Genomic DNA, 72,089 nt, shown 5'->3' on the forward strand with positions numbered 1-72,089 from the left:
TCAGAGAAGGGACAACCGAGGAGACCTGTGGAACGTAGGAGGCTTCCCAAGAGAGGCAGTGCAAGAGTTGATTTCCAAGCAACAGCACAAAGTTCAAGGGCCCTCTCATAGCACTTCTTAAATAACACTCTGCCTCCTCAACCACAGGTTTAGCTTTTAGTGGGGAAAGTCTATGTCTTACCCAGTCTTGCATCACCTACTTAGTCTCTGGAGCCTGGCAAAAATTACTTGCTGAATCAAAGACAAAAAAAAAAAAAAAGAAAAAGAAAGAAATCTTAGCCTTATGAAAGAATGTACATATGTGCCTATATAAGAAACTTCCAACACAGTAAAAAACAACAACAACAACAAATCTCAATATCCTAATTCTACAAAGGACACAGAGCATGGAGTGTCTTCAGAAGACAGTCTATAATGCCTTAGGTTGTTCTGAGATAGACATACCAGGCCTGATCCACATCTCCTATCATTTGGATAATTGCCTCTATTGATGTGCGTTCGGGGTTGGAAAACCTTCTGGAAGGGAGAAAAGGTCTTCTACCACAAACCTCACAGATGTTCAGACAAACAGGCCAATCTAATGGACCAGAAGGATTCAACTTAAGCCAGACTGTAGACAAGAACTGTGTGAGCTTTGAAAGAGAACTTGTTCTCAGGAAAAAAGAAATCAGCACCCAGCCAAGGCAAGCATGTCCAAGGGAAGCCGTGGTTTCTGGCCATGAAAATCTGTCCTCTGCCAACAGCTCTGGAGACGCATGAGGGAAAGGTTTGTACATCTGAGCTGAAAGTACCCTTTCACTGAATTCTACATTTTGTGACCCAATATCCAGTCATGGCAAACACTAACTGCTAGCACAGAGGGATGAAGCTTTTTCTACGGTTATGAAAGCTGGCTGAGCTGTAAGATTAAGAACAGCATCGGGCCACAAGGGCGTGCAGTAAAACCAGTTCACTTACAGGAAAGTGAGTTCCAGGCCAGACACAGTGGCCACTCTGCCGTCGGGACATGGGCTGTGGGGATCCAGCTTGCTGGCTGCCACCATAAGCAGTAGGATCATTGATGTTGCTAAAACATGCCTGGAGCTCCTAAAGAATCCCAAAAGTTCTGGGAGGAAAGCAACTGCAAAGTACAGATGGTCCCAAAAAGCGACGGGTCTGATCATGACTTTCCAAATGCACAATGACGTGAGAGTGACATGCACCCAATACAAACGGTACTTCAAATTTTCAGCTTTCGTCTTCTCCCCGGCTAATGACTCGTGATCTTATACTCTCTTGCTGAGTTGGACAGCAGCCGTGAGCCACACACCACTCCTGCTCAGTCACGTGATCTGGAGGATAAAGCATCATCTCCAGTGTGCTGTGCTGCTCATCTACGATGTTCCTTAGGTGGGGTGCCTTAAGCTTTTCAACTTAAGATGGCTTATTGGGAAGTAGCCCCACTTCAAGTAGAGAAGTATCTGGATATTTTTATATCCAAGTGAGTGAAGATTTGGATATATAAATCATAATAGTAAAATATGACTCTGGAAAGGAAATGGATGGAAAAAGGGTCAGTTTACCACAGTCTAGGTATTTCTAGACTATAACATAACCAAGGTATTTCTTGTGGCCCAACTAGACAAACTCATAGTTGAAATGATTAGTGTAATACTTCTCAATAGATGTTGAGTGTATGGAGATCATTTCTTTTTTTAATATTTTTGTAGTTGTCAATGGACCTTTAATTATTTATTTATATGCAGTGGTGAGAATCGAACCCAGTGCCTCACACATGCTAGGCAAGCACTCTACCACTGAGTCATATCCCCAGTCCAAGTCTATGAAGATAATTTCTAAATCACCTAAAAGGGAACTTTTCAAAATAAACTTCCCCAGTTCTTCCTCTCTTGATAATTCCCATGCCTGTTATTCTAATATGGTCCCCATTCCAAAGAACAGAGATGGCACATGGATCTGTTCTGTGAAATCTCCGTGGATGATTCTAATTACCCATGTCCCCATCGATGTCCATTTCCTGAACTGAGAACTGCCCTAATTGCTTTATTAATTGCTTCAGTCTAGACTCTGACTAAGTCCATATGGCAGATCAGAATTGATATTCTATTAGTAAGTACCTAAAGGACAAGGAACTTGAACACAAAGTTTTCAGATGCAAGTAACAGAAAATCAAATCGGAAATCTGTTGAAATGAAAGGATAGGAACTATTTCCTACAGAAATTAATCTGAAGATAGGGTGACTCTAGGCCACCGTGGTCAAGAATGCAGACTGTTCTCTTCATCTGTGCCATCCATGCCACACCAACTCATGACTTCAAGGTACCACACACAAATGTATCTTCAGCCAGGGGAAGAAAAACATTTCTTCTTGTGAACTTCTTTTCAAAGAAAAAAAAAAAAAAAAAACTATTGTCAGTGAGGAAAATCTTTCCACAAATCTTCTGCCAAGTCTGTCATTGTTGGTACTAAAACACAAAGGGGAGGGGTGACCCCCATTTGTAGTAAAGGTTTTATCAATGACTTATTTGGCCACTGGGGCTTGTAATGCCTCAAACAACTGACCACACAGAGGAAGCAATTCAGTAAAAGTAGGGTTATGTTTAAAAAGTGGAAGAGGAAAACGGATATTCAGAGGACCACAAAAGGTACCACAGGTTATTCTGAATTGTTCTTTGAAAGACATCCATCAGAGATGAGCCATCGATATTTTTTTAATTCTAGAGAATTAAAATTGTGTCTTCCATTTGAATTCTAGATTTTTAGATTCCTCAGAGTTGAAAGACCATATATCTTAAAATAACTATGAGAACTTTTTCCAAATAAAAGTTTCCCCTCCCCAAACTAAAAAGAGACTTTGAAGGATGTAGTGGTATGTTTGATACCTGCTGTTAGCCGCCCTACGGGGCCTAGGGCCACCACTCTTTCAGTCTCTAGGGGGCGCTCTCGGTCCCTTGTCACTCGCTTGTCCTGTCCAGGGAAAGAGGATGCTGAAAAAGATGTCAACTGAAAGAAGTGAAGGGTTTTGAACTTGGGATAAGAAAGGTCTGAGGTCCAGGCTTCTGTGGAGTCGCTAATTTTCTAAGCTTTAGCGTCCTCGGCTGTAAAATCGGGAGAGGATATAATGAGGATTAATTTAGATCCGTGGTTTTCAAACTCTGCCCACTGGAAGAATGGCCAGCAGTGGGTGCCGTCCATTTACAGAGCTTCTGATGGAGAGACCTCTGCATGGATCTGGGGATGGGCATCTCTAACCTGCGGCCAGGCCATGCCGACCCTGCTGGTCTAGAAACCAGACTTTGAGAACCAACGACTAAGCTAATGCAAGACGCTAGTCCAACTCTGGCAAATAGGAACCAAGAAGTAAGCACAGCTTCGCTGTTCCTTTTAAGCTGCGCTTTTTCTTTCTTTTTTGGGTCAATCCCCCTACCCCCTTTCCCCCATCACACCCCCTCCACGCTCTGCTGAGGCCTAGTGCTCCAACTGACCTACTTATTTTTAGTGCAAAAAATTAATTATGTTTTAGAATTTTCAAAACGAAACATCTGTTATATCATCTCTCATTCTGGCAGAGAGTTTGTCGGAACATCATCCAGTTATCTTCCTAATGTAATTACAGTTCGTGTCAAGGCATGTAAGAGGTTCGATGATCTGAGTGTTCTCCCACAGCCTGTTCACTCACTATATTAGTGAGTGGCTAAATTTATACCTAGAAAAATCCCTAACCTTTCTTTTTCATTGACTACTTTTTGTATGAGGAAATCTAAACTTTCAGTAAACTGCTAGTCAGTGCTGACAGTATGTTAAACAACCGGACTCTTTAGTACCTACTTCATGTTACAAGCAGGTATTGTCCAAAGAATCCTGGGGAGCAATACTTTTGCACAAGGTGAACTGCAAAAGAATGATAGTCTCCTGCTTGTTCAATAACTATGTATCCTCTTCTTCATCACGGGTAAGTAATTTTTTCTTCTAGATTTCTAGATTAATAAATTCCAAGCCACACTGGTACCATCTTCTACTCCCGCTCACATTCACTATTTTGTGTGATCCCTACAGCTCCACAGAAGCAGCTTCATTGTTTCTCAGATGAGAAAATGCAAAACTGAACTTCTTCTATTTGTGTGATAAAGTCTTCTTCAGCAGTTAGCTGCAGAACTATGAATGGCAATTAAACCTTGGACCGTCCAAATCTATGTACCATGTGTGCTCAGAGAAAATGTTTTCAGAACTTTAAAAAAATCAAACATCAGATTTGGGCTCTTTGAACATTTAGTCTGAAAGTTCAGGTAAAACTGAAAAGCAATACCTACCTAATAATGGAAATCTGAATATACAGGAAAAAAAAAAAAAGAAAGATTAAAACCACACTCCAACTAACCAGTTCACAGAGGACCACCTGAATATGTTGGGATGTTATCAACCTCCCAGGGTTTCCTCCCACCCCACTATGTGCAAACCAAACCCTGTGCTTTTGAAGCTGTTGATTTCATTTACCATAATATTATGATTCCCTTTCCATGCTGATAACTACACCTTTTTTCCCAGCATAGTGGTCCACTGTTTGAAAACACTATGAATTGTTTAATTAACAGAGTGTTAGGTAATTTCCAACTTTTTCTTTCTCAAAAGGCACTGTAATGAATATACTTGGAGCACAATCTTTCCTATATCCTTGGTCGTATCCCTGGGGAAATTTTTCTAATGTAGGATAACTATGTCAGAAAGCATGCACATTTTAAGTGTTTTGACATATTTCCAAATTGACCTTGAGAAAAGTTATGGCAAATTATCTGTAAGTTTTCAACTCATGGGCACACAACTTTCCCTTTTATTACTGCTGCACCTTATTATTTTGGGGCTACTAGTAAATTTCATCCAAAGCATCTTTCATTCGGTACTTCTAGCAAAGAAGCCTTAAATAGCTCTGTAAGAGCACCTTAAAATCTCATCTCATTAACAAGATTTGAAGATCGTGCAAATAAAATTGGTAGAGCTTTTCTGTTAAACACCATTATTTCAAAACTCCAATACCTTCCACCTCCTCATTCCCATCAGGAACAGCCAACCGTCACAATGGGTCACACATTATTCTGAGTACTTCATCATGTGTGTCAAATCATTTGACTCTGTAATACCCCTTTAAGAAGAGAGAAATGCTCCTACCATTCTCTTTGTATGGATGAGGAAATGAAACACATGTGTATTAGTCAGCTTTTTGTTGCTGTGACCAAAATAACCGACACAAACAACTTAAAAGAGGAAAGGTTTATGTTGGCTCATGATTTCAGAGTTTTCAGTCCATGGTCCCAACTCCATTGTTCTGGGGCTGAGGGGAGACAGAACATCAAGGCAGAAGGGCATGGCAGAGCAAAACTGCTCGGCTCATGGCAGCCAGACAGCAGAGCGAGAGAGTTAGGAAGGGGCCAGGGACATAATATAGTCCCCAAGGGCATGGTCCCAAAGACCCATTTCCTTCAACTTTGCCCCTCCTACCCATAGTTTCCACCTCTCCCCCACCCCAGGAGTCCATTTAAATTATTAATCCATCACATGTCTGAATCCACTGATGGGGTTAGAGTCCTCATGACTCAATCACTTCCCCAAAGCCCCACAGCAATGCTGCACTGGAGACCAAGTCTTCAACACATGAGCTTTTGGGGGACATTTCCATCCAAAACACAACCACATCTTTACCAAAGTTCACATGGGGACTTACAGAATTGGGACTGGAACTCAGATAGTTGGTTTTCAAAGTAGGAAAACAATGAAGGAAAATTGAGAAGACAAAGAGGAAGAAGGCAGAACATGGTATACTTGAAACAGAGGTGCTGTTTCAGAATGCTGAATGACAATCCTGAGAGTGTCAAACAGGATCTTTAAAAATAAAGTATTCTTTGTAATTATTATTTCTACTAAGATATAAAGGAAATTAAATTAATCCAAAGTGGATAGAAGTGCCACTCTGTCATTCTCTGAAGTGCCATTCATGGGCCTCATACGGAAGAAAACCAGGCCTGCTGGAACTCAGGTCCTGGCGTGAGGATGAATCATGTCAGCAGGCTGGCCTGTAAACAGGGCTGTTCTCTCTCTCTGCCGTCACCCATTATGGACAAACTAAATCATTTAAAGCTCTGATGGGCAAAACCTATTTTCTTGACCAATCATATGTTTTCTAGGTCAGGAAATAGAACAAAAAGCGCATGCTAATTTAAAAATAAAAATAAAAATAAAAATGAACACCAGGGCTATTGTGTCTACGTCCAAATTCCTGCAGGAGTTGCACCAGAGTGCTCATTAATTCTGGTGCAGAAAGGATGGAGAGAGCGTGCTAAGCCAAATGCTACTGACCTTTGGGGATTTGAGAGCATTTCTGAATGGAAGCACGTCCAGAAAGAAAATAAATAAATAGGTGTCCCCGGGTTATTATTTCATCCAGTTGTATGCTGCTGAAGAGTTGGGATAAACTTACAGTATGATTCATTAAAGCAATTTAGAGCATTATCAGTCCTTTGCAAAAAGCAACTTTGATCCAGAAGTAGCAGATGTTGTGTTTCTTCTTCTTCTTGTCACGCTTTTGTCGCTGCCCGCGGCAACAATTGCACAGGTATTTATTGGAGGGGCCTGGAAATAAACTATTTTTCCTATATTCACTAATGTATAGAGGAAGAGAGACTTTGAGAGAAAGATAGACTTTGCTTAGAGGAAGAGAAACTTTACTTATAAGGAAGAGAGACTTTGCTTAGAGGAAGAGAAACTTTGCTTATCAGGAAGAGAAACTTTGCTTAGAGAGAAAGTTTTAGAGAAAGAGAGGCTTCTACACTTATCAGAGATCTAGTTATTCTTAGTTCTGCTGCTTCTTCTTAAAGGTGCGTCCTGTATCCTGTGAACTAAGGGTGCGTCTATCTGAGGTGCTTCTTAGTGATGCGTCCCGCATACTGCGATCTACCTAGCTGTGATCTAGAGGTGTGTTCTCAATTCTCCGCTCTGTGATCTGCCTTCCCCCCCTGCCTGCTGCTTCTCTCTGTGAGCTGCTTCTTTTCTTCTTGCCGCTTTTCTCTGCCTGCTGCTGCTCCTTACTGTAGCGCCCCAGCCCACCACCCACTTATATTCCCTCCAGGAGGCGAAGGGCGGGGCCACACCAGTTGTGATCAGGGGAGGAGCCAGCTGCCCCATCACGGCAAGGGTTAAAACGAGCAGGCCCAAGCAGGCGCACTGGGGAACACCTGTGCACGTGTTGTGCACGTGGATTTAACTGAATACGGCCAGTGATAAATCACCTGAGTGTGTTTATGTCAATTAACCTCCTCACTGCCGATGTGAGCAAGGCACAGACCCCAACAACGCTTTGATCCTTCCATCCCTCCACACATCTCCACGCACTTTTATTTCCTAAAGTACTATTTCCCACTGACTTTTTTTTCTCAGAGTTAGGTTTTCTAAATTGGAAATTTTGTTCTTTTACTTTCTACCATGACAGCATCACATTAACTTGATCTGGGGAAGTTTAGAAAGTTAGGTGAAGAGGAAGACAGGAGTGCAGTTGTTCTGTTTTAGTCTTTACCCAAATTGAACATGCCTTGGATTTCACCAGATCCTCAGCGAGAAGATGAACTTGAGGAGGAGTGGTTTGACAGGGCAAGGGTGCTGGTCTTGGTGGCTTCCCTCTGACTCAAGGGAGGCCAACAACATAGACCTCTACCCCCGGGGAACATGTGGCTTGTGGACCATGTTTCCTTGGGGAAGGGAGAGTTAGGTTTTCTTATCTCTTTTCAAGGAGGTTGGTCAGCCTAATATTTGTTCTTGATGTAGCTTCACTCTTCTTTCCTAATCTAATTCTGAAAGTCTTCTTTTCTTTACATTCATAGTTTAATTTTTCTATCATGTTTTCAAGAACCAGTAAAATTCTGAAGCACACAGAAAATGTAAAACAGATGTCTGTGAAAGACCACAGGCAAAAGCATACAATAGATTCCATTTTCTGCTGTGATTACTTTTTTATCTTTTCTTTCTTTCTTTCTCCCTTTCTTGGTAGCCATAGACAACCAACTGATGCAGCAACAGTGAAGATAATGAAGCAGTACATTCTCAGGCAACTGACTTCACTATCCTTTCAGACTGAAGAATTATTCCAGCTGGTTTTACCATGAGACTTTGTCCTAAAAGAGAAAATCAGTAAAAATTAAATTTCATATAAGCCTTTCTACAATAATTGGTTTAAATGGTTTAAAATTTTAAAAAAACCAAACATTGGAAACATACTAAGGTATTGTGGTAAAGGATTGTGTGTCCATTGTAAGGTTTCCAAAGTACATATAAGCCCATCATTACTTCTATTCCAAAGTACAATATAAACCCAGCATCAGATTACTACTTTGTTGTTCTTACCAAAGCTCCTAAATAATAATGAACTGTACTAACACTTATTCATGAAGATGTTTTCTTGCAATAATAATTCTTCAAAGATACCTATACAATAGACGTTCCAAGTTCCACTAACGTTTGTTTTGACCCACCTCCTATTGGCTTCTTGAGTTTCTTTGAAATGTCCAAGACCTTAGTTATGAAATGCAGTAAGACTTCACTAATCCAAATTACTTTTTGGAAGAGCTAACCTATTTAAATTATAAGATTTTCATTGCAATTTAATTTTGTTATCATGAGAATGTGTGCATGAAAAGCAATTTCCATGTCTAAGTACTACAAGTCTTTACGAGGTCTGTCTTTAGTTATGTCCTTATTTATTGGTTCAGTTTGTGTTCTTCCTGTTTTAGGTATTATTTTCATTTAATGAATAAAAACTGAATTTTATCCTAAGATAACATAGAAACTCATCAGTAAATAGCTAAAAAGTTTAAAAATAAAATTCCTATACCATATGGCCTCTGACCAAAATGTCAATTTGTTCCTACACCCTGATGGTCAGATCTGGTATATTTCCATGTCATATTCTTTTCCATGCTTGTCACCTAGAGAACATAATTTGGAAACAAATGTTTATAGAATAAAATGATTACCCACCTCTTCATGAAATGACTTTGAGAAAAGGTAAGCAACAACCTCACATTGCCAATTTTTATTATTCTTCTAGTAGATTGGGAAGAAAGATAAAACCTGGAGGATTTTAGAATTCCAAAACATTATAATAGTTTCAAGAAATGATCAAAAGCTAGAAGTGAATTTTCCTAAGTAGAATTCATGTATATCAAGCTTAAGCACAAACCAAGTTTGAGTCAGAAATATCACTTCTTTCTGAAGCATGTTTAAGTAAACAATATTGTTTTGCACATTAAGCACAGGCAAAGGTAGAGATGCAATTTTCTCACCTATTTTTTAAGCTAAAGAGGATACTTGAAACTAAAACTCTTTCAGAATGAATAAAAACAAGCCTAATGAGGTTCTTCAAATCAATTTGCACAGCATGCGACTTCTATGGAAATGCGTACTATTGCTTATAGTGAAATATATGTGATTACTTACAACCCAGAAGAGATGTCATCCTGGCTCAGGTTTCCGTTGACTTTCGGGAGTTATCATCATGATGTCGTTTGATAACTGCATCTCATTATTCAGTTGACAGACTTTCAAGCTCCCCAACTGAATCCAAGCTTCTCTGGTTCGTGAATGGTTCACCAGTGCTTCCCATGAAGCGTCTTTCAGTTTAATAAGAGGAGGCCGACATAAGATCCCAGGAAATCGTGGGAACTGGTGTCATAGGGTGGGTAATATGTGCTCCTCCTTGACTATACAAGCAATTTCTATTTATTGCGGACAAAAAAATTTATATTAAAATATTAAAAATACTTATATTAAAATATTAAAAATGCCTATTCTTTTTAAGAAAAGAGCAACTCTAAAACTGTGTTCTGGAACTAAAACATGGAAAACAAAGAGCAATACCAATGAGTGGCCTCCTGGAAGGAATAAAGGGAATCATTCCAAAGTCATAAGAGAAATCTTGCCCTTCCAAAGACAACCAGCTAGGTACAGAAGAAGCAGGCTCAACTGGCAAGAAGGGCATTTATTTTCTGGGATAGCCAAAAAGTTATTATATTCTGAAGCAATTTTATAACTAAATAAAACTTTTTCAACCCTGATTCCCATTATCTTTCTGCCATTACTTTAATTTCATTTTTTCCTTGTCACTGGCCAAAATTCAACCATTTATTGCATTGAGGTGAATTTGGAACATGGAACTGAGTTCCATATTTGGAAAAGAAATTGCTTGGTAAGGGAGTCAGGAAAAAAGTAATAGAGCTTGGCTTCAACCTCCTGGAACCTCGTGGTCTGTGACTTAGAAACCACAAACCTACACACAAAGGTATAGTTGGCTCTGCTCTAAAGCATAGCCTACCTTACCAAGCACATGGCCCCAAAAGACTATTTCCAAAATTCTTAGCTCCAGAAAGTAGAAAAATTGTCATAAAGGGAACTAATTTAATATGAAATATATGAAGTTTCTCCTCCCAATTTTTTTAAGAAAGAGAAAGCAGTACTTACATGTAGCAAATTCTTATTTGCTCAGCATTAACAGGTAATCTGTTGTGTTTCACATGACAGAATCCGACTCAGTAAGTGCCAAGCTTTTTAGTCATGCATGTAAAAACATGATAAAGTTTCTTACCTTCTGACACATAGATTTTGTTTTATTTTTTTCAAAGTCTTGGGTATCAGTTGTTCTACGATGATATTCTTCGAGGCTGTTGAAGACTGTAGTCACATGCCTGACACACTGTGTCTCCAGATTGCAAAGTCACCGGCAGCAGGACTTACAGCTCTTTCTAATTTTTTTTTCTCACCCTAAGTGAGAAAGGTGTAATACCTCCCTTGCTGGGTGATCCCCTTCTTCTACCCTGTTAGCTCCTCACAGAACTGTTTTCTTTCCAAATGCTTACTTCTGACCTGCTGAAGTCTCAGAAACAAGATTTAAAACAACTTGTTGAAAATCAACTGAAACTGAAAATAAAAAGATGCTAGGTGAGGAGTTTTCTGTCGGCAGAGATCACACCATTTAGTCTGCTCAGAAGCCTCTGAAAGCCTGAACTTCGGCTTCTCGACTGTTCCAGAGCAGCGGGACCTGCCACCTAAACAACTTTCAGGAAAGTGAGGCCCCACGGACTCCTCCGTGGGCCTCCTTGTGGGCCGTGTTGTTACTCAAGACAAATTCCATCAGGCTAAGAATTTTTTGTGGTAGATAAATTCAGCATCAGACCTTTCCAGTCATGTTGCCCGTGCATTTCTGACTTCAGTGAACTTCTATCACCAAACTAAATGAACTTGAAACAGGGAGGGATGCAGGAGGGACGAAGGGATGACCTCACACATTCAGCGTAAGCCAAGGTCAATGTCTGGCTTCGGGTCATTTTCAGAATGGATGAGGGTGATCCTGTGCAGGTTGAGGGCCATGTGCACAGGCTTGCACTGACTCTCGGAGGCTCTGTGGCTTGTTCTTCAAGTAACTAAACCCAGGCTTCTTTCCTAACCGGAGTTCACCACAGACTGATCTCTTCACTTCCCACAATCTGTGCAAGGAAAGCAAAAGATTTCCCGGGGCTCACAGTTAGGCATGCTGTCAAAGCAATTTGGCAAAATGGAGACAGCAAAACACAGCAGTGTTTTAGCCACAACAAACATCTATGGTTCTCTTGAAGAAAGCTGAAAACTTCATTCTTACCATTTTTTTATTAATGTCACGCCTATAAATGGCTCTTTTTCACATTTCCTCTCCCTTTCATCTCTCTCTCTTTTCTAACTTTTATTTTTTAACCATTAGAACATCCTGCCTGCTCCCCTCTAGCCAATACTGAAAGTAATTTCAGGCAATGGGATGATTAGAGGCTGCCTCATTACTCTGGGGAAAAGTGGAAACCTTCTTCGTGTCAGCCATTATCATCATGCCAAAAAGGGAGAAAACACACTTAAATAACTGCTGAGTTAAGCTGGAATCTTCACTTGCTGTCCAAGCAGAGATTCTCTCATCTACTTATCTTCAAATATATATTAAGAGCTTAGTTGCATTTTCATTTCTGGAGATTATATCTAATCATTAGCCATCTTGGAGCAAAGAGGGAAGGCGGAATGCTCTCTGTCCTTATCACTGGGCTGGGATACGTCTCTATCTGCTTCAAACCAGGGTTAAGTACCTCCAAGACGAGGAGGCGACCTTATCTCCACAGGTGGGAGGGCACCCCGATTTCAAAGCTCTGAGATACTTGGGAGCATTTAGAGCTAACTCTGGGTTCCTCGCAGCTACTTTGAAGTCATTGTGGATTTCAGCTGGTGGTGTGTCCCAAGAGATTTCACACCTGTGTAGGGACACTGACATGTTCTGAGTGCTTCTTACTTCTCCCTCCCCTCCCCATTTTTCTGATGTTCTTGTCAGGACATCGTAGTTAGATAGAGAAGTGGGATTTATTCCGACATGATACATGCATGGAATATAACTTGTTCCAGTTCATTCTCTGCCCTCTCCCTCCTCCCGGCCCCCTTCCTCCACTGGTCCTTCTTCTGCTTATTTATTATTTTTTTAATTGGTCCTTTATAGTTACAAGAAGGTTATTTCCATCCCTGCACATAGCATGATTCAATCAACTTCATTCGGCACTTCCTCCCTTTCCCGTCCCCTCCCTCCCCTCAGTCCCCTTAGTTCCCTTCCTTACTCCACTGACCTCTATTTTCATGGGCTCCCCCCTTTCTATTCTTTAGTTTGCTCTGGCTTCCACATGTGTTCTCTCCCCATTTCTATTTCTTTATTCATCTGTTGATTTGATTGAGATTTAGACACTGAAGACAATTTGAAGGCTAAAATTTTAAACCCAAATATTAAGAATATGCATCTTCCCTAATGTTCCATTGCTCATTGTTGTGGTCTGGATGTGAGGGGTCCCCCAAAAGCTCACATGGGAGACAATGCAGGAAGGGTCAGAGGAGAAATGATTGGTTGTGAGAGTCTTAACCCAATCAGTGAATTAATCCCTGGTGGGATTAATTGAAGTGGTTGGGTGTGGCTGGAGGAGGTGGGAACCGGGGTGTGGCTTTGGGGTATATATTTTGTCTCTGGAGAGTGGAGACTCTCTCTCCCTTCCTGATGATGTGAGTTGCTTCACTCTGCCACTCTCTCCCGCCATGATGTCCTGCCTCACCTGGAGCCCTGAGGAATGGAGCCGGCCTTCTATGGACTAAGACCTCTGAAACCGTGAGCCCTCATGTAAACTTTTCTCCTCTGCAATTGTGCTGGTCAGATCCTTTTAGTCACAGCAGCAAAATAGTTGAGTGAAACACTCATCCAACATTTATGAAGTGCAGGGCACAGAGACTCAAGGAAACTGTTGGGACACTGTACATTCTGCGGTGGAATGCAGAACTAGTCCACAAACAGGGACCTCATTTTCTTGTTATATTTTTATATTTCTATATATTTACCCACTCTTTCTTCACCAAATACTCTTAGGGGAAACCTTTGTTTTGTCTAATATTTCATCTCTTTAGACTCAAGGATCATGTTCATTGCCAATGAAGCTGGTCCCCTACCCCCACATTATTCTTTCTTCTCTTTCTGTTTCTTTTTCCTTTCTTTTCCCTCCCTCTCGTTGTTTATTTCCTTGGTATCTCTGCCTCCTTTCCTTTGTCTAATCCTGTTATTCCTTTTACATCTTTGGGAGCAAGACAGGAGATTAGCACATAGTGGGAAACTAGTAAGTTTTTGGTAAGAAGGACGGAGGGTGGAGAGAGCCGAAGCAGGGAGCATCAGCTCCGAGGGGACCCAGCCTCCCCAGCCCAGATGCCTGAGCTCCCGCCCCCCGGCTTCCAGTCCAGCTGCAGGGCGTTACAGTATGCACAGAACACTGTAGCCAGATACTGAAAGTGTAAGAACACAGCTTTCCAAATATTGTTTTTTCTATTCTTTTTGGTTCCAAGAAAACAGAAATCATGGTCTATGACTAGTTTATTTTGTACAAATAGAATTTTTTTTTTTCTGGTACTGGGGATTAACCCAGGGGCGCTTAATCACTGAACCAATCTCTAGCCCTTCTTTTTTTATTTAATATTTTATTTTTTAAATATTTTTAATATATTTTATATTTTTATTTAATTTTTTCAATATTTTGATTTTTTAAAATAGTTTTTAGTATTTAATGTTTTTTAATATATATATATATATTTTTAGAGATAGGATCTGGCTGAGTTGCTTAGTGTCTCACTAAGTTGCTGAGACTGGCTTGGAATTTGCAATCCTCCTGCCTCAGTCTCCCAAACCACCAGGATTACAGGCATGTGCCACCACAAATAGAAATTTAGAGTGGAAAAAGACAAGTCCCCATCACCTAGGGACTAATGAGCTTTTTGGTTTCCATTTATGTGGGATCATCATTCACCCTATTGTTCAATTCCGTGAGTTCAGATTCCTTCATAGTCCATTTTTCTGTTACACAAAGAGCCACCTTGCACCCTGAGAGCCACACTTAGTTTGGGCTCCTTCATCTGGATTCTGCTGTCTATGCAGAGATACCGCCCCTGCCCAAGATCCCCCACTAAGGGTCCTACCTGTGTTTCCTTGGCCTGACAATTACTCTGGTCCCTTCAACATCCAAGTCCTATGAATATTTTTCCCATCATTCACCTCCCCTTTCTTGAAAGTTGCCAGTTGTTTTGAGTCAAGACTAATTGTCTTAAGGTACCTCATAGATAAGGAATCTCACAGCAGGCTCCAACACCCCTGAAATAAACCTCATCATTTAAATAAATCATGTTTGGCGATTAACTAAAATAGCTAATAACAGACCCAGCTTCAGTTACACACATGCACCAATAGAGGCACTACCTTCTGCCTTTTTCTTTGAACTAGTGATTTATCTCTGGCAGGGAACCCAAGGATTGTTAAGTTGCTGTTATTTCCCTACTTCCTGATTCTGAATATTTTTACTTAGGCTGGATTTGGGGTGATTCATACCAAAAAAAGTAAAAAATATCTGTCTCTCAACAAAATATTTAGGCCCTGAGGAAGAACTGAATCTCTGAACACACTAATAAAGAAACTGAAGGATCAGCAGCATGTTCCTTTTAATCTCCTATAAGTGTAGTTCCCAGAAACATCTTGAAAGCCAGCCCACCAATCCTCCCCAGGACAGTGAGTACAACTTGGAACTGGTTGTACTGAATCACATGTCACTCTATTTTATCAAGATAAGACAAAAAAACAAAACTGTCTCCTTGCTCAACTTCAAAGGGGAAAATCATTTATCAAAGAAATGGTCTTGACTTATGTAAGAACCTCCTGCAGTCTGTCATGATTTTCTCTCCCATAGCTAGAACTTCTAGGGATACATTAATGATAATATCTCCACTGATTGCTAATGAAGAGGAGATTTGGTTTCTTAAATCTGCTTCTTGTGCTGCATCATAAAATATTGCTTGAGGGCTTGAAGTGTTTCTCAAATTCTGAAATAGAAACCACTCTGCATTGAATGGAGAACAGCTCTGTTTAGTTCAATAGTAATTCCTTATACTGAAACTTATTTCCATTAGTGTCATCATAGAAACTTAATAGGAAGATTAGTCAAAATAGATCCTAGTCCTTAAAATAGGAAGCATTTGCAGAAGAGGATGCTATTTATACCCACAATCTTCTATATCTCTGAACAGTACTGAAATATTACAAGGAAAGGGAACTGGCTTGTTCAGGCTGCCTGCACCCATTTGGGCTTCTCCGAAGACATAGCTAGTTAGATATTTAAGCACATGCCTATTTAAAAATTTCATAACAGCATGGAAAAACAAGAAGTATTGTCAATAGTTAATCAGAAATTTGGATGAGTTGGTGAAAAATATAAAACGAAAATAAGGAGGAAAATACAGCTTGCACACTTGCAGGCAGGATCTGCTGCAGAGATGAAGACAGCTCAGAATCTGAGGTAGTATTCTCAGAGAGCCATGAAATGGTCCCACGGTCATTACTAGAAACAAGAAATTGTGTTGGAATCACCTGTCGTGTGTGGTGTCTCCCTCGTCCACATTCGTGTTGAGCTTTGCTGGCAACACTTGTCCAGTAAGGAAAGCAGGGAGGGCGTGTAGCGTCCTGCCTAGCTTTCAAGTTCCAGAAGATAAGCTACGGGAAAAACCCACACGCTGAAGCTGTGGACCCACCACCGCCAAACTCATCGAGGATGAGAGCAGCTGGCAGCGGGGAGAGATTCTCAGATAGAAACACATAGGACGCAACATCCCTAGAAATAAGAGAAATGCAAATCAAAGCACCCTAAGATGCCACCTCACCCCAACTAGAATGGTGATTATCAAGAATACAAGCAACAACAGGTGTTGGTGAGGATGTGGGGAGAAAGGTACACTCATACATTGCTGGTGGGGCTGCAAATTAGTGCAGTCACTCTGGAAAGCAGTGTGGAGATTCCTTAGAAAACTTGGAATGGAACCACCATTTGACCCAGCTATCCCACTCCTTGGCCTATACCCAAAGGACTTAAAATCAGCATATTACAGAGATACAGCCACATCAATGTTCATAGCTGCTCAGTTCACAATAGCCAGATTGTGGAACCAACCTAGATGCCCTTCAGTTGATGAATGGATAAAGAAACTGTGGTATATATATACAATGGAATATTACTCAGCCATAAAAAATGATAAAATTATGGCATTTGCAGGCAAATGGATGAAATTGGAGAATATCATGCTAAGTGAAATAAGCCAATCTCAAAAAACCAAAGGAAGAATGATCTCGCTGATAAGTGGATGATGACACATAATGGGGCGTGGGAGGGGTTAGTTTTAGGGTTAGAGTTAGGGTTAGGGAGGGGTGCAAGAATGGGGGAAGGAAGGACTGTATAGAGGGAAAAGAGGGGTGGGAGGGGTGGGGGGAAGGGAAAAAATAACAGAATGAATCAACCAACATTACCCTATGTAAATTTGTGATTACACAAGTGGTTTGCCTTTACTCCACATACAAACAGAGAAACAACATGTATCCCATTTGTTTACAATAAAAAAAAAGAAACACATAGGACTGAAGGTCAGCCACACACACACACACACACACACACACACACACACACACTGAACCCCTCTTGCCAAAAATAAATAGAAAGAGAAATCATAATAAACAGAAGAAACTTCCTACAAAGAACAATTGAGACAATTGACAGATCAGAGAAAGTTAAGAAGATAACACACTCAAGAAAAGAAAGCAACCAGTGGTCGTCATTTTTAACATACGATTATCAAAAGTGAAATCAATGTAAAAATGTGCCTGTTTCCCCACATCCACGCCAACATCTTTTATTGTTTGTGTTCTTGATAGTAGCCATTCTAATTGGAGTAAGATGAAATCTTAGAGTTGTCTTAATTTGCATTTCTCTAATTAATAGAGATGTTGAACACTTTTTCATATATTTATTAATCGCCTATGTGTCTTCTTCTATGAAGTGTCTGTCCAGTTCCTTGGCCCATTTATTGACTGGGTTCTTTGTATTTTTGATGTAAAGTTTTGTAAGTTCTTTATAAATTTTGGAGATAAGTGCTCTATCTGAAGTGTGTGTGGAAAAGATTTTCCCCCACTCTGGAGGCTCTCACATTATTGATTGTACCCTTTGCTGAGAAAAAGCTTTTTAGTCTGAGTCCATCCCATTTATTGATTCTTGATTTGATTTCCTGTGCTTTGGGAGTCTTGTTGAGGAAGTCTGATCCTAAGCCAAAATGATGAAGATTTGGGGCTACTTTTTTTCTATTAGGTGCAGAGTCTCTGGTCTAATTCCTATGTCTTTGATCCATTTTGAGATGAGTTTTGTGCAGGGTGAGAGATAGGGGTTTAATTTCATTTCACTGCATATGGATTTCCAGTTTTGCCAGAAAAACAGGCTATCTTTTCTCCATTGTATGTTTTTGGCTCCTTTGTCTAGTATGAGGTGACTACACTTTTACATTGCTGGTGGAGTTGCAAATTGGTGCAGCCACTCTGGAAAGCAGTGTGGAGAATCCTCAGAAAACTTGGAATGGACCCTCCTTTTGACCCAGTTATCCCACTCCTTAGTTTATACCCAAAGGACCTAAAATCAGCAAACTACAGTAACACAGCCACATCAATGTTTATAGCAGCTCAGTTCACAATAGCTAGATTGTGGAACCAATCTAGATGCCCTTCAACAGATGAATGGATAAAGAAACTGTGGTATATATACACAATGAAATACTATTCAGCCATAAAGAAGAATAACATTACGGCATTTGCAAATAAATGGATGGAATTGGAGAATATCATGCTAAGTGAAATAAGCCAAACCCAAAAAACCAAAGTGGAATGTTTTCCCTGATAAGTGGATGATGATATATAATGGGGGGAGGGGGAATGAGAGAATAATGGGGGAACTTTAGAATATGTAGAGGAAAATGAGAGGGAGGGGGTATGAAAAATGGTGGAATGGGACAGATATCATGACCCTATGTACATGTATGATTACACAAATGGTATGAATCTGCATTGTGTACAACCAAAGAAACGAAATGAATCAAAATGCAGTTTGTAAAAAGTTAAAAGCTAAATAAAAAATAATAAAAAAAATTTTTTTAAAGTGAAAAAAAAAGTGAAACAGCAAATGGACTGAACAGAATGGAATAAAATCATGGACTGGAAGATAAAGAAGGTATGAAAAGTATAAAAGTTACTTGACATGAAGGGTGAAATAAGAACTCAGAGAGGCTAGATACAAGAAATTATAAAGGAATTTTTTAAATGCCCTAAAGCTGTCAAGAAACATAAATCTTGCTTAAAATAGCCCACCAGGAACCAAAAATGTGTTTGACATACTATCTCACCTTCTGAAAATAACATCCTGCAGTTTTGAAGCACAACGAAAAATCGACAAGCCAACTTTCATCAGGAAAGACTTCAACATACTATTCATAGAAATCAACAAATCACGTACTTTGAAACATCAGGTATAACTTTAGATTAACAAAATAAACAAACTTGATTTTGGCAGAGACAGATAAAAATGTCTCTTGAGTATACTTAAAGGAAAATGCTCTCTAAGATTAGGAAGAAACTAACAAAATTAAATTTGCTCTCTGAAGCTTTTAGTAATTGACAATGAACCAATGCTATGCCTCTCAAAGCCAGAAACCTCACATTAAAATATGAAAGTAAGTAAACCATGAAATGCTGAACATAGAATTAGCACAATTTCAGAGGAGATGGAAAAAGAAAAACAATTTTCTCAAAATCCAAAATTCAAAAGACTCTTCCAGGAGAGAGAATGCAAGCATGAACACACATGTTCCTGTACATGGGTACACACCTGCACACGCGTGTGCACACACACACACACACACACACACACATACACATTATCTTTTCCAAACCATTCCTTATAGAATACAGTATTTTTTTGTCATGGTTTTGTTTCTTATTCTGAAAGGAAATATTTCCGCAAATAAAAACAAATCCTACCCAAACACAGACTATTTATGAAAATGGAAGCCACTTAGGGAAAAAACAACTAGATTTTCTGGCAAAATCAGGAACATAATAAAGGGTGATCAAACCGACAAGACAGGTGTAATCTACAGCCTCAGACTGACCAGCACAACGGCTCTGGGCTTTCCCCTCGGGCAGAACCTGAAGTGCTTAGATACTATCAAGATTCCAATTATGCAAGTTCCTGTTGAGCCCAGTGGATACTACAGGTAGGTTCCAGAAGCAGCCTGGAATTCAACACAACAGCTTTGAGCCTGTGTGAACCAGGATGTTGGAAGGCCCTGGTTTGTGACACCTTCTCACTTAAACACAAGGGTTAGTTGCATGCGTGAGATCTTAACTTCCCAGTAAATTAAAAATAAGAGAATACTGAAAGCATTTTTAAAATTCTAGAGTGATTTGCTTCCTTTCTTTTTTCTTTTGTGGCGCTAGGGATGGAACTCTGGGTTTCACACATGCTAGGTAAGTGCTATGCCCCTGAGAAATACCCCCAGTCCTTGAAGTGATTTTAACACCATGAATTGGAGCACATATTTATGATAAATAAATAGCATAATTTTATTAAAACATATTAAAATTATAATTATAAATTAAATATAATAAATATAATAGATTAAAATATCATTCTATGGTATACATTTTTGAATTGAAGTATATGTGAGATATATTACATACATTATTAAATAATATGTAATGTATTATGAATAATATATAATGTATTATTAAATAAAATATAATATATTATTAAAACATTATACATAATTTATATATTTTTAAATACAATTTGCTTTAGTTATGCTGTGGGGAAGGCAAAAAAGTGCTACTAATTTAAAGCAATGCTAAACATTGGGAGTACTCACTGAGGTCTCTTGAAGTGTGTAGAAAAGTTTGGTCACAATAGAATGGACATGGAAAAGTCATGACATTCTTGCAATTGTATCAACTCTATGCAAACTTGAAAATCCTCACTAATTATAAATATATCTCAGTTTCTCTAACCTTATAAAACATAATTCTCAGAATTAATCTGAAAGGAACAATAAGAAAAAAGAAGGCGCAATGTCAATAAATACTAATAATGAAGTATCATTAATAATACTAAAACCCTTAAATCACCAAGAAAGAACCAAAAAACTCTGTGAGTTTCATCAAGAAGAATGAAAACCATTCAGCTGACTGATATTTCATGGAGATTTTATTTCCTTAAATTACACCAGGAAATGTTACAGATTTAGGTTAATTTAAGGCATAAAAAAGAATAGTGATAATAAATTTAGGGATCCATTAAAAGGGGGGACAGTAAAATAACTAATTATGAAACAATCTACAAGTGAAATCTTACTGCAAGTTACCAAAAATTCACAAAATCTGCATCGAAGTGCCACAACAAGAATCAAACCCAGCAGGGAAATGGAAAGAATGTTTCTTGAGAAAGAAAAGAAATATAACTAGAAGTAACAGAAATGACTGACAAAATAATTGAGGACAACCTGGAACAAACACCCAACGCCTGGAAGGTGGTGTGTTAAAACTCAGATGCACCTGTGTGCTGGAGAGCAGGTAGGGAGAGTGGTCTCGCACTGAATGGGAAACTTTGAGAGAAGACAGTTTGCTCTTCAGTTATTAAGCAGGATGCTGCCCAAATAAGGTAAGTCTCAAAATACATTTCCAACTTCGCTCTCTCTCTCTCTCTCTCTTTTTTTTTTTTTTTTTTTTTTTTTTCTTTTTTCCGTAACCATCTAAGTTCACTTGAAACTTTTTTGGTTGGATATCATGACTCCCCATCAATTGGGGGCTGTTTCGCAGCAAGAAAAGTCAACACGTGTCCAGTTCTGCAACTGGATCCGTGACCCAGGTCCAGAGCAGGCGGGTCTCGTGTGACGGCCCTCCCAGGAGCATCAATTCTGCCTATTACATTTTTGTTCTCTCCCTCCTTCAATAAAAATGATTCTGCACATGAAATGTCACTCGGGACCTTATCACAGTCAGCTCGACATTTCCGCTCATCCAACTTCCCAAACTTCGAAGTCCCTCCAGTCCTTAACCCCACGTGACGGTGATGATGACCCCTATTGGCCACCAGCATGGTTTGCAAATGCCCCTGATTCTGCGAAACGGTTGATCTGGGTTCAAACTTACCACATGCTTCTTGTCAAGCTTCTGCTAGGACTCAGAGCCCAGGTTAGCACGATAAATTTTTCAATTAAAAAGATGTGGGTGGAAATTGAACAGAGGGCCATTAGCAGGACGGTTGTCATCCCTTGCTCTCTGGTGAGGACTCACTGACTCCCTTCCACTGGGAGCTGCACTGACCACGCCCACACATCCGGGCTCTGCATTTGAACTGCCAAATGATGGGTCAGCTAAAATGCTAGGGACTTTGTTTGGCAGAGTCAAAGTGTTTCACTATCTTTTGAAAATAAAAATTATCCACAATCGTGCCTGGTATCTTTGTAAAGATAAGGACTGGAAGTTAAGATAAGGTCTGAGTAAATGTGATGCCAATGAATCAAAGAAAAAACATGCTGATAATGTCGCCGTGCGATCTGCCGGCCAGCTTACCCGTTTCTTCCTGTTTTCACTTAGAGTCATTACTGATAGCAGTGGCGGGAGTAGCTTAGAGTGAACAGAGGAACTGTTCCTCAAAGAACCTTATGTAAATGTGCCCTGGTGTATTCGCAAGAGTTAAGTGTACAGGATGAACAATAGCATCAAGAATTATGAAGAATTTGGTGCAGAGGTGCAGGACTGTAATACCGAAACTCTTGAGGGGCTGAGGCAGGAGGATTGCAAACTCAAGGCTAGCTTCAGCAACTCAGTAGGGCCTGAAGCAACTTAGGGAGATCCTCTTTCAAAATAATAAATTAAAAAGACTGAGGATGTGGCTCCATGGTTAAGCACACCTGGTTTCAATTCCTAGTACCAAAAGAATAAATAAATAAACAAACAAACGTTTTCTCTTTATAACCTAATTATCTCAGGTGTTTGTTATAGTAATGGAAATCTAACTAACACAAAAAATAAAGGGTAGAAACCAGAACCTTAAGCAACTAGAATTTAAAACAATGTGTTTCTGCTTTCATTTCTTCCTGTCTTCATTCTGCCTGCTGGATCCTTCTAGATGGTAGGTAAAATGGTCGTTGACGGCTCCATACATGCATCCCTCTAGCTTAGCAGGCCTAGCAATAAAGGAACCTCTTTTCCAACATCTGGATTAGCAGGGCAAAGCAAGGATTCTGACTAGCCTGCCAAGATCATCTGATACACACTGAACCAGTCGCTGTGTTCAAGAAAACAAAGTGCTGGTTGCCAAGACTAAGTTCTGCACCCACTGACACAACCCCAGAGTAAGAACATGAGACAGAGTGTACAGTCTGAGCACAGAGAATGGAGGACAGAAGAAATCCTGCCAAGCAGCCCAAGGCTAGAGTCACCACAAGTCAACACTTTTGGTTTACTGACATTTAGAAATTCTTTTTGTTTCTGATGTGTTGTCTTCAAGTTATCTCAAGTCCATCTTTGTTGCTCACAACCAAAAGGATTTTAATTAAGGCAATATTTCTTGGTGTCAAATGGCCTGAGTTTTATAGAAGGTGAATCATAAATCGATCATGATTTATCCAGCTGTTCTTCCTTGGAAAAAGTTGTAGCTGAATTTGAAAGTCACATTATCTTGAGCTTATTTATGAAATATGTATGTAGCTTTCAGGCAGTCTTCATTCATTCTGGGAAAGTCAAGTATGTTTATTATTCTCACATATAAAATAAGAAGAGGGTACTCATTAACTGCTATGTTCCTCTCCAGTTTTACCTTTCTCCAAGCCTATAATTTTAAGTACATGGGTCACTAGTCCCAATAAAATGTGATTCTTTTTTATTTTTCTGGCTGCCTTTAATTTCTTTGTTGATTCCAGATTCTCAGCTAATTTCTCAGTACAGTAGTTTCTCCATCAATAAATGAGAACTACAGAAATGAGGAAATGGCTTACTTAATTATGTCACATATTTACAATAGGACATTATAAAGCTATTTTTAAAACCATGGGATGGTTTATAATAAAGTATCAAAATTAGATTTTAAAAACCACCTGTAAAATGAAGTTCTGGATGTTCAATTCATCTTTTCATTTACCAAACCTTAAGTGTCCAACATACGATTGGCACTATTCTTAAAAGCTGGCATGCAATGATGACCATATAAACTTCATGGAAAGTACATCAAAATAAGGGACACAGACAGATGAACAAAGAAGCAAAATGATAAATAGATCATCAAGGCCACTGAGAAAATAGGAAGCAGAAAAGGGAGAGGCTATCCATTCACTCCACAAATTTAGCACTGCATACTACAAACTCAACCAAGTTATCATCCAAATGGAAGCTGCTACAACAGAAAAACCATCTTTTCTAGAGTGAAGCAAAGTATCCTTCAGTACCTGGTAGTCAGCCATTGATTTGATGCGTAAGTTCCTTTCCATCACTATCTATCAGAAAGGAAGAGCAACAACATTCGTGTGGGAGAGAGCACAGTATAGGTTTATCTTCTTGCTTCAGGACTGCATTAATTATCCACTAATTTGGCATAATAGTCATTACCCAGAGATACCTGTACCATCAGAATAGCATAAAGAACATCAAATTAAGTCCACTCTATTATGAGATCACATTTCTTGGAGTGATAAGTAAGAAGTAGAAAACATACTGGAACCCTTGGTAAAACACACAACCACCTGAAGATTGAAGATAAACCTGCACAAAGATGCATAGCCCTACCTCAACAATGAAGTTTGTCTTTAGTATTACTTCCAGAGTGAAGGGGACAAAAATACAGCATTTTTTGTCTTCACCAAGAAGAAAAAGGCACAATTCCTGGTAAGTCTCTTCACATTCTGAAAGCAACACAGTCACACTGGAAATAACTGCTTTGACCCATTTATAGGTGAAATGAAAGGCTGCCAGCTTTAAGGGGGGCTAAGAGCAGGACAGGTCTTGTAGGATGTGCTTCAACAGGCTTAACCAATTGGGTCATAGGATTTGTAGGACCTTGTGGTTCTGAAAGTTACTAGGGTGGGAAAAGAACCAATGTGGAGATTGTTGCCATTCTTGCTAGGCGATCCGTAATGTAGACACATAGGCTCTGTAGTGGACGGGGCTACAAAGGTGGCCCAATCCAGGTAGCCCTGGAAGACATCAGTGGTGTGAAATCTTCCTAAAGTTCACTTAGGACATTGCATCTGGTCATCTACCTTGTTTGGAAAGGAAATGGTCCAAGATTAGAATGTATGCAAATTCATAGCAGGAAGAAATTACTTCAGTTGTGCATCAGAGGTATAGGAAAAAAATATATTGGAAGATCAAGGACAAGGAATTCTAGGAAAAAGGAATATGAAGAGACCTATATGAAGGTCTGTATATTTTTGTATTGCATGCCAATGCCCTCCAGAAATTAGTCTCCTCAGAAGAAGCAAAAAACACCAAGTAGGCAGAATGATTTGGCCCATTGAAAATGCAAGCTTCTGGGACAAATGCAGAAATAAACTTCAAAACTTCATGCACAGTAAGTTCCTTAACAGAGTTGTTATGATGGCAACAAAGAAATTATAAATAGACCACCAGCACAGGGTCCAGCTGTCCAAGACCTGTCCAGCTATTTTCACTGATGAATGTCCGAACTTACGGTAACAGAAACCAAAGATGGGTCCACAATAGGACACCAATCACTCATCACAAGCAGATCAAGTAGCAGATGAACTACATTTTCCTCTTTCCACTCTGCAAAAGGCAAGGATTCCTCTATCAATACATAGTTTAGTATGAGTTTGCCTTTTCTGCCCTCCAGGTTTCATTCAGCACCACTGTCCAAAGCTTAACACATTTGATCTGTTGACACAGAAGTTGCACATAGTATCATCTTACACTGGCGGGCCTCTTCTATAGCAAAGGAAGTGTAGCAGTAGATGCAACATCAGGGCATCTCTTGTTCCAACCAGAGGCCATCTGTCTAATAGAGCAATGAAACAGCCTGCTGAAAGTCGTAGCTGAGGTACATCTTGGATATTATACTCTACCAATGGAATAGCTTCCTCCAAATCATTGACTTCCATACGAAATTTTGTCTAAAAGTTTGAAGTAAGCATGATGCTATATTCTGGCCCCACATCTTTGGGTTCTCTGGTTCTTGAAAATTCTGGCTCCCAGCAGAGTAATATTTTCACTAGAAAGATAGTAAGGAGACATTAAAGCTTAAGCCTTGGATTCTGCTCAGTCACTTCAAGTATTTTGTGATGAAAGAACAGCAGGCAAAGAGAAGAACCCCTTTCTTGCAGAGGTAATTGACTCTGATCAGCAACGGGAGGTAGTGGTGCTACAAAGGGGTCAGGAAAAATTATACTTGGCACCCATGATCCACTGGGGTGAAAATGGAGAAGGGCAACCACCATGCTCTGAAAGATGCATACTGACCAGGGAGTCAGACCTTTCAGAGATGAGGGTCTGGATTACCCCAGGTAAGGCACTCAGGACAGCAGAAGTGTAGGCCAATAGCAGAGAAGACCCACCTTCTTCCTGTAAGTTTCCCCAGGGTAAAGAGGGCCTGCCCCACCATCCTGAAGGAGCTGTTCAGAGAACACTGACACAGAGGAAGGACCCTAATGGACAACTGTGTTACGCTGCCCAGGGCCTCTACTCTGGAATCAAAGCACTCATTCCTTAGCTTCTGAAAGAAATAACAAACATTGCTCACAATATGGTCTCCATTTTTGAGATCACCCAGTCCCATATCCCAACCCAGGATAACCCCTGAGATGCGCTCACCCTCCAAACCTTCTGTGGAATCATCAGAGGGCTTTGATACGTCCGCACGGAAGACAGTCTTCTCCATCGTAAAGTATGCTTCTGATGAGAATGCAAACCTAGGTTTGCAGAAATCCCATTCTTCTTTTACCTACTGTTTACTCTGAAGCACAAACAGATCAATGTCAAGAAGCCTTTCGAATCTGAAGGCCTTCAAATACAGCCTACTTATTTCAAACTAGTAAGTCCTGTTTCAAAAGCACAATAATTCTGATGTGCCAGGATATTGTGAATAATTTTGAATTGTTCAGAATTCCAAGAGTGTGTGTATTACATTTAAATTTTAAAAAAATTAATGAGAAATTTTACTCCTTCTGACCTTAACTCCCTGTATTAGTTTAGCCACATGTTAAAACACATATAGTTCTATAAAACACAGAATCTGGTAAAAGGATTCAAAAAACTAATCATCTATCTGTGAAAACATTCCATCAGAGCATATGGAGTTCCTGGTTTTGTCTGAATGATGAAACGTGAATTAAATAGCTCTGGGTTTTTAAGAGTGCAAAATATCTCATATTTTCTTTGTTCTTCTCTTGGCAATCACAATCTTCTCTGAAATCTGAGAGTGGGAGAATTAACATATTTTCAATTCAAACCTTGAAAACATCCATTTATGTCTCAGTGATAGAAATACACTGTGGCAGAAAATTCTCCTCCACTATCAAACACGCTTTGTACAACAAAAGGGAAAAAATCCTTAGAATGTATCAAAAACTCACGCAGCTCGCCAAAATTAATACTCTCACATTCTATTGCTAATCAGGTACACTTTAATAAGACCTTAAATGGACTCTGGGTATCAAAAGTACCGTCTTTTTTCTAACTTCTTTCTTCTTGAAGGCTTAAAGAATTTTTAGCAGAATTAAAACATTTGCAAACTTTTAAAATAGGTTTTTGTTCCATCAGGGACAAAATACCATTTTAATATACAATTCTTTAATATCATTGATATCTCTGGTAAGTGACATCATACCAGAGACTAAGAAAACTACTGAAAATTTTTACTTCCCCTCTGGCGTTTCCTGGGATATAGGAGTCTAATTAATGTTTAATCACCTTGAACGTGAAAATCAGTGTATAGGAACTAAACTATTATTCCACTTCAAATAGATCCACCCCACATTGTGACCGATAAATGGTCAACACATTTGCTTCCTGTGAGTGACATGTGCCCAAAGCAATCAAAAGCCCTAAGTAGAATAATATTAGTGAAAATTTAATGGAGGTCATTTCTTCAATTCTTTATATCTGAAATTGGTTGAAGCTAGATATTACAAGAAGAAAAGCTGTAGATCGCTTAGACATCTTTAAAAGCCATTTTGTTTGGAAAGCATATTAATAAATTTAGCACAATAATTGAAATGTTGATGTACTCTCAGCCTTTTAGCTAAAAGCAGAGCAATTAGTAGTGAAAGCTTTATCACAGCTTTGCAGTTCCCTGGCCTTTAAGCCTGGCTCTCTATCGGTTTCTGAATGAGCTGTCATTTCAGTAGTCATTGGCCCATTTAAACATCATCAGATCAATCGTGGTCACTGCCTGCTGGGTTGCCCTTTGACCTTGCTCCTTCCCCACCAGTAGAGTTCTATAAACTGTCAATCTGGATCTTTCCTCTGCCAAGGTCTGGATTTCTCTGTCACCATTCTTATTGCTACATCCCTGTCCCTGTCCTACTTGGCTTGCTTCTCCCAGGTCAGCGTTTATGTCTCAGTCTTTATCCTGACACTACTCTACCTATGCCTGATGACAGACCAGCAGTTCACTAAAGTGACCAGGACAGAAACATGGAGCCCCTACTTGACTCCACACAGGCTAACCACTGGTCCCTGCAGTAGAAACATGCTCTTGTGTGATGAATCTTTTGACATGTGCAAGCTCTATATCCTACAGACACAGCTGTCACAGTCAGTAGAAGTAAAAGGGTTGGGACACAGTGGAGTGTAGAGCATTTGGCCCAGTACGCCCAAGGCCCTGGGTAGGATCCCCAACACCACTGTCAAGAAACAAATTCCCCAGGAATCAGAAGTCTGAACCCCTCCCATCAGGAGCCATTGACTCAATGCTTCATGCCTACAAGGCCTATGGCAACTCAGTTCATGGGATATAACAGTAGAGAGTACCTCTATCTCCCTAATGAGACTGAAAGTCTGACCTGATGTTTTTCTGTTGAAACCACCCTCATAATCCAGTTTTTTAGCCAAGTATTTTCATATTTTGAACATCGTAATCATCTAAAAATATCTCTTGCTTTATTATAATCAGGTCCTCCATATATAATAATGTCCTTTAAGATCCCCCGTAGAATTGGATAAAATAGCAAATGTCCATTTGTTTTTGTTTTTTTGAATTATTATGACTTTTATTTTTAAAGAATGCATTTTTGATTCATTGTACACAAATGGGGTACAAATGTTCGTTTCTGTAGTTGTACACCATATAGATGGATACCATTAAGAAACCACCTAGCACATGCCTACTCACACACACAAAGGCCAATGACATTGGTATCTATCACTGCACATAAAAAACTTTGATTTTTTTTTGATGGGCCTCTCATCAGTTTAACAAGTGCTCTACACTTGTGCTAAATCCCCAGCCCACTAGCTTTGACTTTTGTGCTGAGCTCTAAATATCTTTTTAATTTTTTACTTATCACAAAGTCAACTTTTCAACTATTGTTTGTCTAAAGGAAATTTCTTGTAATTTGGTTGTCATCCATTCTTAATTCCTTTCTTAGAAATTTCTTGTCCAAATTTTTGAAATTCAATTTAATATGGAAGTCTTATCCCTGACTTATTGGTAAAAGGTAATCAAACTAAGTTTTCAGAATTCTCACTTAACTCACCTATAGATATTATATGAGTATTTGAACATTTCTTGGTTATGTTGTTTGAATGCTTTTGTGTGAAACAAATGGAAAGATGTCCCTATGAGAGGGTGACAGTCTTTCCCTTGGATCAAGAAAACAATAGACTGCTCCTCTATTTTCCTATAACTTCACATCTCATCTTCTATGCCAGCTTCTTTAGGAAACAATAAAATTGCTGGAAAGACTATCATTCTTCATCAACCTCTCCAGAAAAGCAGATACTTAAGATTGCTGCACTGACATGAAGCTTGCCTTTATTTATCCTGTCAATTTACTGTCTAAACAACAGTTTCCCAACCTTGTTATGAAGTCTTGAAATCATGGTCAGATGGAGCAGCTGAAGGAGTCTTTTATTCTCAACCTTTCCACCCTGGCTCCTGGACAGAGTATCAGACAATGAGCCCAGCCTTCTGCACATCCATGGGATTAGGCCTTCCTCTGGCCAAGAGCATAATTCTGACAAAACTCACTCATTCTGATGTTTAGCACTGTTTTTCAACTTCACAATCATCTTCTCATTTTTGTACTTTAAAAAGGAATGATTATTGTACAAAGTTTGAGGAACACAGAATCACATTAGCCTAAAAATAAAGTCACTATAGAACTCTATTCAAAGAGGGCCATTGTGGTTAATGACCGCAGGCTCACGCTTTGTTCGAGTCAACTTTTTTTGCTGCTGTGACCAAAAGACTTGACAAGAGCAACATAGAGAAAGAAAAGTTTATTTGGTGCTCATAATTTCAGAGGTCTCAGTACACAGGTCATCCAATCCATTGCTCTAAAGCCCAGGTGAGGCAAAACATCAAGGTAGAAGGGTATAGAGGAGAAAAGTCACACAGGACATGGAAACAAGGATGCAGAGAGAGAGAGAGCTCCCCATTCACCAGGGACAAAATGTTACACCTCCAGTGACCCACCTCTTCTAGTGACTTGCTTAGATTTACCACCCAGTTAACCTATACCAGTGGATTCATGCACTGATTAGGTTAAAACCCTCATAGCCCAGTCATTTTACCTCTAAACTTTCTTGCATTGTCTCACACATGAACTTTTGGGGGATATCTCTTATCTGAACCATACAACCTTCCAGAAATTAAATATGTATAATCTCTATTTAGTTTCAAAATTGATGTCATAATTATTAAAGAAATAATTACATAATAAAGAAATTTTGGGAATTTCTTTTGTTCATTTAATATACTTTTTATTTGTCCATGTGTTTTTTGTGATCATGTCATATTGCATAGTGCAGATAACTCACTTTTCTTTTAAACCTTCCTTATTTTTGGAAACTAGATTCTTCAGAAACTATTTGCTATCACCATAGAACATAACAGGTGTTATGCTGCAATTTGGAAGTTTACCAGCAAGGGAGGAAAGTTCCCAGGATACATTCTTTAAAAGCATTATAAGTCAGTTTTGCCAAATTGGTGATTGTTGGCACTTTTCCTTCTGTTGGTTTTGCTTTCAATTATTGGGCACATGAACCTTTGGAGAAAGAGGAGGAAGGTGAAGAATGATTTCTCAGTGCCACATTCTGCTAAAAACTCTCACATGTTAATAAATTGAACCTTTGTAAACCTTGACTTACCACCTTCTTTTATGTAACTTACACTTGTAAAGATGATAAATTTGAAGAACAATAGGTTATTAGGGCAGATTTTACCTAACTTGAGGACTTTTATATTAAAAAGTTGTGTGTGACCTTGGAAATTTTACTTAATTTTTCTGAGACTTGATTTCCTTATTTGCGAAATGGGAAACATTTAAACTCTTCAGATTGAGAGTCCTTGATTCCAGGTTTAATGGAGAGAAGTGCTGGTCACACATTGCATTATCTCTACATTCCAGTATGAGGGTAGTAGACTACTTGCTCAAGACGTACATAAAAGGGCCAAAGACCATTGGCTGCAGTTCCTGTTCAGTATCCAACTTGAGAGCTTAAAAATAGACAAGAGACAACACTGGAGAAAGTCATCAATATGCTGTAGCAGTTTTCCCCATAGACTCCTTCCCTTCCACCCAGACCACCCCAACTGTTGAAAGAGTGAGATGAGAGGGGGTCCCTTCCTCTGACCTATAGTTCAGGTTATTGGAGCTTCCTGGAGAATACTCAGTAGCACTTGGAAATCTAGGGTTTACCATAAAATAATGTATCACTTTTTCAAAAGTGTTAGCTGAAATTCTTTGAGGCAATGCTGGAGGAGAGGCATTTGGAAAATACCTGCCTTACCACTGACAGCAGATCAAAGAGGTGAGCATACGTTCCTTCCAAACATCCAAATGTGGAGCTGCCACAGGGCTTCTGCATGGAAATGACCCAGGGTAAGGCCGTCTCAGCAAAAGGAACAGGGGAGATGGTTCTAAGCAGCAGGAAAGGGTGTTCCCATGTTAAAGATGTACAATCTGGTCATTCAGAAAAGATTCCCACAGAAGCTTCTGTAAGAAAAATATTTTGTTTTAAATATCTGCCAAGGCTAAAAGAAACCAAAACTAATGTCCCTGGTTCTATCCAAATATAAATTTCCCTGCCTTTTATCTCTTCTCCCTACTTGCTTCCAACCTGGAGGGCCAGAGGCAGCCGAGTGAGTGGGGCAGGGTTAAAAGCGACACAGGGAGTAAAGAAGTGGACCACATGGTCACTCTGCAGCAGGACCCCAGCCCACACCCAACCCAAACTGGAAAAACAGAATAAAGTTAGAAGTTTGAATTTTGCATGGGACCAAACATGATAATTACAAAATAAGGTTATCTTAGTGGGCACTAATCATAGAGGATATTTTGTTATCTGAGGGTGAGGGGAAAAAAAGGTCACAAACTTTAGCCAATTCTTCTTCCAAAATATGGGAAAGAATCAATGCACTCAACAGGTTAAAAGAGGGAGATGGCAGAAAAATCAAGTTGCTTCAGTTATACCCCATGGAATCCCATCTTTTCCCATATATTTGTGGTTGATTTAGAATGTATGTATTCAAAGTACCCAGAACCTCCCCAGCTTGAGCATTCATATGCCTCCCATTGGTTTCAAACGAGTCTGGGGATGCTTGGTAAACTGGTGGAGTGAGCCAGCAGGACATTGCTACTCGGGATTGCTCTCTGGTAGATAAAACACCTTAAGGGAAGAGGAAAAGCAGATGTGACCCCATGGCAAAATTTTATGCTCCAGAGTGAGCAGGTGAATCGAATACTGTGTTTGTCAAAGGGATTTTCTTCTGCCCTCCTTAGACCCATGTAGTATTTAAGGAGAGAATAAGGGGAAAGCTAAATTAAAATGAGATTTTTCTGCAAAGGTTCCTTTCCTCCCTGACCTTGGCCATGGCTCGTGATTATTAGACATAAACTTCCTGGCCATGGCTTGTTCGTGCCAATAGGACCTGGACAGAAGATGCAGTGTGTTCTAAGACCTTATTGTTCCTTTCCTCTGAGTTCTCTTGAGTTCCTGCCATTTCTGTAAGAACAGCATTCCCCACATAACTTCTGAACTTGAAGGAGAAGATAGATGAGTACCACGTAGGGCCTACAAGACCGGCCCATGCTACAGACCCCAGGGAAGTCATTGCCAATGCATGCACTCGTAAGTGAAAATTAAATGCTGATTTTTATAAAACAGAATCAGCATATTTTGGTGGTGTGTGTTAGGCAGCATCATCATGGTGGATAACAAAAACTGATTAATACAAACAATTTCTATAAAAACACTATCACACATGGGGCATATGAAACACTGGAATTAGAATTGGTGTTCTTCCTCCTTTTTCTACTGAACACTCAAAACTTTGGAACCTTGAGTGGCTCAGGAAACACTCCTCTCCCAGGGGCAAGAGGGCCTAGGAAAGATCGCAGTGGCTGGGAAAATGAGAGGCCTCAGTCATGACAATGTCCAGTGCCTGGTGCCTGGAAACAGACGGCAGGGGCCATGCTCTCAGGGATACAGAGGTGCAGCAGCAGAGGGAGTCCATGTGTGGAGAGGCTTAATAGCCACACAGGAGAACAGCGTCTCAGGTGCACCATGGTGGCTAAGCACACGTGTGCAGGTCCAGACGATACACGTGTCCTGCCATCTGCCTAAAATACCTGACAGAGCCAGAAGCAAAGAAATAGGGTCACAAGCCCATAATGAAAATCGACTTTCATCTAAAGAATAAAAACCTTGGACAAAGATGAAAGATAAACCAAATGCATTTATAAATGACCCAAATCGCTGGTATTATTAATGGTGAAATTGAAATTCAAGATTTCAAACAACAAAATGAAATCTATGAAGATACATGTAAAACTTTGCATTCAGATTCAAGGAGTCAGATGACCAGATGCAGCTGAAGGAATGTGAGATTGCAAGAAAAAGGTCAAGAGAAATTATGATTTGCATGATTCATAGTACAGCTGATGCAAACTCATATTGTATTAATAAACGTGCAACATCCAGATGAAAGATGAGACTGTTTCTGCACTGGATATCAGATGGTGCTCAGGTAAACTAAGGCCATCAGCCTTTATCTGTCTTCTTTGTGCAAGTCCCTCTACTAAATATGCTATCTTGAGGGTGTACGCTAACAAAAAACAGAACGAGTCGATACAACATAAAAGAACCTGTTGAAGGGATAAGAGATATTTAACCTGAGAAGAGATGACTTGATTGCAAAATGTGTCTTCAAATATTTGAACTGCTAGTCTTTGAAAAATTGAATCCACTTATTTTGTGAGATGCCAAAGAATAGGCGGCCAAAGGCGAATGAGTGTAGGTTACAGTCACATTTTGATAGGACTCTAGAGAGAATGAAATTGGCTCTCCCACCGAGGAGCCAGGGCTACATTCCTAAGTCAGTGGAGGTAAAGTGGCCGTGTTGTAAGAAACACCTACGTTGGGTGCTCTTCTCTCTAGAGAGAAACCTCTTTCCAAGCTTTTCCATTCTGTGAACTCTTTGGATGACTTACCACTTCCCAGTGGTGAAGCAATCTTCCCAGGATCTCTTTACTTCTTCGTCAGAGGGTCATGTGTGGGGAGCAACCCGTGTGAGAATTTTCTCATCTTTACGAGAGAGCATAACTTGTCCACAGGATATTCCCTTATGTGCCCTTTAGAGAACAAACTAAGGAAAAGTCCAGGTAACATCCGAATGTGCACGTACGTGAACTTGACCTTACGCAGGCAGATTTAGGCTGTTGTACGAGCAGGGATGAGTTGATAGAGAGAGATGGAAAAAAAAAAAAGGAGAAAAATGAGAGGAATGAGATGAGCAAAGGAAGAGAGAGAGGGAATGTGCTGTCAAGAAGGTTAAAACTACTGCTTAAATCTGCACCTAACTGGAGTCCCCATCTCCTGGGGACTCAGATCGATGTAAAACACTGTCTGCACATGGGATGCTATGGATTTAGATAAAGTCCTTTCTAAATATGAAAGTGAAGCACCTGGCACAGTTCATCATCCAGATAAGTTAAACAAAAATAATCGCATTATTCAGCAGAATGTGGAAGAAGTTGAAGTGTCAAGGGCAGGGGCATGCGAGGAGTCTGGAGAGGAAAAGGGAAAAGAAAAGGCCCAACAAGATGCCAAAGCCGTCTGAGTGAGGCCAGCGGGTGAGCAAAGGACAGGGATGTCCAAAAGGCAACTGAGCAGTGATGGAGGCAATCATTCTTGAGTTACTCCTAAAACACCCATAAAAATCGAGTGCTCATGCAATCTTGTGAGGATGGTTCTTTGGAAGGGGAAATACTCTGGGCAGTGTCCAGTGGAGCACTCGAGAAAACAAAATGCTCAAGAGTTGAGAGGGGGGCAGACACAGAAAGGCAGGGCCAGAGAGACGGTCACAACCTTAGATCCCACAAAGACCTCTGCAGCATCGAGATGCAAAAGCAGCTTCTCACAGTGTCCTAGTGTCGCCTCATGGCAGTCGGAGCAGCTTTGTTTAAATCCAGATGGTCAAGGTCGCCACTGCAGGCCAGAGGGCCTGGCGCGTGCCAGCAAATGGCAACCACATTTGTAAATGTGGACAAAATAAGAAGCACTACTAGTGCCAGGGGGCTTGATGAGCCCGCTTCCCTAAGTGACGAGAGTGAGCGAGTGACCAGGAAACAGAATAACCAGCACCCACCGTGAAAGGCTTCGGGCCCAGGTGGATGGTGAGTGCATTATTAATACGAACTACAAATAGATGAAGGAAATCCAATAAATTCCATTTATTTTTTTGAGAACTTGCTGGGTAACAGCATTACAAAAATGAATGAACTTAATTATCTTATGAATAGCTCCATATTCTTCCTGATTACTGGTACTATCAGTTAATATACAAAATTATTTTGATTGATCCTGACTACTTCCTTGGTTGTTCGACAGTAATATTATCTGATAAAAACTTTCGTATGCTTTATGTCAAATTCTACAGTAATTTTATATTAAAAAACATAACAATTTGCAAAGGAAACATGTCTACTTGTAAGTTACAATTTAGATCTTCAAAGAGATTTAACATCAATTATTTTATAACACATTTCTTATCAGGTTTTATGATATTAATAGTTCTTCTGATAATTTTATGTTATATGTTTCAAATTGGGGGCAATCTATAAAATGTAAATTTCAAGTAGTAAACCAGAGGTAAAACTTTGTTAAAGTATGTATTGCTACACCTTTAGTTAATATTTGTTTTCAATGTCTTTTTCAATGTTTGCCAGATTTATAGGTAAAATAAGAGTATATCTCAAATTTCCTTTGAAAACTCTGGGAAAAATGAGGCACAAATGGAAACTAATTTCACAATGCTTTTAGTCAATGAAGTTGGGTAATTGATACCTGGAGTTTCATGAAACTACTCTTTTGACTTTTGGGTGTGTTTGGAATTTTCCATAAAATTATTTTTAAATATAGAAAAATAAATATCTGCTTATATGATGTAGACACTTCCTCTATAGTTCACTTATAGCTACAAGTGAAAAGTTTTAGTAAATACACCCAAATTCCTTTTTTCCTTCTTTTGATTCTCAGTTGATTTGATCTACAGACCAGCTTGGTGACCATTCATTTAGAGCATCTCTCAAAGCTATGAGAAGCTTTCCAAGGACCCAGATTTCCCTGGCATCTCAGAACCAAGTGTGTCCCTTGGAATGTCTCTCAAATTCCAAACCAAGATGAAAGACTCTGCATATAATCTGGAGGGAAATCAAAGACCAAACACTTTGAGATGAAAGTAAACAGGTTATTATTGATGCTCTGCTTAATAAAGAAATACCATGTATGTATGGTATGAATCTACATTGTGTGCAACCATAGAAATGAAATGATGTACCCCATTTGTGTACAATGAATCAAAATGCAGTCAGACTGTAAAAAATTAAAAACTAAATAAAAATAAAATTAAAAAAAAATAAAATAAACAATACTTACCTTAAAAAAATACCATGTATTAGAGGACTCCACTAGTGTCTAATCCAGAAGAAAAAAGATGTAACAGAAGAGATGTGACTCTAGAACCCAATCACTGAACGTGAACTCAGTCCAACTCTCACGGAATATTTTAAGTCTTCCTCCTCAACAATATATTTGTAAATATTCCACAAATCATAATGGACTCTTCTATAAATTCCATTTATTTTGTAGGAGAATCTGAAGATACCAGAAATGATTTTTTCCCTCATGGTTATCCAAGGAAGAAATAGCTATAGCCATTGATAACTGAGTATTCTGCAAATGAGTAAACCGAGTAACTTGTGTGAATGCAGTGTGAACTGTTAGTCCCTTCGTGGTGGTTTTTCTTGCAGTTCCTCCCTTCTTTCCATATTCTTTCCCTGATCTGCTTCCCTCTGTTCTTTCCTTCTTCCCTCTGGTTTCTGCTGTCTGCATTCTTTCAACTACTAAAGCAAGTACACCAGACAAACTTTCAAATAATAAAGAAGTATATATTTGAAAAAGGAGAATTTCTCCCTCCTCCCACCTGATCACACTGCCAGAGGTAATTGTGCAAGATTTAGAATCTACTTAGAATCTTCCCATGTAACCAGCTTGGGTTGCTATAGCAAAGACCACAGCCTGGGTGGCTTCAACAACAGGCACTTATTTCCAAGTCCTGAGGCTGGAAGTGCAACATCAGGAAGCCAGCAAGCTTGGGTTGTGGTGGGGTTCTCTTCCTGGCTTACAGCTTCCTTTTCATTGTCTCCCCGTGATGGAGGGAGTGAGCACTGGTCTACAGGGGAGTTAATCTTACCAAGGACCCCACGGTCATGATCTCATCTAACCCTAATTACCTCCCAAAGGTCCCTCTCCAAATACCACCACTGGGGTTAGGGCTCCAGCATATGAATTTTAGAGGAACACATTTAGTCAATGTACAACACATTTTTATATACTTATGAATTCAAATATAAATATATATATGTGGTTTTATTTTTAAAAAATAAGACGATACTGTATGTATGCTCCTAAAACAAAATTTAAAAAAAAAATGTTTACTTAAGAAATAGGCCATGGACACCTTTCTGTACCAGTCCCTATAGGTTTTCCTCACTTTAAAAATAACTACATGGTGAGGGATCCAAGATGGTCAACTAGAGGGAGGCTGCATTCCTTGTTGCTCCGTAACTCCGGTTTAAAACAGAGTATATATGTTTCTTGGTGAGGCAGTTTTTGCTGCTTATTGATCCCCTGCTGTTTACCCCATTTGTCTGCTGAGATCACCTACAGTCTGCCAGCATATTGACACCTTTTTTGAGTGTAGTTTGCTCACTGTCAGGCACCTATCATCCGCCATTTGCCTGCCTCTCGCCTGTCCATCACCTGCCTTACACCTATGCATCAGCCAATGCAGGAGGTTCACCTCTCGATCATCCAACAACAGTAAGTAAACTGATCGCCAACTGCCAGTGGAGCACCAGCTGCCCTCTGTTGCCTGGAAGTTCACTGTCACAGTACCTGCAGGTTTGAGTACACGTGGCTGCCGCCATTTTGAGACAACAGCCAGGCCCCGTAGGACCCCTGGCCAGACTGACTGAGCCCTGTGTCCAGGATCCCTCAGCCTGATCAATAACTCCCCTTTTCTGGGGCCCTCACATCGACTGACTACTCCCTGCCACCAGGACCCCCAGACCAACTGACTGCGCCCTATCACCAGGACCCCAGACCGACTGTTTGCAACAGGCCTCCAGGATCCGGCAACCACACCAAACACACCCAACCTCCAGGACCCCTACCTGACCAACCGCATCCCACCTCCAGGACCTCCAGCTGACCATGTCCACACCCCGAGCTGCAGCTCCCCATTTGCCAACACATTTGGAAACCAGAGCGGCCATCTTGGATAATCCTGGAAGCCATAGCTCTGATCTTTAGGTGGGATAAATTCCATCCTGAGACGCCTGCTGGAGGCTTGAAGCTCATTGTCAGGTACCTTTCATGCATCAGGCTACTGACCACTGGTAGGTTTCATTACTATATGACTGTTATACTTTAGATTTTCTTTTTTCTCCTTATAGAAAAAATTTAAGTTTTTATTTCTTTACTTTCCTTGCTCTCTTTTCCTTTTGTTTACCTGTTCCCTCAGAGTCTCTTTCTCCCTTTTTTGCATGCTAACATCCAATTTGTTTTGATTACACTCTCATGCTTTCTATTATCTAGAACTTCTGTATATTCTTTTCTTATACCATTAACAACCACATTCTACATCCCTCTGCATCCTCTTTGTCCTCCATTTGAAACTGCAGACCTAATTGCAAATCTGTTTGTTTTACTGAAGATAATATTTGAACTCATTCTGTTTATTATGACAATTTTGTTATTGTCCTCATAGGGACAATTTGATCTAGGATTGCATAGTGTCTGAATTGGGCACTGCTAATATTGATCTCCCCTTAAAGAAAGGGTTTTGGAAACCTATAGGGCCACTATAAGCCTATAGGGGGAAATCTGCAATACCCCAGATCTGCACTGCTAGAGGGAAAGATACATGAACAACATGAAAAAACAAGGGAAGAAAATGATCTGAACAAATCTAGATTCTATATTAATAGAATCCAATGACAGTATGGTAGAAGAAATGTCAGAAAAGGACTTCAGATTATACATGATTAAGATGATTCGCGAAGCAAAGGATGAGATAAGAGAGCAAATGCAGGCAATAAATGATAATACCAATAAGCTGAAAGAGCACCTACATTTCAAGATCATTTCAACAAAGAGATAGAGAATCTCAAAAAAAACCAAATGGAAACCCTTGAAATGAAGGAAACAATAAACCAAATAAAAAACTCAATGAAAAGCATCACCAACAGACTAGATCACTTGGAAGACAGAACCTCAGACAATGAAGACAAAATATTTAATCTTGAAAATAAAGTTGCCCAAACAGAGACGATGGTAAGAAATCAGGAACAGAATCTTCAAGAACTATGGGACATCATGAAAAGACCAAATTTAAGAATTATTGGATTGAGGAAGACACAGAGATACAAACCAAAGGGATGAACAACCTATTCAATGAAATAATATCAGAAAATTTCCCAAACCTGAAGAATGAAATGGAAAATCAAATACAAGAGGCTTACAGAACACCAAATGCACAAAATCACAACAGGTCCACACCAAGGCACATTATAATGAAAATGCCTAACATTCAAAATAAAGATAGGATTTTGAAGGCCACGAGAGAAAAGCATCAGATTACATATAGGGGGAGACCAATACAGATAGCAGCCGACTTCTCAACTCAGACTCTAAAAGCTAGAAGGACCTGGAACAACATATTTCAAGCTCTGAAAGAACATGGTTGCCAACCAAGAATCCTATAACCAGCAAAAGTAACCTTCAGATTTGAAGATGAAATAAAATCCTTCCATGATAAATAAAAGTTAAAAGAATTTACAAATAGAAAGCCTGCACTACAGAATGTTCTCAACAAAATATTCCATGAGGAGGAAATGAAAAAACAACAATGTAGGTCAGCAAAGGGAGGAACTACCTTAGAGAAAAACCACTCAAAGGAGAAACCAAGCCAACTTAAAAACCAAAAATAAGCCAAATGACTGGGAATACAAATCATATCTCAATAATAACCCTGAATGTTAATGGCCTAAACTCATCAATCAAAAGACATAGACTGGCAGAATGGATGAAAAAGAAAGACCCAACAATATGCTGCCTGCAAGAGACTCATCTCATAGAAAAAGACATCCACAGACTAAAGGTGAAAGGATGGGAAAAACCTACCATGCACATGGACTCAGTAAAAAAGCGGGGGTTCCCATCCTTATATCAGATAAAGTGGACTTCAAGCCAAAGTTAGTCAGAAGGGATAAAGAAGGACATTTCATACTGCTTAAGGGAAACATAAATCAGGAAAACATAATGATAGGAAATATTTATGCCCCAAATAATGGTGCATCCCTGTACATCAAACAAATCCTTCTCAATTTCAGGAATCACATAGACCACAACAAAATAATTCTGGATGACTTTAATGAACTGCTGTCACCACTAGACAGCTCTTCCAAACAAAAACCAACCAAAGAAACCATAGAACTCAATAACACAATCAATAACCTAGACTTAATAGACATATATAGAATATTCCATCCATCAACGAGTGGATTCACTTTCTTCTCAGCAGCACATGGAGCCTTCTAAAAAATAGATCATATGTTATGCCACAAAACAGCCCTTAGGAAATGCAAAAAAATAGAGACACTGCCTTGTGTTCTATCAGATCATAATTGACTGAGAGTAGAAATTAATGACAAAATATAAAACAGAAATTACTCCAACACCTGGAGACTAAATAATATGCTATTGAATGAAACATGGATAACAGAAAACATCAGGGAGGAGATAAAAAAATTCTTAGAGGTCAATGAGAACGATGATACAACATATCAAAATATCTGGGATGCTATGAAAGTGGTACTAAGAGGAAAATTCATTGCATGGAGTGCATTCCAGAAAAGAATGAAAAGTCATCAACTAAATGACCTAACATTACAGCTCAAAGCCCTAGAAAAAGAAGAACAGAATAACAGCAAAAATAGGAGAAGACAGGAAATAATTAAAATCAGAGCTGAAATCAATGAAATTGAAACAAAAGAAACAATTCAAAAAATTGACAAAACAAAAAGTTGGTTCTTTGAAAAAGTAAACAAAATAGACAAACCCTTAGCCACACTAACAAAGAGAAGGAGAGAGAAAACTCAAATTACTAAAATTTGTGGTGAAAAAGGAAATATCACGACAGACACCATTGAGATACATAACATAATGAGAAGATACTTTGAAAATCTGTTCTCCAACAAAATAGAAACTACCAAAGACATTGACAAATTTCTAGAGACATATGCTCCTCCCAAACTGAACCAGGAGGACATACACAATCTAAACAGATCAATATCAAGCAATGAAATAGAAGAAGCCATTAAAAACCTACCATCCAAGAAAAGCCCAGGACCAGACGGATTCTCAGCCGAGTTCTACAAGACCTTCAAAGAAGATCTCATTCCAATACTTCTCAAAGTATTCCAGGAAATAGAAAAGGAGGGTACCCTACTGAACTCATTCTATGAAGCTAATATCATGCTCATACCCAAACCAGGAAAAGACACATCAAGGAAAGAAAATTTTAGACCAATATCCTTGATGAATATAGATGCAAAGATCCTTAACAAAATATTGGCAAACCGTATCCAAAAACATATTAAGAAAATCATGCACCACGATCAAGTGGGGTCCATCCCTGGAATGCAAGGATGGTTTAACATCTGTAAATCAATAAACGTAATCCATTATGTCAATAGACTTAAGGATAAGAATCATATGGTTATTTCCATTAACACAGAAAAAGTGTTCAACAAAATACAACACCCCTTCATGCTCAAAACACTAGAAAAAATAGGGATAGTAGGAACATACCTGAATATTGTAAAGGCTATTTATGCTAAGCCCATGGCCAGCATCATTCTTAATGGAGAAAAACTGAAACCATTCCCTTTAAAAACAGGAACAAGACAGGAATGTCCTCTTTCACCACTTCTATTCAACATTGTCCTCGAAACTCTAGCCAGAGCAATTAGGCAGACTAAAGAAATTAAAGGGGTATGAATAGGAAAAGAGGAACTTAAGCTGTCACTATTTGCTGATGACATGATTCTATATTTAGATGATCCAAAAAACTCCTCCAGAAAACTTCTAGACCTAATCAATGAATTCAGCAAAATAGCAGACTATAAAATCAACACGCATAAATCTAAAGCATTTTTATACGCAAGTGATGAAACATCTGAAAGGGAAATGAGGAAAACAACTCCATTTGCAATAGCCTCAAAAAAAATAAAATACTTGGGAATCAATCTAACTGAAGAGGTAAAAGATTGCTACAATGAAAACTTCAAAACATTGAAGAAAGAAATTGAGGGAGACCTTAGAAGGTGGAAAGATCTCCCATGTTCTTGGATAGGCAGAATTAATATTGTCAAAATGGCCATACTACCAAAAGTGCTATGCAGAATCAATGCCATTCCAATTAAAATCCCAATGATGTACCTTACAGAAATAGAGCAAGCAATCATAAAATTCATCTGGAGGAATAAGAAACCCAGAATAGCTAAAGCAATTCTTAGCAGGAAGAATGAAACAGGGGGTATCGCAATACCAGATCTTCAACTATACTACAAAGCAATAGTAACAAAAACGGCATGGTACTGGCACCAAAATAGACAGGTAGATCAGTGGTACAGAATAGAAGACATGGACACAAACCCAAATAAATACAATTTTCTCATACTAGAGAAAGATGCCAAAAATATGCAATGGAGAAAACATAGCCTCTTCAACAAATGGTGCTGGGAAAACTGGAAATCCATATGCAACAGAATGAAACTAAACCCCTATCTCTCACCCTGCACAAAAATCAACTCACAATGGATCAAGGACCTTGAAATCAGACTAAAGACCCTGCATCTTATAGAAGAACAAGTAGGTCCAAATCTTCAACTTGTTGGCTTAGGATCAGACTTCCTTAACAGGACTCCCTTAGCACAAGAAATAAAAGCAAGAATCAATAACTGGGATAGATTCAAACTAAATAGTTTTCTCTCAGCAAAGGAAACTATCAGCAATGCAAAGAGAGAGCCTACAGAGTGGGAGAATATCTTTGCCACTCATACTTCAGATAGAGTGCTAATTTCCAGAATATATAAAGAACTCAAAAAACTCTACACCAAGAATACAAATAACCCAATCAACAAATGGACTAAGGATATGAACAGAAGCTTCACAGAAGATCTGCAAGCAATCAACAAACACATGAAAAAATGTTCACCATCTTTAGTAATAAGAGAAATGCAAATCAAAACTACACTAAGATTCCATCTCACCCCAATTACAATGGTGATTATCAAGAATACAAGCAATAATAGGTGTTGGTGAGGATGTGGGGAAAAAGGTACCCTCATACATTGCTGGAGGGGCTGCAAATTAGTGCGGCCACTCTGAAAAGCAGTGTGGAGATTCCTTAGAAAACTTGGAATGGACCCACCATTTGACCCAGCTATCCCACTCCTCGGCCTATACCCAAAGGACTTAAAATCAGCATACTACAGTGATACAACAACATTACTGTTCATAGCTGCTCAATTCACAATAGCCAGATTGTGGAACCAACCTAGATGTCCTTCAATTGATGAATGGATAAAGAAACTGTGGTATATATATATATATATACAATGGAATATTACTCAGCTATAAAGAATAATAAAATTATGGCATTTGGAATCAAATGGATGAAATTGGAGAATATCTTGCTAAGTGAGATAAGCCAATCTCAAAAAACCAAAGGATGTATGATCTCGCTGATATGCGGATGATGACACATAATGGGGGTGGGAGGGGGCAAGAATGGAGGAAGGAGGGACTGTATAGAGGGAAAAGAGGGGTGGGAGGGGTGGGGGGAAGGAAAAAATAACAGAATGAATCAAACGTCATTACCCTATGTAAATGTATGAGTATGCAAATGGTATGCTGTTACTCCATATATAATCAGAAACAACATGTATCCCATTTGTTTACAATAAAAATAAATTAAATTAAAAAATTTAAAAATAAAAATAATTACAATGTATTCCAAAGTATAGCATTTCCAAAATGTAACTACTTTTCCTATTGATTGACATTTAGGTTTCTTCTTCACAAGTCTTCTTACAATTAGCATAGATAGCTTTTTTTCTTGTGTAAATAGAGGACAGATAGAATAGAGTCTTTGAAAGGGCAGGGGGTTGGCCGTCATGGGACACTGCCAATGGTCACTCCAAGGACTGACCATTTTCATCCTTACTCTCGGTGCTTTCTAGTCACACCCTTGTATTAACAATCCTTCACATTTGAAATGTTTATCCCATTATCTCACATATTGTAAATACTCAATAGTATTTTATAATAAAAAAGTGACATAAAAATGTAATCTATAATACATCATGCTAGTGAACAGTTTGCTTCATGACTGACCATGAAAGTCCTGCATTAATGACTTTCTGTGCACGTGAGTTGTCATAAGGACCTTATGTGGCACCACCCAACTAAAACATGCAAGAGACTCTTCAAATCCCCAGGAACATTAATTAGAATGAGAAAGTCAAGGAGGGGTGGAGGCTTCCAGCCAGGTCTCTGCACTTCAGGACGTGCAGCCGATCATGGATAACTAACATGAGTCCCTTCACTTACTCTTCACATCTCACAGGGCGAGGAAAGAAGAATTAATTCTCAAGGCGAGAAATGATTGTCACCTGCTGAATAAATTGGAAAAACATTGGCATGAATTAGCATTGGCAGCCATCATAACAAAATACTGGTCCATAGAACATCTTAAGGTGTTTCAATACCCAGAACAATGAAACCAAAGTGTGGACAGAAGCTCTGAATAAATACCTCTGATACCTGTGCCCTCCATAGCCGCTTGCTAAAAATCCTGAGCTCAGACCTGTAAATGACTGGAATTGCTGCAGAAATTGCCAAAATAACCTCTGAGAAGCAGATGGTTACGAAGGCTTCTGTCCAGATGCCAGAACCCCATATGCTTGCCAATCTGTTTTTCCAGCATGCACCATTATACTTAGAATTACATTTTTCCTTTGACTGCCATATTCACTCTACCATAATTAATAAGGTTCTAATACTTTTCCAGAAAGCCAGAAACCTCACAGTCTGTTCGCCTTACTTCTATAAAAGAAAGGATGGAAAGCAGGCATCAGACATCCTCCAACCTTAACCCTGAACTGCAGCTACACTTTCTGTGCTCACGTGAGCCATCTTCAGGAAGTCTTTTTGCAAATTTTTATTTCAGCTGTGTCCGTGTCCCTTCTGGCCTCCCTAAGCTCCTTGGTACTGAGAGGGATGGTCTCTGATGCCTTTCCAAGCCCACCAGCAAACAAAACAAACGTGTTTGGGGAAAGAAACTAGTCACAGATATTCCATTTACCCAGAAGTAGAAGTGAGAATGGTGAAGGAGCAGAGTCTCTATTTGAGAACAATTGTTATATTATTTGAGCCAACAAAGCCCTGATAACCCCACACACCATGACAGTCCCTGGCTCCGTCCCAGAGCCTAGACTTCCACATATAAACAACCAAGCGCTTTGAGTAGTCAAAACCCGAGGTTACATATCACTGGGAAGGCTGAAGCATTTGCCAAACCCAGACTGACCTTATTTCGAGCTCAGAAAAGCCATTGTTGAGAGGCCAATCTCTCTAAGGATCACTTTTTTTTTTATTGATTCATTTACTTGCTCCTGGCCCAGACTACCAACCTCCTCTGGGGTCCAGCACTGTTGGATGTGGAAAATATCCAAAAGTCACAACAAGTTGTGTATTCCAGCAACAATCAATTTGGCCTATTTACATAATATTCCAATGTTCCAGTGTAAGACTACCAATCTTTATAAAGAAAATTCTGTCATACTCCTTGTCCAATATTCTCGATCATTTGAGACCCACCTCTGCAGACAATATTGGAAGGGACCTACCCTTAAATATTCAACTGTTCATCAAAGAAGAATTTTAAATGCTTTCAGTGAATTGGGGGGTTATATAATATTATGTTGATTTTATTAATAAGTCTAAAACACCATTGTTGGCTTCTGGCTTGATCGTAGGGAGGCTTGGTGTTTTAAAAACTTTGGTTACACTGAGAGATATGAATTTCAATCAGCGGTTTAAAGGTAAGCATTATGATACTTTAATTGCATTTTAATGGTTAAACCTTGGAAAGGATGCTGATTTAAGTCAAAATAACTTTTGAAGGTGTTTTTTTTTTTGCCTGCAGCTATCTGGACAGCAGACAGAAGGGAAATAGGAAAGAGAGAATTAGAAAGGGATAGAGTCTGAGCCACAAAAAGAGTGGGATTTTGAGATTGTTGTTTCTTTATTTTGAATCACATTTGGTAATCACGTTGGAAAGAACTCGCCATGGAGCAGCATTTAAACACGTTTTGGTATATAGGATACTACGTTTGAATTTCTTTCACACAAAGTCAATATGATGGGTGAAGAATTAATGACAAAGAATGCAACATACAATTTCTGTCTGCATGTGTGTGCCCTCCCCACCACTGTGATGTGCTCTTATATTTAGGTTTAAAAAGATAAGTTTAGAAAGAAGTTCCATAGCATGAAATTAAAACTGAAATTCAGGCATATTAGATGAAAACAATGAAATCCCAGCTTTTCCTTCAGCATTTCTTCTTCCCTAAAGAGGACTGGGAACTACGGAAATATACATGATAAAAATATTTACTTTGAAAAGCTAACAATAATGAGCTACAGGGAAAGGTTTCTTAAAACATTGCATCTATACATACTGGGCTTATTTAAAGATAATACAGGGCCAAAATACATCTTAGTATGGATTATCTAAAACAAATTGAAATTGGTAACTATTATGCTTATGTTGGAAGAAAGCAACTAATAAATATGAGATAATGCAAACCTCAATACTCACCCGGCACTGTGGCGCATGCCTGTAATCCCAGCACCTCAGGAGGCTGAGGCAGGAGGATCTCGAGTTCAAAGCCAACCTCAGCAAAAGTGAGGTGGTAAGCAACTCAGTGAGACCTTGTCTCCATGGGGATGTGGCTCAGTGGTTGAGTGCCCCCAGTTCAATACCCAGTAAACACACTCCCAAAACAAAAATCAGTTACTCAATATTGATCAGATAAATGTAAAGTGAAATATATACTCTATATTTTTATCATAGTGTTTTACTATTAGTAGGTGACAGAATAAAAAACATCATTCTCAAATGTTTTTGGTGAGATTAGTGTAAGAATTTTGATCAGTTTTGGTCAGTTAGAATAGGACTTCCATATTCCAAAGGTGCATTCGTACATGTCAAAACAGACACTTTAGTTTTGAGGAATCCAGCTTACAGAAATACCGCAACATGTGTGTCCTGGTACATACTCATGTTCACCACAAGATCATTAGCTTCAGCAATAAAATGAAGTCAATAAATGCCCATCAAACAGAGACTGGCTAAATCAAGTAGAATTCAATCGCACAACAGATCATCAGACCACTCAAAGTGTATCAGTATTTGACAACCTGGACAAAATCCACGTTACACTTTTAAGTCAAAAAAGGGTTTCACACAACATACGCTGAACATTTCCATATACAATCACACACACATATTGCTTGAGAGTGTAATAAGGACGTGCATAGCTATTAGAGCAACATGTTCCAATCTGCTTATGCATCACCCCTCTTTAAATCTTTCTCATTTACCCTATGAATATAATCTCCTCCTAAGGTCCTACCATACCTTATGCACGTACTTAGAATTCTTTTACCATCACACCCTTGTAGTTTCTGATCAAATAAAGATTAGAGAGTTTTTTTTTTTTTTAGTGGACTTAAGTTGTTAAACGTTCAGAAATATACACTAATCTGCCACACCCCAAATGTTAAAATATGCTGGAAAGAAATCAGAGGCAATATTCCAACAAATACTTGAAGGCTCAACTGTTTGCCTAGCCTGTCTCCAGAGAGTAGGAAATGTGAAGATAAGGACCAAGGTGTGTCTACAGCCACAGCACTTTCCATACCACCCAAGACACCAGACTCCTTGGGGAGTCCTCTGCTAGCCCTTGGTCTCCTTGGTCTGGTTTCTGCCCTTTGTAATGGTTTCTGACTTTAAATCTCTAATCAAGGACAGGAAGGTGGGACTTTGAGAAGGTGAAAGAGTGTGAACCCTCATGCATGCTTGCTCCAGCCACTCAGCATGCACCCGAGGGCAGCTCTAACAGATGCTCCGTGAATATTTGGCTAACATCTGCTCCCATCAACACAGTTGCCCGGCAGGGATTTACAGACAGTAGAATGGTGCTATTGACTCTAAATTTGAAGTTCTCCTTGGATTGTGAAAAACTAATTCAAAAGTGCATGTGGTAGTTTAGAAGAAATCCGAAACCAGCCAGCACAGTGATATATAACTGTCGTCCCAGATAATCAGGAGGCTGAGGCAGGAGAGTCCTGTTCACAGTCCACAAGAGCAACCCAGAAAGTCTCTGTCTCAAAATAAAAAAACATAAAGGACGGGGATATAGCTCAGATGTAAAGTACTTGCCTAGCAGGCACCGGACTTGGGTTCAATCCCCAGTGCCACCAAAAAAAGAAGGAGGAAGAGGAGGAGGAGGAGGAGGAGGAGAAAGAAAGAAATGAATGGAGATAGTGCAGGCAGGAAGGAAAGACACAAATGAGCCAATGAAAAGTAACTATTCACATATACTGCAGATGTTTATTTTTAAATCTCATTGGTCTCAGAGACTGGAACATCTCAATGCTGAAGCACTTCCCTAAAAGGACAGAAGTGTCAGTACATCTGATGTCTTTAAGATTGCCTGTGAATGGTCTTTACCAATTCTCCCTGTAAAGCTGATGATGGGTCACTAATGTCACCAATGAAACTGACTATTAACTCTTTAGAGATTTTCCTCCAACTTCCATCCCTTTTCCAACTACCATCTCCACTTCAAATTCAGTCACTAACGTATATAGGAGTTTAACAGAATTCAAGTGAGTAGATAATAAAGTTAGATTATAATTACATGACACATCGATAGAGATAACATACATCTATAAATATGTACATACATATGTTTTAGACATGTTATAGATGTTTGTTAGTATGTGTATATACCCCAAACCAGTGTGAAATAATTGCAGACATCATCTTATAGTGATATTACAAAACGTTCAGATCATTTTTTTTCTGATAAGTTCCATAAGACAAGGGCAAACTAAAAAAAAAGGCAAAGAAATCTTTTCTTGAAATCTCATAGGCATCTTCTAATGCAGTGATTCTCAAAATGTGATCCCCAGACAGCAGCAGTAACATCACCTGGGAACTAGTTAGGAACTCTGAGGGTGGAGTGTAGCCTATGAATTTAATGAGCTCCCCAGGTGGTTCTGACGCCCACTCAAGTTTGAGACTCACTGTTCTAATGGGCGAAGGTTTTGTGGGCTCTGATAAACTCATCTTGCAATAAATTAACCATGTGTATTACCTAAAGTCTTCTTTTATAAAACATCTGCATTTGGCTTACCAGATAAAAATCTAAGAGAATCCTTGGTCCATATACATGCCCACTTTTGTTTCTAAAGAGGCAACTGTTTGCATGATGGCAGTGAAAAAATACATGATTTAACATTTTTACTATTTATAATTTATAAATTCATATATTTATATTTATAAATTCTTTATAAATATATATAAATTCTTTTTTAAGTATAATAAAAGTATGGCTATTGAGTCCATTGGTTTGTAGTTAATGAATCATCTCTACTTTTTAAAAAGGCACAGAAATTGGACCTCTCCCAATACATTCCAGTAACCATACCTAAATGAAAGCCCAAGCAATACCTGCAGTTATTAGAAAACACAGTTATTGGCAATGTATCTCTTCCTTGACTTCATTACCACTTGTTCTCGCTATCATAGTAAACATGAGCATCTTTATTCCCCACAGTCATTGGAGGAGTGAGCATTGAATCTGAATACAGATTAAAACCCAGCCCCTTCTTAGTGCAGGTATATCAGGGAGGAGTAGTGTTCTACCTCCAATCACAGTAAGTTTCCCAAGTCTCTAAAATTACTCAATCCAAGATGAAGATTGCATAAAACCCCAGTATAAAGTCAATGCTCATATAGCTCCCTTGAATAGTTCAAGTTCAGTTCATTAATAAGATGAAAGACGTAAAAATGTATATGCAAATTACAAATATTTGCTACTGAGTCTAATTGAATTTGAAGTCACAAATAACTCATGAAGGTCTTCCCCAGGCAACACAGTAATCCAAATTATAGAAGGAATTATTTTTGTTTCATTAGCTCCAAATCCTTTTATAGAAACACTAATTATGTTGTAACAATTGAAATGGGTTAGAAGTTCAGATGATGGAATAAAGAACCAAATAAAAGCAATTAACAAAAGTTTTCTGTAATTACTGGCGTGTCTATGGCACCATTAAAATAATTCTTATTTCTGATTTGTTTTAACTGCTCACATTACTATTTCTGAGATTAAGGCCTACTAATAAGACATTCATACCACTTTCTTTCTATATTTTTACTTGTTCATTATGACTAAGCAATTTAGTCTTTAAACACAACATACATAACACAAGCCTTACGTATTACAAGCTGTGGGTTATATCCTTCATTTAATTCCTACATATATATAAAATGGGCCTTTAAAGAGTCAATGAACCACAATTTTCACATTCAAAAATGAAATAATCTAGCCATTGTGATTCAAGTTTCCTTAATATCAAATCGATGTTAATATTTCAACTGGAAATGCCAAGACAAAAGTCATATTATCTTTAGGAAAAGATCATATGTGTTAAATGTTTGGTGTGACTGGGAATTACATAGGTACTCCAACTCCTAAAAGCCCAAAGGAAAAAAAACCAAAATCTTGGTATCTTGTGAATATACATCTCAAATTTGGAGAGGGAGGTAAATAAATTTAAAATCTTGTTCGGTGCCTTTCTTATTAGCCTTAAGACACGTGTCTCTGCGTCTTTCTCTCTGATCTGTGCTGGTAGCTGCAAGACTACTTTACAGTCTTTCCTGCTGGTCTGCTCCAGCCTGCTGCCCTTCCCTTGCCTCTGAGCCTGACATAAGTTGCAGTTGTCAGAGAAACTCAGCAAGCAGAGAGAAACCCCCGCCCGTTTAGAAGCCTTGCCAAGATGGCAATTGTTTGGCACCGGAGGGGACAGGAGTGGGCCTGATCTCCCATTGGAGCATTTGGAGTTGAAAGGGAAAACTCTATTAATGGGGCATACTAATGATCTTTACATTTTAATTAGAAATGCTTGAGTTAAGATCACTGGCTGAAACCTTAATGAGCAGGGAGGTGGCCTCCTTGCCTCTGCTGTTGGACTACCAGAAAGAAGCAATAAGCTGACCTGAATCAGGTCAGAGCAAATATCAAGAAAACTCATTAGAAATCTATGATTGAGTCCAAGCTGGAAATACCAGATACTTTCATCTCAAAGCCAAGAAAACATAAGGTTAGCAAACAGAACAAGCTGCAGTGTACTTGGAGGAAGTCCTCAAGTTTCTGTTTCTTTCTTTCTCTCCTCCACCGTCACACACAGGTATGCATTTTGAGTTGATTTTTCCATAGTTAATACTTACACTTTCAAAGGGCCCAAAGCTTTCAATATGCAGACCCCAAAAGTCACCTGCCTATACCAAAGTCTATGACAACTCTATCAACTTAGAATATTTTCTGAGCAATGGGAAGGTTTTGGTTGCTTTTGTCTAAAATCATCAAATGTTACACTAAAAAAAAACTCTGAAAATTTTCTTTCTTCATTCTTGTGATAACAAAGCATGATAGAATATATAGTTTTGAAAAAATATGTTTGGAAAATTTGCTTTGCATTTGAGAATTCATGCATTCCTTTTGAAAACAGAGAAACAGAGACAAGCTATAGGTAGTTGCAAAAGATGATTTTACTGAGGAAAACTGTTCCTTGAGACTCTGCTCTGCTCACCCCCCAGTGACTTCTAAAGCACTTTCAAACTTGGAAAGCAAATAAAAAGTGGTAACATAGAAGACAGTACCAGGCTGCGGATGCAACCCAGTGGCGAGCACTTGCCTAGCATGTGCAAGACCCTGGGTTCCACCTCTTGTGCCAGGAAAAAAAAAAAAATGTGGTACCAAGTCCAGGTTTAGTGCCAGGAAACATCTTTGAGTCTTTCCTCAGAGAGTCATATATGGGCAAATGGATGAAATTGGAGAATATCATGCTAAGTGAGATAAGCCAATCTCAAAAAACTAAAGGACGAATGATCTCGCTGATAAGCGGATGAGGACATATAATGGGGGGTGGGAGGAGTTAGCATTAGGTTTAGGGTTAGGTTTAGGGTTAGGGATAAGGAGTGTGGTAAGAATGAAGGAAAGAAGGAATGTATAGAGGGAAAAGAGGGGTGGGAGGGGTGGGGGGGAGGGAAAAAAATAATGAATCAAACATCATTGCCCTATGTAAACGTATGATTACACAAATGGTATGCCTTGACTCCATGTAAAAATAGAGAAACAACATGTATCCCATTTGTATACAATAATAAAAAAAAAAGAGTCATATATGTAGTATGTGATGAGGATACAGGGAGGTAGCTGCTCTTAGCCTTTTCACATCCGTTTGATTTTAACCAACCCATGTGCTGCCTCCATGCCCCTCTCTTATATGGATGGAGCAGGGTCTGTTGAAATGAGGCTTCCAGACATGGGTGGTCTGCAGTGGTCAGCCAACAGGCCTGCAGGTAATGATGAGGCTTCAGAAGAAAAAAAGCAATGAGAGACCATGTGAACAAACACTTCAGAAACTTACAATGTGAAAGGAGTCGGTTTGCCTACCACACATCATCATCATCATCTTCTTGCAAGTTGCCGTAGGTGTAGGACAGCATGTTAATCAGTTCTTTCTGCCTATTCCTCAGTTAACAGAATGTATTTTTGTCTCTGCTGATGAATTTTTCTATCGTTTGCATTTTTTTTTTTTTACAATTAGGAATTCAGTATTTTCTATTATGCTGGGTATCATGCTGGGTACATACTCCAATTTGAAAATTTGGATTGATGACTCAAAAAGGACTCAATGGTGCATGAAAGTAATGTGACAATAACAATCATTTTGAAGACTCAGAAGGTCATACAACTAAACAGAGAATGGAACTCCACCACAAATATAGAACATGAATTTGTAAGTATCTGAATATGTGAATCTGCGGGTGAGATGATTTTGCATTAGCAGATGAAAAGGGAATATCTAAGAAATGAATGTTCAAAGGAATAGCAAATCTATTGGCTCCCAGCCCAATTCTGTTTTCTATTATGAAACTTCTTCAAAATAATGACATAAGTGCATAAGCTGCTTCATTTTTAAAGATAACAAAGTGACTTTTTATGGAAACAACTTGAACTGAGACAGGGAAAACATATCATCATACTGTTCCATGTAAAATTCCCTTTGTCACCTGGTCCACAGGGGGGGAAAGCCAGAGCAGCATCATTCCCAGTGACCCTTCTCATAAGCCTACATCTTTTATTTCTCATTGGGGGTTTAATTCTCCTAGCCTTAAGTCGTTTGCCCCATTGGTCTATTTTCTGTGTAGACCATCATGTCATCCAGAGATAAAGAAAATCGTCTCTCACTTTCCAATAATAATTCTTTTTTTTTTTCTTTTCAAATTTATTGTTTGGGCTCAATCTTCTAGCACAGCATCGAAGCATTGCAGCAATGATAGCATCTTCCTGTTCCTGCTTGAGAACACTTGTTATGGTCTGGTTGTGGGGTGTCCCCTAAAATCTGATTGTGAGATGATGAAGAAGGTTCAGAGGAGAAACGATTGGGTTGTGAGAATCTTAACATGATTGGTGATTTAATCCCCTGACAGGGATTCACTGAGTGGTAACTGAAGTGGTGGGTGTGGCTGGAGGAGCTTGGAACTGGGGCGTGGCTTTGGGGTATATAATTTCTATCTGGAGAATAGAGTCTCTCTCTCTCTCTCTCCCTCTCTCTCTCTCTCTCTCTCTCCCTCTCTCTGTTGCCTGATGATGCAATCTGCTTCCCTCTGCCACACTCTTCCACCATGATGTCCTGCCTCATATCACGCCCACAGGAATGGAGCTGGCCATGTGTGGACTAAGACCTCTGAAACCCTGAGCCCTCAAATAAACCTTTCCTCCTCTACAATTGTGCTGATCAGACCACTTAGTCACAGCAGTGAAATGACTGACTAAAACAACACTGCAGAAGGGACACATGCCCTGTGGTGTCCACGGTGCAGAGCTGATGGAAGCCCATTAATACTTTGAGGATCTTCCCTTCTTCTCTAAGTAAAGAATTTTCACATTAATAGGCATATTCTTATGAAATGTTTTAAATGGCATCAATTGAGTTAATATCTAGCACTGACTCCTTTAATCTGTTTCTACAGGGAACTGTATTAGGTTTCCTAATGACAAAGGTCTGGAATTTCTGACATAAACCCCACTTTTAATCGTACCTTCAATACTCTGGCATTTTCCTTGCTATGGTTTATTTAGAATTTTCCCTCTATGTTTAGTAGTCCCCTCTGATCCAGTTTTGCTTTCCATAGTTTTGGGTACCCCATAGTCAACTGTGGTACAAGAATATCAAATAAACACTCCATAAATAAATAGCCCCCAAGTTTTAAATTGCACACTATTCTGAGTAAAATCTCACAGTGTCCTGCTCCATCTCACCCAGGACATGAGACGTCCCAATGGGTCTGTGCTGTATATGCTACCTTCCCATTAGTCACATAGTAGCTATCTCAGTTATCAGGTGGACTGTCTTGAGTTGCAGTATCAGGCATTACCTTCAAAGAACCCTGATGTTACTTAACTGCCCTCTACAGTCAACAGTAATGAAGCTGACAATTCACATACGCCAAGGAGAAGCTGAAATGGACTTTAAATAAAAAAGGGAAAGTTCTCAACTTACAAAAAGAGAAAGAAATCATAAGCATGGTTGTTGAGATCTATTGAAAAAGATGTTTCTGTGAAATTGTGAAAAAGAAAAAAAGTAATTTGGGGTGGTTTTGCTCTCACCTCAAACTTCAAAACTTATGGCCAGAGTGAGTTCTAAGTGCTTATGGAAGATGGCCTGACATTCACTTCCAGTCCCAGTAGCATCCATGGTTCCAGGCATCTACTCAGATGAACATGCAACCCTCAGGTAACAGGGGCGCTGTCATAATCCAGGTGCTGTTAGAAGTATGCCTGTCTCATATTAAAATTATAGTCTCAGCATCCCCCTACAGCTGGACTTAGAATATTAATTAGAAAACTTTCCTCCTTTTTTGGTCATGTGGAAGAATTTCTAAAACAAGACAATTTAATTAGCTATTCCTTTAAATTTTGATGAAACAGTAAACCATCTGGCATTAGTTCTTTTTCAAAAAGAGGTTTCTGACTGCATTTTCAATTTCTTCTATGGTTATTAATGATTAAAATTTCCACCTCCTATTGAATCATTGCTGTTAACTTATATTTTCTTAGAAAAAATAGCTTTTACTACTAGAAGAGGAAATATATTGGTCCAAATCTATAAATAGTGTTTTGTTCCAATGTCTTCATCTCCACAACTCTGGCTATAGCCCCCTTTCTTCTTTTCTATTACTGTTTTTTTATTCATGTTATTTCTTCAACAGACTCAGAAAACCGTGATCAGTTTTGCCACTTACTTCTTGGATTGAGCAATAAGTCCAGGTCCTCCTGGACACGCGCTTCCCCATCTGATTAAAATCCTCTATCTGACCATCTGATTAAAACCCTCCTTCGATGGCAGCTCTGATTTCACCTCTTCATCACAGAAGGCACTCACCACAATGTCCTATCCCCGTCCCTTCTCCGTCTGCCTCAGTCAACTCGAGCTGTTGAAAAGTAACCATGTGATTTTTTTCACTCTGCTACATAAAGTCTCACAGAGTGCATGCTCTAAGGACGGGAGAGAGAGAGAGAGACAGAGAGAAAGAGGAAGGAAGGAAGGAAGGAAGGAAGGAAGGAAGGAAGAAAGGAAGGAAGGAAGGAAGGAAGGAAGGAAGGAGGGAGGAAGGAAAGAGGGAAGGAGGGAGGGAGGGAGGGAGGGAAGAAGAACTGGAGAGGTAGGGAAAACAGAGGAAAGGAACAAGAACATTGGGGCCACTCAATAATAAACACAAAATGGTGTATTCTCACATCTTTCCTGAAGCTCTTTTGTTATCAGACCAATGAAGAGTGGTTGAGGTTTCAAAAATGTATTTTAACTAATCAAGAGTGGAGTCAAGTATTATTAGAATTCTGATAAGGATTCTTTTTTATAATGAAGCCGACTAATATTCTTCCAGAAAATCACCTTCAACCATGATTCCCTGTAGCCCGAAGAAGTATCCCAGCCCCCTGTCAGTTTGAGTTGTTGAGAGACAGACTTTCCATTTGCTGTTTGTAGATTCAGTCAAGAGAATAAACCTTCTTTAAAAAAAAAAAATAAGGATAACACTCATAGATACATTGATAATTCCTTAGGTAAAATTGTGGGAATAACTTCTAAAATTTATATTAAACACTTTTTCATTTTTTTATATGTGTAAGGAGGTTTGTTGTATTTTTAAATAACCATAAACGTACAGAAAACTTAATATAATCACAAATTTTTTTATTTTCCATAACCACTTGAGAATAAATTTCTGACATCATGTTCCATCACTCTCCTGAATCCTAACAATCTTAATTTGTGCATTTCCTATATAAAAGGACATTCTTTTATACAACCATATCATAAACATCAACATCAGATGACTAACACTGAAACATGAAATCATCTAATTTGTAGACATCATGTAGTTTCCTCCAATTGTTGCAATAATGTCCTCAAAGCAAAACAATTTAATTCCAATTTCACACACCATACAAACTTGTCCTGGCTCTCCTGTCTCTTTCAGCCTGCAACAGCTTCTATGCTCACTCACACAACACACACACACACACACACACACACACACACACAGGGACACTCCTCAAGTTGCTCAGACTCTGACACCTTGCCCAGGGCCACCGCTCTCCATGGATCTCTCCTTCACCTGCTCAGGTTCCAATTCACCCTGCTGGGCCACCCGCACATATTGAGGCTCTTCTCATCCTGTAGACTGGATTTACAGCCCACACTGTTTCCCAGTGCCATGGACTTTAACCCCTCCTGAATTACCTAGAAAGGAAAGAGGAACAGAAAGAGGAAACAACTGTATTATACACTATTCTACGCTGCATTGAGCTTTTGTAAGTATTATTTTAAAAAATCTTACCAGTGTTGGTATTTGCTCATATCAATCAATTGACAAGCGTTGATTGAGTACCTGCTCTGTGTTCAGCTGAGTTGACTTGAGGAACATATGGAAAAGTTCTTGTCATGTAGCTACTTGAAGGTAGCCTGGAAATTGAAAAGGAAATAAAATAGTAAAAGTTCATTGTATTTTCTGTAACAACAGACACACAAAAAGCATAATATGTAACTATTAGATTCTCACTTGGTTATAATACCTAGTTTGCTTTGAGGTAACCTTTCTAGGCCTGGTGCTTATGTCTTTCCTTCCAACTCCTTTGAAGCTTACTCAGCACCAAGCTTTTCATTAGTGATTCAGAATGGATGGTGGTAAGTTTCACTCTGTACAATTACTGTGTAGCAGACACTATCATTATTTTGATATCACTGTCAAAGAACTAAAGCGTAATAAAGTCACAGCATAATGTAAAAAAAAAAATCATCACTTGAAAAAATAAAAGAAGAAAGAAATGTATTGCAGAGTAAAATTTTAAAAAGTGCCTGTTGTAGGCTGGTCTGACTCAGGATTGCAATTCATAGTTTAAACACAATTTAATAAAGGTCTGTATTTCATTTTAAAAGTATAAAGCAGTTGGGGGTGTAGCTCAGTGGCAGAGCATTTGCCTAGCACATAGGGGGACCTGGGTTCAATCCCCATCAGTGCAAAAAAAATAAAGTGTAAAGCATAAAGCTTACTTCCATGTTTTGCCTGCAAGTATGGATGCTGTGGCTGTGGATTCATGCAGCAGCCTGAAGGAGAACTAGCAAACAGAACACTGGGTACCCCCGGTAGAGGAAAAGGCAAGGAGCCAGAGGTAAGAGATGAAGATGGCGGCCCTGCTGGGAAGTCCCATGGGAGAGGAGAGAAGAAGGAAGTAATTGTTGCCACTTGCTGCTGTCACCACAATTGCCAATGTTTTTAATGGATCAAAGGGAACTGATGTCATCTGTGTCTTGTTCTAGATGGATTAAAACATGATTAGTGTCGGAGTAGAATATCATAGCCGAGAAGTAAATACTGACTCGTTCCACAATAAGACAGGACAACTATTATTAAAATCCTTAATCATCATCCTCAGAAACTACTTTCTTGAAAATAAATGTGCAGAGATGATTATGGAAGCAATCATTCGTGTCTTTTTGAATTCCACTGGAGATGGGTGAACTTCACTCTCTCACCTTGCTCAAGAGTGGCTGACACTTGCCTCTTCTATGTAGGATCACTTATGATGAAATGCGGCCTTCATTAAGGTGCAGAATACCTCCTTCTCTAACAGGAGGAATAAAAGCTGATTGCTGAGTCCTCTGGGTGGCTTGACATGGCACTGGCTGCCACATGGTCTTCACTAACGCCAAAGTGGACCTGTATCCGTTAAGCAAGACCTGAAGGAAGGGCTGTTTCCCTTTCCCCTAAAACCCTTTCGAGCAGTAAACTTCCAGAACCTTTTACCTTTTTCCACTCTGGTTTCAATCAAGGTAGATCCTGACCCAACTGGATTAATCAAAACATCTCCTGTGAAGTTAGAGTTAGGACTCAGGGACTCGAGTTACTTACTGATGATACTTAATTTTTAAGGACATCTAAATGTGATGACTGAAGAGTTATGACTCATGAGAAAATACATAGTTCTTGCATGAAGAAGCAGAGAAAAGTGGTAGAAAAAAATTGTAAGGTAAAGCACACAGGCTGAGAGAAGCAGGCCAGAGAGAGGCAGTCTCTGATCTTTCCATTCTGCATCCACCGCCTGTCCTTTGGTTTGGTGAAATTCCACTCTTTCCTCATAAATGCTATCTACCTTTACCTGGGCTTTTAATTCAACAGGTTAGGATTAAACAAGGTTAAGAAAACCTTTGTTCTGTGAACAGGGTACCTATCAGCTGCTACAAGATATACCTCTCACTCCATAAATCCTTTGTTCTTCCTGGTGACAGTATTTGCATAGAAAAATCATGGAAATTACGTAGCTGGAAGTGGATACCAATGGATTACTAAGCATCCCAGGATCATAGACTGATTGCTCAAAGTCTCCTTTCCACTTAAATCCAATACCATCCACCTCAGAGCAGTCAGAAAGGTAGCAGAGTCATTGGCTGGACTTCTTTTCAGTAGCTCAGAATATCCCTCCTTGAGATACTTAATAGAGATCTCAATATTTGTTTCCTATACAAGTGTTAAAAAAAAAATCTAATAGGGCCTATTGATGTTTATGCTAAAAAATTTATCTGGTCTCCCAAAGAACTGCTTTAATAACCTTTAGTTCAATTGCATTAGAGACACTATAAACAAAGATTTTTAATGTCCCTTTATGGTGATTATGCAGGAGATTGCTTTAAACAAGTTAAACTTTCTAAGTTAAGCTTCCTCTGTTCACTTCCATTATTTGTCTTATTGTTTCATTTTAGTATTCATATTTATTTTTGTTTATAATTGTTATATGTGTACCATTTATAGTGAATATACTCAAACTCTTCTGAATAAAATAATAAAAACATAATGTCAACGATGAGAGTAGAATTATTTTCAGCCTCCCCAGCTTCACTGATATATCAGCCCGAGATGTTGGGGTACCATAAGCTAAAACATCACTAAGACAAAAAGTCTGTTAAACTCTTTCCTGCAAGGGTAACCATGCCATGTGCTTGGAACGTGGGCCTGTTTGGGGGTCTTTGACTCATGTTTACTATTACTGGACATTTGCCCTCTTGCATAAGAAACAATAGTAAAGGGGAAAAGTTCTCTGTACCCAAGGAATCCACAGTCATTGGGAAAGACAGACATAAAGTCAGCTAACAAGAACACGAGAAAGGACAAAATTAGCTTAACGGCACAAGCACATTTGTGTCCAAAATAGAGGGCAATTGTGTGTCCCTTGGAGGGGACAAATAAGGGGACTGTATTTGAATTGGGTTCTGAAGTTTCAGAAAGACTAAAGGACATTCCCAGCCAAAAGGATAACTTGAGTAAAGGCACAGGTAACTCAAGTTCATCTTAATTTGATAGAGCATGACCAATTTGGAAAAGCTTGGTTTGTTAGAATTTTTGATATGCTGATCTATTTCTAAAGTACATTAGAGAGTAGTTCATAGGTTACTCTTTCTCATTTCAAATGCTGCTCAAATAAAAACAGAACCTAAGAGAAGATATAAAACTAGGGAACTCAAACTGGAATTGATGAGAATAGAGATGGGTAAATATATTAAAGGCTAAAAAATTGAATCCATCATCATTGCTCTTGTTGGAAGCCTCACTTGGGTTCAGCCAAAAGATGAATAGTTTCATATTCCATCAACTGAGCAGAGCAGCTGATCTCCTTGAACCATCCGTTGTACCTCTTGAGGTCTCCAAGGTTGTTTTCTTCCTTGGTGTGCCAGATAATCCATGTGTGTCTACACTGGCATCACTTGCAATCTATGGAGTCAATGACCCTCTGAGAGCACAAACAGATACACAGAGCACTGAGTTCTTTTGGTAGAGCAGAGCACTATAAATTTTATTTCTGCAAGTAACATCCTAATTTTCACCAACACCTGCACAAAATTAAAGGATAGGCATTAATCATCCATTCGTTTTTTTTGTTTCAAATCCTTAGTCTTTTATAAACTAGATATTACAACATTTTTCTACTCCATATAAAACCAACCAACATGATCCAACTTGAAATGAATTAACTCAAAAACAGTTCATAGCATTTGCCCCAAGAGCTACTCCTCACCTTCTCCAGGAGGATTTATATTTAGCAAACTACATTTCTTCTTGCCAGTGTATGTGTGACAATACACGACAAGAAGAAACATAACTAAAACTGTCAAAATGAACCAGCTGACAGCACATTTCTGTGACAGGGCAAATCTCGGCTGACAAACTGCGATAACAAAAGCAACCCAGTCGAAGTGCCAGAGGGCAGCCATTTTGACACACAAAGGAGGATGTCGTGCAATAGGTAGCACAGGCAATTCTCGCGTGTCAGGATGGACCCCCAGTGTTTAAGAAGCAATCATGGGAGGCTCTGACATTGAGATTTCTTCTGTGCATTCATTCACTTAAAGGGTACCTTTAATGGATAAGATAAGAGATGTAGAGGGCAGAATTCTACATCGACCCACTGACAAGACCAGATAATGAGTTCAACGCATAGGCATTTGCTCTGCAGTCACCGCCCAGGGTCCTCCTGGTCCTTCCCTCCCATTGCAGCCACAGTGAACAGTCACATCTGCAAAGAAAATCAGCTCATGAGCAAGCAAGCTCCTCATCCAGGAGTTCTGTATTGAGTTCTTATCATTTATTTCATTTTGGATGTCATGGCGAGACAACACACATAATCTTCTCAAGAGGAACTCAGTGTCATTTTCCCCAGGTTTTTGCACCTTCATTTGGTGCTTTTGATCTTCTTTTTAAATGGAAAAAAAAATGTTAAGCAGGAACCCTTAGGGAAATTGATTACTGAAGTGTTTGAAGGTAGATATGAAGAATTACAGGTTCTTACAGGGAATTAGTGTCGTAGCCCGGTGATGATGTACCCTCACCAAGAAGAAACTCCTGTCCAGCCAAGCAGAGATTGGAACAGGATGAAAACACAGCCTGACAACAGAGTCCCGTGAGACCCACTGTTGTCCTGCCAACGGGGCCGCACCCTTCTCCCGGAAGGAAGCCACCAACTGAAGGCAGCTACTTTCTAGAAGCCTGTCCAGGGCTTGGCTGAAACAGACCTGGGGAAAAAGTGCTCTTGCCATCGCCCCCTCTGTTATCAGTTCTACTAGGCTTCATGGGATACCCCAACCACCACTCTGCACCCCAAGACTCTTCCCAATATAAATTTTAAAATTCCACTTACAATCCATTTCCCGGCCTGGGACTGCTTTATCACTGGAAGCATCAAATGCTTGCTAAACCCCTTACCTCTGAGTTCTACCGCAGCCAGTGAAGGGTTGACCAGCTAAGAGCATAAATTATATAATTGCCTCTGTAATTATCTGATAGATTCCCAGCCACTTGGTTTTCTAAAACAGACTCGTAACCGCATTAAACCATGAAATTTCTAAATGACGAGAAAAAGCTGATTCCCTTACTATATGAAAGGGCCATGAAACTGCTATAAACTTGACTCTGATGAGAAAGTATTGATTAAATATTATGCATAAAATTAAGTTATTGGTTTAATGAGATGGATTATGTTCATTTACTCTAACCAACTCCATTTTACCCTAACAAAGAGGATCACACAGTAGAAATAGCATTAAATTGAAACAGAAGCAACTGAAGGAGGAATAAATGTTATCTGAAAACAAGGAATGAAAAGAGATCAACACTTGAACTCAGTAGTAAGAGTGTAGGGTCCAAAAGCAGACTTCCTGGGTTGGAATCTGCCGTGGCTACTGTTACTTTATGAACTGAACAAGATATTTAACTTCTCTATAGTGTGGTTTATGCAACTTCAAAATAAGAATAATAGTGCCTCTTGAGTTGTTTCAATACCTGTGAAGTGCCTAGAACTATATTTGACACAGAGTAAATCCTTAGCAATGATCAGTTATCAGTAATAGTTAGGAAATCACAGAAGTTACAAGTATTTCAGTAAGAGAAAACTATCTAACATAACAAAATAAGCCTTCCTAGGAATCACTCAGTTACAGACTGTGACAAATAATAACTGATTTTAAAAATAAAGTTCCCCTGAAGAAGAAGGAAGAGTAAGAGGAGGAAGGGGGAAAGAAGGAAGGAAGGAAGGAAGGAAGGAAGGAAGGAAGGAAGGAAGGAAGGAAGGAAAGAAAGAAGGAAGGTAGGCCGGCCTGAGGGAGGGAGTGAGGGATGGAGGGAGGGAGGGAAAAGAGAAGAAAAACGATCCACCTGCACATGGTGTTGTGTGTGATATTTGTAATCTGTTCTTTTCACTTAATGTTTAGTGAATATTTTCCTGTATAATAAAACATACAAGTCTACCTATGAACTTATCTTTTATTTTCCAAATTTCCTATTGTCACATTTTTAAGGGTTTTATTTTTCAATTCTTTGCCACTAGGTAGTTATAGATAGTAAGAAGAAAATGTATTGGTATTTTAAATAAAGGAATAAAAATTAATGGCAGTTGCTTTTCCATATACTTGTGGAGATGGTTCTTTTTTAAGAAAATATCCAGATGACCCTCTTTGGGCATGAAAATAACACTCAATGCATGGTTTGAGGAGAAAATTACAGAGAGAAAGGCGAGTGGTCCCACATAGTATAGAATAAGGAATTCTGTCCTTCCCTGGGTTGCCCTGAGCACAGGAGGCTCGGTGGAAATGGAGAGAAGACAGGAGGAGACACTGCACAGTCCACAATGACATGACATGCCCTGGGATCTATGAAGGACTTACCAGTAGGGATCTGCCTGGGTGGGCATGCTCTCTAATCTCCTGGCCACGTGGAAACCTGACATCAACCTCAGAGCCATTTCCAACACATGTGGAACTTCCCATTAGTCATTCTCGGACTGACTTACCTTCACACAATGAATTCATCCATGATAATTTAAGGGAATTGGAGGAAATGGATGTCTAGCATGAAGAAAAGCAGGACACCACGAATTATCAACAGACAGTGAAGCCAAAGATAATCATCTTTGGAGAGAGACTACATGGGGATAACAAGAGACTGCAAGACTCATGAGAAGGCCCTCCGCCATTTCTAGCAGTGCACATTACCAAGCACTCTGTGCCTCGTTGTTCATCTCTAACATGGTGGATATGATGTTACTATTTCATGTAGCTGCAATGGAGATTGGAAGAGTGAATTGATGTCAAGTTCCTGTGTTTAGAAGACAGCTGGCATTAGTCTGAGCTCCATAAACATTAGCTATTTAAGTCTACTCCCACAAATCTCTGTGTATACATCCATGACTGAATGGAGTCCCTTAAAAGATACCGCAAGAATTTCAAGTCAGAATAAAATGAGGTTTATATTGTTCTGTGGACAAAAACTGAGACAGAGAGTCAAAATTCAAACCAACACTCACAAGCACTGACACAATTATGTGGTTAACCAATTGTACTCCGTAATCTTTCCAAATTCCTTTCTCTAGAGAAATATCCATGCAAGATAAACATTGTAAAGATAGAGGCAAATCCCAACAAGGACCGTTCACATTTGGCACATTTCATGTCTGCGTCCCTCAGTTACAGATATTATTTCTGTAACCAAGCAGAAATTACTCAAAAAGAGACCCCAGAAATTTCTATGTTTATATTTCATTTTAATTGTTTTTAAACTGTTGTTTTTACTAATCAGAATTCAGGACCATATTAAATCATACACAACGTACCCAATTTAGTAAGTCTCAAAAGTAAGACACCACGTTAAAGACAGCTTATTTGGAAAAGTAAATATGTGCTTTGAAAAGTCAGTTTCACGAGTTCAGAAAATTTGATCATCTAGAACAAACCATCCCTTAGAAATACCAGCGAAGTTCTGGTTCACTGCTGTCTTCCTATTTTTTTTGCTTTTTCATTCTATTAAACACAGAACAACAACTGTGAAAAGGTCGTTAGGCCGTTTACTCGTCCACCAAGGCCCAGTCATCGTCTGCCATTGGCCACAGAGCCAGTAAACAGTTCTTGTGCGCCGCGTGCGCAGACTGGGCTCTGGGCAGACCCAGGTTCGGCCCGCAGAACCTTCTGCTGCGCTCCCTGCGAGATGACGCACATCCTGCCACTCAGTGGGCACGCGGGGTGTGGCGTCCTTTCTCTGGTCAGCCGCAGGAAACTGGGCTTGGGAAGATGTCCACAGGGTGACACGGTGCAGCCGGAGGAAGGGGCTTCAGGGAGGAAACTTGCAAGCCCAGCCTGGGGTCATAAGAGGAGAGGAGACTCAGGACCCCCACCTGTCGGCATCCTGCAGGTGGGTGTGCCCAGGCCAGGCCCATCAGGGTGCGGTTTCCAGGAAAGGGTCTTTGTCTCTCTCTTGAGCAACCGTCTTATAAGGTCAAGGTGAAAACGACCATATCAGAGTGTGGGAGTGGGGACAGGGAGCGGGGTGGAGAGGAAGTGCAGGGGAAGAGGGAGGGAAGAGAACTGTTGGCCCAGCCAGAACGCTGGGAAATCAGGCTGCAGGTGAAGTTCTGGAAGTTTCTACAGGAATGGGAATGGGAATGCCAGTTGCCCAGTCCTTGGAGACATGGGAAGTCTGGGTCGAGCACAGCCCCTGCTGCCCAGGGGGAGGAAACCCCAGTCCTGTGGGATGCTGAGCTTGGATACAGGCACTCCCATGGCAAAAGAGCACTCTCCTCCCACATCTGATTCCTTTTTCAAGTAAACAAAAAGAGACCTCAAGGCAACTTTAGGACCATTTGAACCCCACTCCCCACATCTCTATGTGCCAGACATTGTACCGGGTATAAAGGAAATCAGGGAAAATCACTGGATAGCAACTCGTGCTGCACTCTAGTGGGAGACACAGGCGGGTCCAATCAAAGCTGCGGTATTGAGGGTCATCTGAGCCTAGTATCTGTGCCCTTCACTGTGTGAAAGGAAAAAAGGAAAGAGTATCCAATTTTTACAAATATCGCTTGAGATAAGACCAAAGGAGCTTAGGTTTTAAAAGAGGGGAGGGATTAATTGTTAAAACATGTTAAGAAAATACTAACATAGAACCCAGATATAACCTCAAAAATTTGTCAACCATGTTCAGAAAACAACACTTCTTGTCTCTGAATCCTCACACAATCCTGCGACGGAAGCATGACTATATAATACTGTCAGGATTTGGACTCACAAAAACCAAGAACACCTCCCAGTCACAGGACCTGAAGGCTGGTGGGCTTGGTTCTCTAGTCCTCTTTCCATAGTCCACTCTCTCTGACATCAAGAATGCCAAAGAGCATCAACAATTCCAATTCATTTAGGACTTGCCGAAATGCTACTCTAACACAATCAGCTCTCAGCAGAACACCAGGGGCACCATCATGCTGTGAATGATCAAAGAAGTTACAAATACAAACATATTCTTTTTTCCCTCCAGTAGTTCTGTGAGCTTTTGCAGCCCAGAGAGCTTAAGATGGTCAGCTCAAAATTCTGGAAACCAGCTACTGATAATAGGTTGCCACCCCAAAAGAAAAATCAAAGACCGAAAGAAAAGTCAAAGAGAAGAAAAACTAAATATGGCCAGAAAAAAAAAAAAAAAAAAAAAAAGAAAGAAATGCTGAGCTGGTATCTACCAGAGAAGTCATTAACCAAGTTGGATTAGTAAACTCTTCCAAAGCCACATCTGCCCTGTTAAAGCTTTAAGGGCCGTATGCCAAAGTGAAAATTAAATAAGGCAACAAAAAGACTGTGCCCAAATGAATTTGGTTTTATTTTTACTACACAGAGTGAGGCTCTGCACTATAAAACAACCTCAGAGAGACATTGCCAAGTGTGGCGGTTTCCCAGAATGCATTAAACACTCAGAGAGCCTCCACCACTCTGCTAATGATGCTACTGCATCATAAAATGACTTCAATTCTGACTTTTAGGGAAAAATCCCATTTGGTGAAAATTTCATCAAGCTATGTAAAATTTGCACATCAATTTCAGTATAGTCTTAGATGTGGCTTAAAATTCTGCAACGAGAAAGGTTTCAAAATGCCTGGTGGAATCAAAAGAGTTATTCCTATCATAATTGTCTCTTTTCTTTCAATACTACTAACTATTGCACCCTATTCCAAAAAGATATTTGGGGTTCTGAATTTAGTAGAGGACAAAGAATATAGTCCCATGGAATTAGATGGTATTTGAATGCCATCGTGATGGCAAGAGACTTTTCCCGTTTTGCTCAACGCGGGTAGCAGGCAATGTCAGAAACATTGTAGCCCTAGAAAACCTTAAGTATTGAAAATTTGCTTCAAGTATTGAACTTTATGATTTTTTAAAGTATTTTCTTGGTATAAATAAAATTTAGTATATCTGATTTAGATAAATCTGAATTATGAAATATTTGTTTTCCTTGCTTTGTTTCTTAAATTATCACATCTTTTCCCCTTCAAGTATATGTGGTAACTCAAACCAGACCACAATACTTAACAATCTAGTTCAAGGAATATAAATAATGAAACTCATTTCTAATCTATATAACCAATATGCTTATACCAAAGTGCCTAAAACTGTTTATTTGCTGGATTACAGAGATATTTTTTACAAAGTTTTACTTCCTAGTTCTGTTTTTTTATTCATGATTAATACAAAAACAAAACCGTTAGACTATTCTATTTAAAAAGTTCTAATATAAACACTAAGGAAAGCTGGATAAAATGACACAAACTTATTTTTCAACACAACTTAACCTGAAAGATAGATGCAGTTGGGGAACTTCTCAGATGAGAAACATCAAAAGATTATGAAAACCTACATTACATGTAGAAAACCTGGAATTTAGGATTTTATGTCCATGTAGGGATGAAAAGTGGCATTAGAACCACTAAGGACCATAGAAAAATTCCATAATACTCAAAGTCCTGCCCACTCCATCAATTAGTGACTTTAAAGTATGGACAAAAAAAAAAATCTCCTACTATGTCTATCACCAAATGCCTATAGAGGGAGATGCTGACAGGTCATCACATCAGAGTAACCGGAAAAATACACCTTGATAATCTATCACAGTTAAAAATGCACCTGGGGGGAAAAATGTTTCTAAGCAAGATTCAGGAGAAAGAACCAACAAGAAAATTTGATACCATCACATTTTCTGTAATGGGACAATAACCCAACTCCAGGGAAGCTAGGGTAGTGTGGGGCAGACCAATATGAGGACAACAGAAAAAACTGAAAAAGAGAATCGTGCGCTTGCAGGTGATGTAGAGGACTACAGAAGGACTGAAATCCTTGACATCTTGATTTGGGTGAGAGCAGAGTCATTGACTGGCTGTTTGTTTTCACCCTAATTCAGGGATCGAACCTAGGGAATCATGCTTGCTAGGCAAGTGCTTCACCACTAAGCCACTTGCCTAGTCACTCAACTAGTAACTTTAGAGTCTAAGCAAAACCTTTTGCAGCTGCTTTTCTTCTGACCCAATTGCTGATTTAGGGACCAGGGTCAAAGGTTAAGAATTTGGATTTTTTTCCTGTGAAAGGAAATCCTTCTAAGAATTGAAAACCTAGCATAGATTGTAGGGATCTAAAAAGATAAAAAATTAATTGGAGATCTTGTGATTGTCTCAAGACAGATGCAGAATTCTGAAGCTTCACAGGGAAGGAGACTGAAGGTCTGCAAAGGAGGGGACTCAGAGACACAGGGCAGAATCTTCTGTAAATCCATTCTATCAAGCAGTCGAGGACTAGAGATCAGAAATGACTGGGGAGATAATACAGTGTTGCCCTTATTGAAAACTCTGGAGGCCTTGACCAGAAACAGAGATGAATGAAAGGTAGACTTGGTTCTACCAAAACTGCAGCCCAACTTTATTTATTTATTTATTTTGTGGTCTGGGGATTAGACCCAAGGCCTTGTGCTTGACAGGCAAGCACTCTACAAACTGAGCTATATCCCCAGCCCCAGCAGCCCAACTTTAAATCAGTTTATTTTCTGACTAGATTAACATGCCCAGCTCCAACACTGACTTGTACAAGAAAGAGTAAATCCTTTGGAGAGGGATATAATATCATGTGACCTCTGAAATTTAATATACATAGCACCTGGCATTCAATAAATAAAATATTGGATATGTTGTATCACTATTCTCATTTACTCAAGGTCCTAGGAAGAGAAGAACAAATCAAATCAGTGCCAAAATTAGTAGAAGACAGGAAATAATTAAAATCAGAGCCAAAAATCAATGAAATTGAAATGTTAAAAAAATTAAAAATCAATGAAACAAAAAGTTGGTTCTTTAAAAAAAATAAACTTGAATTAATGAACTCTTAGCCAAGCTAACCAAAAGAAAGAAAAACTCAATTTATTAAAATCTGTGATGAAAAATGAAATATCACTGCAGACACTACTGAAATGCAGAGGATAATCATAAACTATTTTGAAAATTTATACTTCAATAAATTAGAAAATTTTGAAGACATCAACAAATATCTAGAGACATATGAGTTACCCAAATTAAACCAGGAGGATATTGAAAATTTAAACACATCAAATTCAACTAATAAGATTGAAGATGCCATGAAAAACTTACGAACAAAGAAAAGCCAAGCACCAGGTGGATTTTCAGCTGAGTCCTACCAGACCTTCAAAGAAGAATTAACACCAATCCTCCTCAAATTAGTCCGCAAAATAGAAAAGGAAGGAACCCTTCTAAACTCATTCTATGAAACCAGTATTACCCTGATACCAAAACCAGACAAGGCACACCAAGAAAAGAAAACTGCAGACCAATATCCCTGATGAACAAAGATAACAAAAATTCTTAATAAAATACCGGAATATCACATGCCAAAAAAATACATTTAAAAGATAGTGCACCATAATGAAGTGGGGTTCATTCCAGGGATGCAAGGTTGGTTCAATATATGGAAATCAATAAATGTAATTCACCATATAAATAGACTTAAAGTAAAGAATCACATGATTAACTCAATGGACACAGGAAAAACATTTGACAAATATGGCATCCATTCATATTAAAAACACTATAAAAACTAGAGATAATAGGCACATACCATGACATTGTAAAAGCTATGTATGCTAAACCCAAGGCCAACATCATTCTAAATGAAGAACTGAAAGAATTCCCTTAAAACCTGGAATAATACAGGAAAGTCCTCTTATACCATTTCTATTCAACTAGAAACTCTAACCAGAGCAATTAGGCCAAAGAAAGAAATTAAAGGGATACTAACAATAAAAGAAGAACTGAAACTATCTTTCTTTGGCAATAACATGATTCTGTATATAGAAGACCTAAAAAAATCTGCACCAGAAAACTTCTAGAACTCATACATGAAGTCAGCAAAGTAGCTGGATACAAAATTTAACAACTATAAATCAATATGTTCTTACACAACAATAAATCAGCTAAAAGAGAAATTAGGAAAACTACCTCATTCACAATAGCCTCAAAAAATAAATAAAATACTTGGGATTCAATCTAAAAAAAAGAGGTGAAAGACCTTTATGATGAAAACTTTATGATGAAGAAATTGAAGATGATCTTAAAACATTTAAAGATCTCCTCTGTTCTTGGAGATCAGAACAGAAGAGGCAGAATTAATATTGTCAAAATTGCCAGACTACCAAAAGCACTATATATATTTAATGTGATTCCTATTAAAATTCCAATAGCATTCTTCATAGAAATAGAAAAAGGAGTCATGAAATTCATTTGGAAAAATAAGAGGCCCAGAATAACCAAAGCAATTCTTAGCAAGAAAAGCAAAGCAAGAGACATCACAATACCAGACCTTAAATTGTACTACAGAGCTATAGTAACAAAAACAGCATGTTATTAGCTCTAAAACAGACATAAAGACCAATGGAATAGAAGACATGGAGACAAACCCACACAAATACAGTAGTCTCATCTAGACAAAGGCACCAAAAAACATACGCTGGAGAGAAGAGAGCCTCTCCAACAAATGGTTCTGGGGAAACTGGAAATTCATATGTAATAGAAAGAAATTTAACACCTATCTCTCACCCCTTCTCAAAACTCAACTTAAAGCTGATCAAAGACCTAGGTATTAGACCAGAAACCCTTCATCTACTAGGAGAAAATGTAGGTCCAACACTACAACTTGTTAGCTTAGGAACTGACTTCCTTAATAAGACTCCTATAGAGCAAGAAGTAAGATCAAAAATCAATAAATGGATGGTATCACATTAAGTAGCTTCTTCACAGCAAAGGAAATAATCAAGAGCATGAAGAGAGAGTCTATGAGATAGGAAAAAATATTTGCCACCCACTCCTAGGGTGTTAATTTCCAGAATATAAAAAGAACTCAAAAACTTAACACCAAAAAAACAAACAACCTAATCAACAAATGGGAAAAGCAAGTAATCAGACACTTCTAAAAAAGAAGTGGGGAATGGGAATAGGAAAGATGGTGGAGTGAATCTGACATACCTTTCCTACGTACATATATGAATACACCACAGTGAATCCCACCATCATCTTCATATGCAAGACTGGGATCCCAATTAGAATGAGACATAGTCCATACTTGTATAAATACAGCAAAATAGATTCTACTGCCATGTATAACTGAAACAAACCCATAAAATTAAAATGTGGCTCAGAGCTTCCAGAGGCTGCCCTCTTTCTTTGATTCATGATAACCCATCTTCAACAGCAATCATGTCATTCTTAATATCTGCTTGTTGTCACATCTCCTCTGCCTCTTCTGCCTCCCTCTTCCATCTTTTAAGGACCTCGTGGTTTTATTTTATTGGGCACACCTTGATAATCCAAGATCATCTTCCTATCTTAAAATTCTTAACTTAATCACATCTCCCAGGTCCCTTTTGCAATGTGAGGTGAGAAGTTTACAGGTCCCTGGGATTAGGACATGGTTGTTGGGGGACCACTGGTCTGCTTACCATTAGAATGAAAAAAAAAAATAACACTGGTATAT

The sequence above is a fragment of the Sciurus carolinensis genome, chromosome 9, assembly GCF_902686445.1.
Source record: "Sciurus carolinensis chromosome 9, mSciCar1.2, whole genome shotgun sequence".
Taxonomy (NCBI): Eukaryota; Metazoa; Chordata; class Mammalia; order Rodentia; family Sciuridae; genus Sciurus; species Sciurus carolinensis.